Source organism: Neovison vison, chromosome 5, assembly GCF_020171115.1.
Source record: "Neovison vison isolate M4711 chromosome 5, ASM_NN_V1, whole genome shotgun sequence".
NCBI classification, from domain to species: domain Eukaryota; kingdom Metazoa; phylum Chordata; class Mammalia; order Carnivora; family Mustelidae; genus Neogale; species Neogale vison.
This window is the reverse complement of record NC_058095.1, coordinates 40973325-41045413: the sequence shown is the minus strand read 5'-3', so window position 1 is coordinate 41045413 and position 72089 is coordinate 40973325. Positions and strand designations below refer to the sequence as shown.

General features: G+C 44.1%; 2 protein-coding genes across 2 annotated transcripts; both read right to left on the bottom strand.

The window, feature by feature from the left end:
- Positions 1-28734: 28734 nt before the first annotated feature.
- LOC122906556 lies at positions 28735-33578 on the bottom strand. Its single transcript, XM_044248633.1, is given in 2 exon segments — positions 28735-28847; positions 28850-33578. Coding segments are annotated over 2 exon segments (4647 nt in total). The 5' UTR covers positions 33384-33578.
- Positions 33579-60455: 26877 nt separating this feature from the next.
- LOC122907711 (small integral membrane protein 36-like) lies at positions 60456-60737 on the bottom strand. Its single transcript, XM_044250517.1, has one exon. The coding sequence runs from the start codon at positions 60735-60737 to the stop codon at positions 60456-60458; it is 282 nt and encodes a 93-aa protein (XP_044106452.1).
- Between the last annotated feature and the right edge of the window lie 11352 nt (positions 60738-72089).

Here is a 72089-nt window from a genome sequence, read left to right as displayed (position 1 = left end):
AGGAAGGATGGGGCCTCTGTCCCCCTGTCTCTGTGGGAGGATAGAATCCTCGTTGCAGTAATTGCCAGCTTGCAGACAACTCCTGGCTTAATCGCATTTACACTAACCAAAGCTTCATAATTTTTCACTCCCCCCCTTCCCCCCCCCCCCCGACTCTACTGGAGGGCTCATTGCTTCCTCATCCCCACCCCTCCCACATTCTGCCTTTAAACGCCCAGCCACCTCTGCAAAGATCGGAATGCGGCTCAGCTCTTTCCCCTTCTGTCAGTAGTTACTACATAAAATCTGTTTTCACCTCTTCAACTAATGTTGGGCTTTGTCCTTGACACGGGCAGGAGCCGGCTGCAGGTGTCTATCTAACATGGACTTCATCATCCTTATTCTGAAGATGAGGAAATTGACCCTCCTAGAGTTGAAATAATTCACCCAAGATTCACATTTGGTTGCTTATTAGTATCTGAGTCATAGAATTACATCATTATTGAGATGCAGGGTTCATCTTGTTCAGCCATCTCATTTTACAGAGGATTCTGAGGACCAGAGAATTTAAATGTTACCTGTTGAAAGAGCCAGAACTGAGTAGGGTTGTCAGATCGAGGAAATAAGAACACAAGGTGTTCAGTTAAATTTAGATTTCAGTTAATGGGGAGCCTGGGTGGCTCAGTGGGTTAAAGCCTCTGCCTTCGGCTCAGGTCATGATCCCAGGGTACGGGGATCGAGCCCCACGTGGGGGCTCTCTGCTCAGCAGGGAGCCTGCTTCTCTCTCTCTCTGGCTGCCTCTCTGCCTACTTGTGATCTCTGTCAAATAAATAAATAAAATCTTTAAAAAAAAAAGATTTCAGTTAACAACAAATAATTTTGTAGTATCAGTCTGTCCCATGCAATATGGGTTGTTTATTCGTTATTTATCTGAAATTCAAACTCAACCCAGCCTTCTGTATTCCATCTGTCAGTCCCATCTCAGGATTTCCACATACCCCTCCCCCAGGGTCCTTCCTATTCCATAACTTCATAAAGCAAAAGCATCCGCTATCTCATAATTTCTTTGTAGGAAATGTTGGTCATGTCTCTGTGACTTACAACATAGGAAGACCATGATTTAGTGAGTTCTGTGGTTTTGATGAGACACTAAGCCTTTCTGAAGTTGGGAAAACCCCAGAAAGTAATATTTATGAGGGAGACATGGTTCATTTACAAACAAATCCACCAAGAAACAACAACCAACACAAACAACACCCAAACTATATTTAAAACTCCTCTGGGTCTGATAAACTTAACAGTATTAGGGAGTGTCATAGTTGCCTGAACTTTCAAGCTTACATCCGTCCATCTGGCCCATCTCTTTGTTGCCACGCAAGTTTCTCCCCAAACAGATAGTTAAGCACCCCCTGAACAGCAATCACAGTCCTTGTTGAGGGATAGGGAAGGGGGCCATCTAGGCCCAAGCTGGCAGGGCAGATAAGGTTTGGCAAAGCAGAGAAACATGGAAAGACTCAGAGCCAAGACTGTGGAGAGTCAGCCCAGGAGAGCGTCTCTGCTGCTGAGTAAACAGAGCCATGGAAAAATAGATCTGTCTTACTGGTAAAGAGACTGATGCTTCCAGAGCTGACTCATTAGTGATGTAAAAAAGGAGGCAGCTGGACCCCAAATGGAGTCATTTATGCAACCTCCAGCGCAGCAAAACAAGACTTAATATCTAACTGAATTGCATTTTTAACCCTCTAGGAATGTAACCTTTACCCAGTCAACGTGGAGTTACCTGGTCAGCAGTAGTGAGATAACCTGCTGATAGATCCTTTCCATCCCCCGTGAGAAAGGAACACGGTGGCTGAAACAATTCATCCTTTACTAATAATTGCCCTTTGGAGCCCCCTTTCCACGTTTAAAAGCCTTTCCTTTTCTCCAGCTTGGTGGAGTTCTTTTCTGTTTGCTAGATGAGATGCTAGCCGATTTGTGAATAATAAAGCCAAGTTGATCTTTAAGTTTCCTCAGTTGGATTTTGTTTTTTAACCGTGAGGTTAAAAAGAAAAAAAAAATGTATTTTTGTAGCAATACCCATGACTTTGTAAACAGAGACACGAGTGAGGGAAACACCATGGTGATAACAGTACCTTTCTCTTTACTGACGGAGGCAGCACCACTGATAACAGCCAGGGTTTACACACAAGCCCTAAGGAATGCGAGGCTTAAAAAAAATGCCCCCTGTTTGCACAGCCTTTTCACCTACTCTATCTTAGGTAAACCACAACCACACTCTTGGCTTGAAGTAGGAGGCAGGACAAATGTTTTGTTATTGGCAGCCCCTCCCCCCACACCTTTTTTTTTTTTTTAATTAAAGGAAGTTGTTGAGATTTAAAGACATCAAGGACCAGTTCAAGGTCATACCATTAACCAGGTGGCAGGGTTAAAAAATTATTCGCTGTTAACTGAAATTCCAGTTTAACTGGGTGTCCTGTGTTTTTATTGACCAAATCTGACTCTGAGTCAGGAATTCTTTGCTGAGCAAGAGGGTCTGCAGGGTGGCAGCTGAGCTAGGTGGAGGACCAGTCCACGAGTTTGACCTCTGAGTCCGCAGGCTGAACTTTCAAAAGGGTGGTGCAGACTTTGAACACCTGCATGGGGATCTGTTCATGGCACAGAGGCCCCACCTGATTCAGCGCATGCAAAGGTCAATTTAACATCCGTAGTCGGGTTCGTGAAATCCTAAGGCAGGAAACACAGTATTGCCAAGCCCCTGGGAATTTTATATAGCTGCTGGGAAATTAGGTCTTTCTGTGGCTTCGCGATCTTTCATTTATGTAGCTTTCTCTGCTGGTCCCCCTGCCCTTACTGTGTTTTCCTCAGAAGGCTGACTTGCTCAGCTTTCTCCATATCTTGCCTGCGACCTTCAAAGGGATGCCCCAACTTTGGGTCCTCAGGACATTTCATCCTGCCCTGCCCTGGAGACACAAACATTTCAGCACAGAGATCAGGGGCACAGACCGTAGAGACCGATTACTGGAGTTTGACTCCTGATTTACCAGCTAACTTCTCTGGTTCCAGTTCCCTCATCTCGAAAATAGAGGTCTCGACCTTATAGGATATTGTGAGAAATAAGATAATGTCCTTAGACATCCAGCGTAGTGATGACACGTAGTACATGCTCAATAAATACAGCTATGCTGTTGTTATTATTATAGCAACTCTGGTGTTTAAAGCTCCCGGCTGAGTATTTCCGAGTCCCAAATTGAAATTCTCTCTGGAAAGAGCCACTGGCTGAGCTCAGTTTGCCTCCTGAGACCGCAGGTAAATAGGCTTTCTATGAATTGACGGCCTTGATCCAATCAGCTCAGGCTGGAGGATGGACTATGGTAGAACAAACACAGTTGCCTCATAAACAGTTTCATCAGAGGCTGGGAGGTGTGGGGGCAGTTCTTTTGGAAGGGAGATGGGTGTGATCAGCACCCGAAAAAACCCTTAATATTAAGTATATGAAAAATTTGCTCTTAGACATCAAATATCCAATTTTAATAAGTGCTCACAGCCCCTGGGTTATAGCTATCTCCTTTTTCTTGCCCCACTTGGGTGCCTTAGGAATTCTTCCCATGCTCCATTCCACTTATGTGCTTTCCTATTGCAAAGGTGGTAATGGTGGGGTGGGGTCAGAGAGTGGGATAGAAAAATGAATAAGGAGCAATTTCTGTCTTTTCAGACACTTAAAACCAGGTGGACTTCACCAAATAATTCTAAACCAATATGGTAATGGAGCCATAAAGCATTAAGACACCACAGAGAGGGATAGATACATTCTGTCTGCTGAGGTTTGAAAGCAAGGGGTTTTTTTTTAATTAAAATTTTTAATTTTTAATTTTTATTTTTTTTAAAAGATTTTATCCATTCACTTGACAGGCAGAGATCACAAGGAGGCAGAGAGGCAGGCAGGGGAGGTGGGGAGCAGGATCCCCACTGAACAGAGAGCCCAATGTGGGGCTCGATCCCAGGACCCTGGGACCATGACCTGAGCTGAAGGCAGAGGCTTAACCCCCTGAGTCACCCAGGTACCCCGTAATTTTTAAATTTTTTTATAAACATATAATGTATTATTAGCCCCAGGGGTACAGGTCTGTGAATCTGCCAGGTTTACACACTTCACAGCACTTACCATAGCACATACTCTTCCCCAATGTCCATAACCCAACCCCCCTCTCCCTACATCCCCCCCCACCCCGTCATCTTCAATTTGTTTTGTGACGGTAAGAGTCTCTTTTGGTTTGTCTCCCTCCCAATCCCATCTTGTTTCATTTATTCTTTTCCTATCCTCCTAACCCCCACCCTGCATCTCCTCTCCACTTCCTCATATCAGGGAGATCATATGATAGTTGTCTTTCTCTGATTGACTTATTTCGCTCAGCATAATACCCTCTAGTTCCATCCACATCATCACAAATGGCAAGATTTCATTTCTTTTGATGGCTGCATTGTATTCCATCATATATATGTGTGTATATATATATATATACACACACACACCACATCTTCTTTTTTTTTTTTTAAGATTTTATTTATTTATTTGACAGAGAGAGATCACAAGCAGGCAGAGAGGCAGGCAGAGAGAGAGAGGAAGGGAAGCAGGCTCCCTGCTGAGCAGAGAGCCCGATGCGGGACCCGATCACAGGACCCTGAGACCATGACCTGAGCCGAAGGCAGCGGCTTAACCACTGAGCCACCCAGGCGCCCCGGCACATCTTCTTTATCCATTCATCTGTTGATGGGCATTTAGATTCTTTCCATAGTTTGGCTATTGTGAACATTGCTGAAAGCAAGTTTTATGTAGCCTGGATGATGAAGGATGGGGAGATACTGAACAGCAAAGGTGTATAAAAAGTTTATGACATACAGGTTGAATAAATATTTTTTTAAGCTTTTATTCATTTATTTGACACAGAGAGAGAGAGAGAGAGCGCACACAAGCAGCGGGACCTGCAAGCAGAGGGAGAGGGGAAAGCAGGCTCCCCTCTGATTCGGGAGGGACGATGGGGAGGCAGGGACCATGACCTGAGCTGAAGGCAGATGCTTAACCGACTGAGCCACCCAGGCACCCCTGGGGTTGAGTAAATATTATGAGTACATTTCAGAAACTGGAAGATATGGAGCCCATTGAGACCACAGTTAGTGGTCTGGTTTGGTTCGAGTGTAAGTTGTTGACTTAAGGAGAAGAATGTGTTGTATGTGTAGAAATGGCATCAAATCACGAAGGACTTTGAGGCCAAGTCTAGAAGTTGGTTCTTCACTTTATGAACAGGTAGAACCTCTAAAAGAGAAATAATTTAAATACCTGCTGTCCATTTTTGGTTTTGTTTTATGTTCTTTTGTTGGCCACATGTGTTGTTAAAGTGTGTCCATGTAAGCAGATCTTTCTTCTACCTCCTAGAACATGGGAATTCTGTAATAGCTAACATAGCCTGAGTACTCACCTTTGTACTTGGCAGGTAATCTAAGTAACTGACTTGTGTTATGTCTTTATGATAACCCTCTGAGGTAGACATCGTTGTCCTCATTTCATTTATGATGAGGCTGGCACTGAGCAGAAAGCAATTTATCTAAGGTTGCCACCTAGAACACCATAAAACTGATCCCTGACAACCACCCCAACTTCCCCCCCACCCCGCGCCACCCTGGGGGCATACTACTCTGTCCCATTGCCTCCCATTAGCAACAATTCTGGGCTTTAAGGAAAATACTGTATTGCAAACTATGTATGGGGTGACACTTTTGATAATCATGAAGATATGAGTCAGGGGAAACTTAGGTATTTATATGAGAACTTTTTCTGCAGCCGAGAGATCAAAAATGCAACCTTTACCCAGACTTGGGATGGGCTGGGGTGGGGGGGCGTTGCTGAGGGCAGAGATTCCTGCCTTGAAGACCAGAAAGCAATTCCCCCAAAGGACTTCAGGCCCTGAATAAATAATGCAGTGACTCATTCTCCCTCTCCTATGGAACTTTTTACTTTGGAAACCAAAAGAACAAATGGAAGCATGGGTGTTTTCTTAGCATCACTGAGTTTTTGGAGTTGGAAGGACTTTAAATTGTTGCTCCGTTCAACATCCCCTCCCTGAATTCAATTCTAGGCTCCGCCGGCCACTTCACCATCTGTCGCAAGCAGTTTGCAGCCCCCCTTTCTCCCCCCAACTACCCAACACTTGAGGGATTAATGCTCACGTGCGAGGTATATTACCTCTGCTGATGAGGTAAGAATCTTTGTAGGTTGTGTACAATTCCTGGCACGGCAGCTGTGTGCCACACCTTTTTCTCCCATTCCGAGGGAATCAATAATGCAAATAATTAAGACAGGTGTTATTACCGAGACAGACTTGATTGTATTTTAGAGTGTAATTTTCAAGTCATTCGTTGGCCAAGGTTGGCCGTGTAACAGCTAATACCAAAATTACTACTAACACCCAGCTCAGCTATTCTTAATCCATAGGTTTTGTGGACAAAAGTGCTGATTTTGCCAGTGGTTGAAATCATCCACTGACTAGGAGTTCACCATTCCTGATGGGAGCCAGTGACAACTTTGGACAGTTTTATTGTCAGCAAATTCTTCTTTCAATCGGCTGAAAAAATGTCTCTAACTGCAACTGTCCCATTATGGTGCTGAGAGGTCTGTCTGTCCCCCACTCTGCCTTCTCTCCCAATGTTCTTAGAAACGAATCTGAGATATGGTAGTATGGAAGTCCTTCACACCATTCCCCACACTCAGCACGTGACCTTCCCTGGGACATGTTCAGTGCTCAGAAGTTGTTTGCTGGGTAATTATCTCTCCCTCTATAGAACAGTTGACATGAATGCCTCAATTTTTAGACTCTACCTTTATAAAATCTTGTGTTTTCCTTCTTGCCCCAATCTGAGAGAAAGGGACTTGTTCACTCCATAAGTCTTATCCATCCCTCTATACTCCCTCTGTACTCTAAATTGAATCCTTTGTAGCTAATTTGGGGAGTTGTTTGCTTAACACGTAATAGTGTCATTTCTCTTGGGTAGAGATATTTTCTTTCCTCAAGGGATAACTTCACTCCGAACAAATGTGCCATTTTAGAAATCTGAACAGTGAATTTAATGTTCGTCAAAGAAACTGCTGAGCGGTTCATTCACCTGCTAAGCACTGTTCTTAATTTTAACTGCATATCAAAATGACCTGGGGAGCTATTAAAAATCCTGATGCTCCAGCCACAGCCCACATCAATGAAAGCAGAATTTGGTGGTGGGAGTGAGGACAGGAAGCTCTCTAGGTGATTCCAGGGTACATCCAAGGTTGGGAACTACTGGTCTGTATTCAGTTCTTGCCATTCAGAGTGTGGTTCCAAGACCACCACCATCACTGTTATGTGGGAGCTCCTTAAAAAGGTAAGGCTCCATTCATCGTTGAATCAGACTCCGCATTTTAGCAAGATAACCCTGGTGATTCCTATGCACATTCAAATTTGAGGAGTGGTAGTCTAGACCAGATGCTAGAGCAGGAATCAGCCAGTTAAAATCTGCAGGTGAAATCCAGCTCACTGTTCGCTTTTGTAAAGACAGCTTTATTAAACAAGCCACCCCCATTTATTTACAGATTGTCTAGGGCTACTTTTGTGCTGCAATGTCAGAGTCAAGCAGTCGTAACAGAGACCTTAGCGCTGACAAAGCCTGAAATATTGACTATCTGGCCCTTTCCAGAAAAAGTTTGCCAACCCCCCTGTGTTAGAGGAATCAGTGGTAAAGTTCAGCCGAGAAGGCATCTCTGGGCACAAGTGGAGGGAATGAGAAGATATATCAGCCTTTATGCCAGTGATGTCCCTTATGAGGACAGTTCTTCTAGCACACAGGCCTTTTATATCCCCTTTCCAGAGCTCTCCTGCCAGAACGAGCCTGTTGTTTCTAGTAGAATTAATTCCGGATAGATTCTCCAGAGGCACAGATGGGCTGGCACAAGTCCGCCCTCGGAATCACGCTCAGGCACAAGCAGACATTTTATGTCATTTAAATGATGTTGCAGAATCATTTGACTAATGCAATATTACAGAGTCCCTACTGGAAAAACAGGACTCCGTGAATCAGGAGGAGGAGCTCTCAGGTCTGACAATCAGAATGATCTCCTTGACTCAATTTTCCCTCAAAGATAAGAAGGTTTCTTCCTCTTGCCCCTCTCTCTGTATCAGCTCGATTAGATCTTTTGATAAATGTGTGTCCTTCATATTAATTAACTGCTGGGCTCTAGCTGGAAAGTCAGAACTTACTTGGTTTGTCCAATAAAGGGGGACATGGAGCTAGCCTGCTCTATGTGGCATACTTTTGCGAGATCGCTGGTACAGGCTGGGTTCCAGTCTGTCCTCTGTCATTATAGAACAGAGAGAAATGAACCAGCTCAGGGTGACGCTCATCTCTGACCTTGCCGTAACGGGAACTATCTAGCATTGCTGTGGAAAATCAAACATATTAGAGATCACCTGACCATCTAGCTAAATGACAGATTCTGATTCAGAAATTCTGGGCCTGGGCCTGAGAGTCAACATTTTTTTAAGCAGGATTCAAAGTGATGTTGACGATCCTAGAACCAACTTGCCTTGAATAGCAAGAGTCTAGGGCAAGGGTTAGCAAAGCATGGACTCTGGCCCTATGCAGTCTGCAGTCTGTAAGTAGATTTTTGTTGGAATTCAGCCATGGTCATTTATCTCACATATTGTCTGTGGCTGCTTCCATGTTACAATGGCAGAGTTAAGGAGTTACGACACAACCTATATGGCCTGCCAAGCCTAAAATATTTTCTTTCTGCCTCTGGCTTCCTGGGGGAGCCTGTCAGAGTCCTTTATGAAAAGGACATTTTCTTGACATGAGATGCATTTCTTTTAAGGAACTTAATTAGATGCATTAATCTGGGTCCTCCTGAGGATCTTTGCGCTATGCCTCTCTTTACTGCCATCCAAGTCCTGATGGAAGATGGGCTGTTGAAATCAGAGTGGTGCTGACCGGGTCCCCAGGAAGGGAGTGGAGATTTGGGTACAGAAGGTTTATTAGGGACTGCTCTTGGATTAACACCTGTAAGAGAGCGAAGAGTGGAGGGGAAGGGACGGGAGAGAGGAGGAAGTGGAAGTAGGATGGGGGGAGAAGGAGAAGATAGGCTGCCATGTAGTCTCAAGGGAGGCCTTAGCCAACCCAATGGGGGAAGCTCTGAAGCAGACATCCCCAAAACTGGGCCAGAGAGTCAGACCTTTGGAACCCCCACCCCTCCACAGCTTCCTTGAGGTTGGGACGTGTCCTTAGAATAGATGGTTCTCCTCAGCCAAGACAATTCCTTAAGAGGTCTGAGAGCTGAGGGCTATCTCCTGGCAGCATGCCTTGCAACTGGGGAAAGCAAATCTTTCCTTTATTCCAGAAGGGGATCTGGAAAGTGCACCACCACCTGCATTCCACAAGGTATCATTAGGGCTCCCATTGGGTGCCACACACTTTTGCTTATTTCATCCTCAGTACCCTTGTAAGGTTGGAATTATTCACTTATTTTGAACGATGGCAAAGCAGAGACTCAGAGAAGTCAAGCAAATTTCCTAAGGCCCCACAGCAAGGAGATGATAGATAGTGACTCCCATTTAGATTCGTTAATGCAAAAGGTCACGATTTTCCATTAAACCAGCATTTCCCAATTTGTACTGCTCAGAACAGATGTTAATAGGTGTTACATACAAGAGATTTTAAAAAGACTATACGGTCAAATAGCTTTCGGAAATCTTGCGTTGTTAACAGAAATAGGTTTCCTTATAGTAGGCTTTAACTCATCACGGCACAGTGTGAATCTCCAAGAGAGTTACTGATATGCATTTCCCCCCAACCTCAATTAAAAATGGAAGTGTTTTGTAGCAGAGTGTACACGGAATCCCATTTTGGGACACAACGCATTACTCTAACAGGCTGCCCTTTGAAGTCTCTTTCCATGGGAGCTAGGAGAATTTGCCCTGAAACCATGTTCCTGGGACAGCTGCCCACACACTCCTCCACCTCCCCCATCCCCTTCCAAGAAGGGAACTTTTACAGAGCTTTCCTACAGAAGGAATGGAATGTAGAGTTTACACTTTGTTGCCTTTGGTCCTGATTTAGAAATACTGGTGCCGGCTGTTCTGGGCAAAGGGAAAGGGGTCAGCCTCTGAGCAAGGATGGCACTATCAAAGGGGAACAAGGCCTTTCCATGTTCCCACCCACACTTGGCAATGAGCAAAGTCCGTTTCCCAGGGCTGTGAGGCATGGTGATGAAAGCACACCCTCCACCCTGGAGGGCTTCTTGGTTTTAATGCTACATCTTGAAGTTGACAGATACACTGCATATTTTAAAAAGTAAGGACAGATAACTGGAAACCTTGAATTGAAATCCCTTCCGAAGAAAATTTGAAATGCCTCCACTTAAAAGTGTATTTGAGGGGTGCCTGGGAGGCTCAGTCCCTTCAGTGTCTGCCTTCGGCTTAGGTCATGATCCCAAGGTCCTGGGATCGAGCCTTGCATCAGGCTCCGTGCTCAGCGGAGAGCCTGTCTCTCCCTCTTCCTTTGCCTGTTGGTCCCCAACTTGTGCTCTTTCTCTCTCTGTCAAATAAATGCATAAAATCTTTACCAAAAAAAAGTGTTTTTGAAAGTATTTGTGTGAAATAAAGATGAATGATCGATCATAATGCAAAGTTATTTCTGCTAAAAACCTTTTCCTAAGTGAGAAAATGTTCAGGGACCCTGGTGGGGGAGCTGGGTAGGGCTGGTGGCAGCAAGATGGGTGGAGGGTTGGCGGAGGTGGGGATGGGACTTAGCCTCCTGCTTTGGTGTCCTCGTGGCCCAATTCTGGCAAGCTCAGATGCATTGCAGTTTTGATGAAGTTCTCGAACCTAGGTGAGGTTCAGTGGGGTGAGGTTCGGAGCCGACGGCTAAAGAAAGAATTCTTAAGACGTCTCTGGTGCAAAAAGGTGGTTTATTAGAGCACGGGGACAGGACCTGTGGGCAGGCAGAGATGCGGCTGCCCCCGGTTGTGAGGGATGGCAGGTTATATACCCTGCAGTTGGGGGAAGGTGAGGGGAAGGGAGGTTTCAACAGAGTTTTCATATGCTAAAGAGGGCCTACAAGGTGCCAGGATGTCAGAGGCCTACGGGAGGCCTTGCCCTTGCCCTTGCCCTTGCAAGATGTGCCGTCTATTGAGAATCATTGCTTACCCTCAGGCATCACTAACACTATTTTCAGCAATTTGATCAGTAGTAGCTTCTAAACAGCCTCCTGCTCCCTCATCAGTTTGACTTGAGGTTTCTAACGGCAATACGGGGTCTTCAGAGACCTGCGTGAAACTTGTAAAATTCAAACCCAGCGCCCAATTTCAACAATTCAGTTATAAGATTAAAATCCCAAACCTTGTAACCACTTGGCAGAGTTGGGCTTAGCCATTCTTTCTGAACTGAAGTTGGATAGGCTATTTGGCTGATAGAGTTTTGGAGACCCAGTAGATTGTAGCAGAATTCCTGTATGCCCACCTACCAATCTGACTGTGCCCAACATGTAGGTAATTGAAGGTTTATGTAGTACAGTTCCATGGAATACGAAGCTGAGGAGATAAAGAAAGTTGAGACTTGAACTTCACCTGCTAGACCATTTCTAATCCGCGGGACAGACTTGCTTTTTTTTTTTTTTTTAATATTTTATTTATTTATTTGACAGAGAGAGATCACAAACAGGCAGAGAGGCAGGCAGAGAGAGAGAGAGGGAAGCAGGCTCCCAGCTGAGTGGAGAGCCGGATGTGGGACTCGATCCCAAGATCCTGAGACCACGACTGGAGCCGAAGACAGAGGCTTTAACCCACTGAGCAACCCAGGCCCCCCAGGCTTGCATTTTAAAATGCTTCCTGTCCTCCGCCCCCCCACCCCCACCGGGGCTTGTATCTTCAATCTCCTGCCTCAGCTCACAAAGGGTTATCAGATCAACGGACTGGTGGGATGAAAAAGAGGTCAGGAGATGGCCACAGAAAACACTGAAAATAGAACCATAAGACTTGCGAAGGGAAGTAATGTACCCCTCTGTGAGAAATTTACTTTTAAAAAAATTTACCTAATTGAACAAAATAAAACAGATTGGTTGTAACAGTGATTATTCTAAGCTCTGGTGACAGCAAGGCTTATTTGGAAAGGATCTCGTGCTTTTTGTGGCCAGACTCTTCATTTCACAAGAGAAGGGCCCAGGGACCCACAGCCGTTGGAGGCTGCAGTGAGACAAATGGTTACAGCCTTGGCCTGACTGCTTCTGTTTCTTGCTATCAAAACTGAAGGAATTGACCCGTAAATGAAAAATTAGACAAAATTCTGGCAGGATTGAGGTCATTTTGTTCCACAGCTTCCTAAAAGATGGAAGCAATGGTAGCTGCATTAATGAATATTTAAGAGATTTAAAAAAAAAAAAAAAAAGGAAGACATGAGTTTCCTCAGTAATCTGGAATTCCATGTGAGTGTTTTCATTCCACGCTTGCCTCTTGTCTTTTTTTTTTTTTTTTGGCATTTCTTGTAAGTGAAACAATTCACTTCAGCCATGTTGGGAAATGGCCTTGAAAACAGCCCCATGTTCTTTCCTTGTGAGATTTGTATGGTATAAATGAGTATTTTCCTCATCACTAAGTGAGAAGAATATTAGTACCTGTGTCATGGAGTTGTTTTGGAGATTAAATGAGCTGTTACTATACAGTCTTAGAACATTGCCGGATACATAGCACACACTCAATAAATAAAAACTAATTTTTTCCCTAATTTTGATACTTATTTTTTAAAATAAATTTTAATTTGAAAATGTTCAAATATATGGAAAACTTGATATAATCATACAGTAATGACCCAAGAACTGAATATCCAGATCTAACAGGTCTTAATTTTTTGTCATATTTGTTTTGCTTACACATAGGCGCATATGTGCATGTGTGTATATTTTTTTGTAAAACCTTATGAAAATAAGGGTTAGATACCATGACACTCCATCCCTATATACCTGAGCATGCATGCCCTAAAAAGAAGGATCACACATAAAAAAATGGGCAATGATTCTCTAATACCTAACTTCCAGTCCATAATCAGATATTTTAATTGCCATTTTGTAGCTTCTTTTTTTTTTTAACAAGAATCCGTTGAAAGCTCACACCATGTATTTTGGTTTTATATCTCTTTAGTTTCTCATAATCTAGAACAGCAGCCCCCTCCTCGTTTTACTATCTATGGCACTAATATTTTAAAATAAGGCCTATTGTGTTGAAGAATGTCTTACATTCTGTCATCATCTAATCGTTTGTGGTGTTATTTTTACTTATTCCTCTGCCTTGAATATTTCCCATAAGTTGGAAACCAAGTCTAAAGACCTCATTAGGGGGCGCCTGGGTGGCTCAGTGGATTAAGCCGCTGCCTTAGGCTCAGGTCATGATCTCAGTGTCCTGGGATCGAGCCCCGCATCGGGCTCTTTGCTTGGCGGGAGCCTGCTTCTCTCTCTCTCTCTCTCTGCCTGACTCTCCGCCTGCTTGTGATCTCTCTCTCTGTCAAATAAATAAATAAAATCTTTAAAAAAAAAAAAAAAAGACCTCATTAGATTCAGGGTACCTATTTTAGGCAAAAATACAGTGTTTCATGGGTTATGTTGGGTATTCCATTTTTGTATTATTTTGGTTGGTACATCATGTCAGGCTGTTAACATTAGCTATTATTATTACTACAGGAAAGGATACAGTACTTAAAACTTCTCCAGTGGCCCTTTGATAAACATGCCCAGGACATGGTTCCAAAAAGGAGAATTAATCTGTTTGTTATGATGGTGGTAGAGAAGGCATAGCAACAACCACCAAAGAATTTGGATTACTGAATCTTACAGAGGGTCTCCTGGCAGGTTTGGGGTTGAAATTTCAATTCAATTAATTAAAAAAAGAAATTCAAAATCTCGCTCTTGGACATGTATTGTGTCCGCTCCCTTCGATGGGAGACAAACATGAGCTTAAGAGCTATACAGTGTAGTGACTTCTCAAAAGGCTCGGACACTGGCTAAAGGGAATCACCATATTTACTTTCCTTAAGACCATGATTTGTAGGCTTTATGAGCCATATTTGTTTTTCTTTTCATTCTTTAATTATTCCCAAAGTTCAAACAGAGTTACCCCCAGGGGCTAACACAACAGACGAGGTCATCCATAGCAGAGACTTAATGAGGATGTGGTTAGGTAATAGTCAAAGAATGATGTGTTAACATTTTTACATTCACCCAGTCATCATCCAAAAAAATGCAAATGCAGCTGAGGAAGTTAGCTTGGAGTAGACTCGAAAAGCTACTGTTAATTCCGTTGCAGTTTCTGCTTTGTCTGAAGATCAGTCTTGCCATTATCTCCTGATTTTTTTTTTTTTCACCACATGATAATTTGTTACATGTCAGACATAGTTTCAAACCCTGGCTTCCTCTTAAAAGAGCTGTGTGGTTTGGGATAGTTAACCTCACAGTTTCCAAATCTTTTTTTTTTTCCCCTTCAATTATAGTGAAATATATGTGGCTTCGGTTTCACCATTTTAACCATTTGGAGGTGAATAGTTCAGAGGCATTTGGTACACTCACAGCATGTGCAGCCATGCCACAATCTACTTCTAGAACTTTTTCATCATCCCAAACAGAGAGTCTGTACCCATTAAGCAATAACTCCTATTCTCCTCACCCCTCAGCCCCTGGTAACCTTTATCCTACTTTCTATCTCTGTGAATTTGTCTATTCTAGGTATCTCTTGTAAGTGGAATCATATAATATCTGTCGCTTTGTGTCTGATTCAATTCACTTGGCATAATGTCTAAATGTCTTATCCATGTTGTATCACAGATCAGCATTCATTCATTTTTAAGGCTCAGGAATGTTCCAGTGTATGTGTATCCCCACATTTTGCTTATCCACTCACCTGGCAGTGGGCACTTAGGTTGTTTTCCCCCTTTGGGCTGTTTTGTCCATATCTTGTGTGTGTGTGTGGTGTGTGTGTGTGTGTCTGTATCTCTTAAAGGGATTGATAGTATCTATTCCACAGGCTTGTTGTGAGGATAAGATAACCAGGAAGAGGTCCGATACATAGTAGGTACTTAGTTAATGTTACTTCCTTCCTTTCTCCTGGTTATTGAAGTTCATTTATTTCCTTAGAATTTACAGGAGGGAGTGTGATGGGGATCCTCTGTTACTATGTCTCTCATTGACGGCTTGGCTCTTCAAATGACTTATGGGAGGAAATTTTCCTTTGGATATGCTGGGATATGGGAAGGGGAGATGCAGGGGAGCGGTATGAGGGAGGAAGACAGAAACAGTCGTCCAGTCAGTTATATGCCGCTAAGCCTAAGAATATTTGTTAGCTGAAGGATTTAACTTTCCAGAACAGCAAGAGAGCTTACTGCAGAGATAGTGATCTTTGAAACTTGACCCTCCTTATTGCAAAACCCTTAAATGTTCAGATCTGGGCTATCAGGACTGGAAAATGAAGATTTTTATCTCACTTCAGCTCTTTTCTTCTTTCTAGGGCAGATGCTTCCCTCCGCATTGTGGTAGGAGGGGCAAAGGGCTATGCTTTTCTTCTGTAACTTAGAAGAAATATGTGCTTCAAAGGATCCCGAGAAAGAACACATTTAATCTTGAATTTGAAGGGTATTCAGAGTTTGTCATTCCAAAATATGCCACTCTGACATAAGAATTATTTTGAGCTGCCGGTAATTAAGAAAAGCCAGACACAAGGAAAACTTCTGCCCTCCCCCTCTGCTAGAAAGAGCAAGATGATTCTCAACCACTGGAGACAACTCTGCAGGCCCTTTTCAGTTCCCAGTTGCCACCAGAGGTGTCGACTTTATGAGCCATATTTGTTTTTCCAGAGAGTCCAGAGAGGAAGAACAAATTTCATTTCCCCCCACATGGTTACCTTTTAGCAGTTTGCCCCCCTAAAAAGCAAAGTTCTCTTCCTTTGTCTTGTCACTTCAGTACAAATTTAGTGTTCTTTTGTTAAATGCTATATAAGCCCAAATTCTTTTTTTTTTTTTTTTTAAGGATTTTATGTATTTATTTGACAGACAGAGATCACAAGAGAGGCAGGCAGAGCGGGGGGGGGGGGGTGGAGGGGTGGGGAGCAGGCTCTCCGCTGAGCAGAGAGCCCGACTCGGGGCTTGATCCCAGGACCCTGAGATCATGACCTGAGCTGAAGGCACATACTTAACCAGCTGAGCCACCCAGGTGCCCCTGTGTAAGCCCCAATTCTAACCAACCCCTTTAAGCTACTTATCACTGCATACTGCTACCGAGTATGTGTGATCTATGTGCTAATACATGGCTGTATTTTTCTCTTGTTAGTCTGTCTTTGCCACTCCATTTTGCAGGACCCCAGTCAGTGAATCTGAGATGAGTAGAGAAAAATCATTTTTCTACTCCTCTAGAAATAAGAACTTCTAGAAGCCAGCTATGCTAGGCCCCTCTCTTTAGAAAGCAAATGCCCTTGCCTCTCTAGGATCATAAAACAGACTGGTACAGAGTAGGGACTAAAGCCCCAATCATTTCATGCACAGCCGAGTACATTCTTTTGTTGCTTTGCAAATCAGCTGATGTCTAGCTGATTTTCCAATCTTTGAGTTGTAAGGGAAATGCCCAGGATACTCTTACTGAAGGGTTTCCAGAAATTTCTGTGTGGGAGCAGCACTCCCTGTAAAAGTACCTCCCCTATGCAATCTATTATGGGGCTCTATGAAGGAGAAATGAAAGAGACAGAAGTCATGTTGGCATGGGGAGTCCAGAGAGGAAGAATAAATATCTGAAAACAGCATGAGAACCTATTTGGAGTGGAGTGGTAATTGATATCTGTAGCAAGCTTAACGATGGTCCCCCCAAAACACATGTCCCTGTCCAAATTCCCAGAAACTGAATATTACTTTACGTGGTAAAAGATTGAATGTTGCTTTATATGACATGAACCTTTTTCAGATATATGGTTCACAAATGTTTTTTCCCATTCTATAGGTTTTACTCTGTTGACTATTTCCTTTGTCGTGTAGAAGTTTCTTTGATGTAGTTTTGCTTTAGTTGATGAGCTTTTTTTTTTTTTTAAGATTTTATTTATTTATTTGACAGACAAAGATCACAAGCAGGCAGAGAGGCAGGCAGAGAGAGAGGAGGAAGCAGGCTCCCTGCTGAGCAGAGAGCCCGATTCGGGACTCGATCCCAGAACCCCGGGATCATGACCTGAGCTGAAGGCAGAGGCTTTAACCCACTGAGCCACCTAGGTGTCCCTGTTGCTGAGAGGTACAGAATGTAGGTCTCTGAATGTTAAAAGTAGATCCTCTAGTCCTTTGGTTTTACTTTACAGATGAGGTGCCTGAGGTCCAGAGAGGTGAAGTGACTTGTCTATACTCTCACAGCTGCTTAGTGTGAGCCCAGACTTGGTACCTGGGTCTTCTGATACCCAGATATCTTTGCTTTCTGTTTGTAGCCTGGAGAGAGAACTTGCAGTTGAGCTGGGAGACAGAAGTTCAAAACCACCATAAGATAACACGAGACTCACACAGATACTGTGTTTAGGCACCAGTAGAGTCAGACAGTGAAACTGGAGAGTCTCAGAGGTTCTCCTACTATAACACATTTCTCTTTTCTTTTCTTTTTCCTTCTCTTCTCTTCTCTTTTCTCTTCTTTCGAGGAGGTGGTAAGCACCACAGGCTTGTTTTCCTTTGTATGGGCAGGGAGTGGTGTTTCAAGTTGATATGCCCTAAGAGTTAGAATTACAAGCCTGGAGCTCAGAGCGTAAGTTTCCACTTGGAGGTGTTGAGGCCTCTCCACACACAGGGCTGGGCCTACCTGCTGTCTTGGGCTGGGCCTGGGGTCTGAGAATCAAGGCAGCTGGGTGCTAGGTCTCCTGTGATGGGGCACCAGGTCTCAGTATATCAGGGATCAGGGCCATAGGCATCAGACTTGGGATCTAAGGGCTTGGCATTGGAGTTTCAGGTGCTGGAGTAGTAGTGCCTGGGAAACAGGCATTAGAATTCAAGGGTATGGAGTCTGGGGAATCAGAGCCAAGAGTATTTCAACCAGGACACATTTTAAATCCAGCTACTTCTCCCATCTCCCTTGACGGCACCTCACTGCTTAAAGCCCCCTAGTAGCTTCTCATTGTCCTTAGACTAAGATCCAAGTGTGTGATGATTGCCTATAAGGCCCCACATGATCCAATACCTGCTTCTTCCCCAACCTCATTTCCTACCACTGTCTCTATCCCTCACTACCCTCCAGCACCACCAGCCTGGTCAGAAGTTGACCTGGTCCTGAAATAGCCCAAGGTCTTTCCTGCCTTTGGAGACTTTGCACTTACTCTTCTGTTGGCCTAGAATGCTTCCCTCATGTCCCTTCTTGTAGCTGATTCATGTTTATTGTCAAGTTTCAGCTCAAATAGCTCTCTGGAGAAGACTAAATGTGGGCCCTGCCTATTTCTCTGTTTCTTTCTTTCTTTCGTTCTTTCTTAAGATTTTATTTATTTATTTGACAGAGAGAGACACAGAGAGAGAGGGAGCACAAGCAGGGGGAGTGGGAGAGGCGAAGCAGGCCTCCCGCGGAGCAGGGAGCCTGATGTGGGCCTTGATCCCAGGACTGTCAGATCATGAACTGAGCTGAAGGCAGACGCTTAACAACTGAGCCACGCAGGGGCCCTCTCTATGAGTTTCTTACCACATGCAGAAGCTATCTTGTTTATTGGCTTATTAGCCTCTCTTGTCACTAGAGTAAAAATGTTTTGAAAAGAACGTTGAGAAAGATGCTTCCTCTCTGTGCCTGGAACAGTGCCTGCCACATAGTAGGTACTTTGTAAATATTTGTTGAATGAGTGAATTTGCCAGTTTTCCTAAACTAGGCGTCCTGAGAAATTACTATGAAATTCCCTACAAAAAAAAGTTTTAAGAGTTCTGGATTCTCTTGAATGTTCATAATGCCTATCAAAGGCTCTGAGAATTTCTAAAGTAAACACTGCAACAAACTCAGCATTCCCCAGACATATTTGACCACGTATCCTTTTGTGTGAAGGTCCTTGAGTATAGGCGTTCTACAGAATGCAGTCTGGGTACTGTTAGTGTAAAAATCCTGCTGCAGAGGCACCTAGGTGGCTCAGTGGGTTAAAGCTTCTGCCTTCTGCCCAGGTCATGATCTCAGGGTCCTGGGATTGAGCCTCGCATCGGGCTCCCTGCTTGGCGGGGAACCTGTTTCCCCCCCGCCACCACCTCACTCTGTGCACCTCTCTGCCTACTTGTGATCTTTGTCTGTCAAATAAATAAATAAATCTTTAAAAAAAAAATCCTGCTGCATCATGTTAAACTACCAGTTTGTTTGAAAATAGCACATTGATTTCAGACTGTACATGCATGTGTGCAAGCCTGGTTGTGTGCATAGACAGAGCAGAGCAAAGTTGGCGATAGAACTGGGGTAGATGGTGAAGCTGGAAGGAAAACCCCCAGGAGGGAGAAGTAGGAGCTCTGACCTTGGCCCGTAGATCACTAACACTGTCCGGTGGGGAGACAGGCTACAGGACCAAGTAGTTGGCTTTTTTTTTTTTTTAGTAGTTGGCTTTTTAATGGGGCTGAACTGCACCAAGAATTTGCTGGGAAACATCTGACCAGAAGGTTCCAGCTCTGCTGGCTCCAAGTGCTCAGCTCACATAGTGGCCATCCTGTTCTGGAAAGTGGGCTTCGTCATCACTCAGCTATATCCTGCCTCTGGGTGACCTGAGAGTGACCTTAGCAATGTTTGCTTTCTAATAAGAAAAATGAATCCGTCAGTCGTTGCTGTGTTTAGTTCTCTGCCTCACACCAACCCCACCCCACCTCCCACCACTTTATGTGTTTCCTTGAACATAAAGCCCCAGTGAGGACAAAGCCCTTAGGTCACCGTTATTGAAATCAGATATCCTCCTTTTGTAGTTGGTTGAGCTGAAGTTTGGAGAGAAAAAGGAAGTTGCTCAGTGATCCCAGTTTCTTGCGCAGTGACTGGGAATGGGAGGCGTGTTCCCACACGGTCACCTGCTCTCCCCACCCGTACCGCCCCCCCACCAAGTACACCAGCCGGGGCACTTCCTCAAAATTGAGCCCACATAACTTGGTCTTCAAGCATATAGGTCACTCCTGTTTTCCACTCTCCTTCACTCTGAAGAGGCCCTCAAACCGTATAAATTATCATACAGTTCTTCTGAAAGTTTGGTACTTGTCCAACTAAGGGACATGCTTTGAGAATGTCAGTAGGGGTCCCCAGGTTGGTGTTTAAATTTTATTTAAAACTTTCTTTTTTATCGCAGTATATCATATATACCAAAAAGGGCACATATAAACACTAAATGGATTTTTAGAAGCTAAACCTTATAGCAATACTGAGAGCAAGAAATACAACATTACCAGCTCCCTGGGAATCCTCATCATTCCCTCCTCCCCTGGCATGTGGGAATTTAGCACAGTGTCTGTCTAGTGTTTTTATCCAGTCTACTGTTAATAGCAGGTACCCAGGCTTTAACCGTAAACTCTACTGATGTTCAGAATAGTTGGTCAAGACTATTTAAACACGACAATGAGATAGATCTTTATTGGGTGATACCTGTAGAAAAAACCTACATTTCCCCCTATCCGAGGATCAGCAGCAGAGCCCTGATTTCTCTAGGAAATATTTGCCAGCAAAGTACCCTGAGGATCTGCTGTCTGGTATAATCTGTTCAGTTCCCTGTGCCACAAGAAGTCAGGCTGGAAGGACATCAGCACAGGTTAGAGCCAAGCCTACTTCCTCTTCCCTCAGTGTCCTCTGGTCAGCAGTGGAACTTCTGACAAAACCAGAAGTAACTTTCCTAGGAAGTAGGTGTTGGATATGTGTTCCATAGGAGCCTTTGGAATATTCATAGTAAACAAGTGGTTTTATAGCGATGCTCTCTCGAAGCGGGGGAGTACGGAGAAGTAAATGAAGCCCCTAATTAAATAGACGAAGATAGGAAGATCCGAGAAATGGAGTGTTGATGGCATTTTGATATGCATTACAGAAGAGAAAGAACTGCTAGGGTCAGGAATCACTAAAAAATAAACAACCTTCAAGGATTACCCTCTTTAAAAAATAGCACCAATATTGTGTTGTTTTTAATATTATCATAAACTGTTTTTTTTAACCTAGAAAACAAAATAAAAATTTTTAAATGTTAAGTTCACAATTGGGGATAACCACTATTAGCTTTTTGATGGATACATTTCAGTCTATATAAATATATTTACATACTTTCTTACGATCATGACAATAGAACATTTAACTGCTTTGCAACTTTATTTCTCTCAAAATGGGTCAGAAAATTCTATGCAGATAAGGCACACAGGCAAGTTCAAAACTTCTAGCTTCTTGTTTGAGAATCAAATGAGGAACGTAAAATAGTGAAAGCAAATTAAAAATCTTCACAAGTTATCACGAGTATTTTCTCATTAACTGCTCTTCTGTGACATGATATTTAATGATCATTCTCTTTCTAGCTAGAGGAAGGACCATAATGCACTTAAATTGTCCCCTACGTGTGGATATCCGGTGATGTCTAATTACTAACTGATAGGTAATCTTAGAGAGAGATCTCTGGGCGCATTCATTATTGTTTACTTAGAATAAACTCCTGGAAGAAAGACTGCCCTGTCAAAACTGTGCACCTTTCATAGCATTTTGCTGCTGGTGCCCGAACCACCTCCTTCGAGAGACTGTGCTGATTTATAACCCCACTGGTAGTTTCTGTGAGTGTTTCCCAAAGCTGAGAACATATTAGCATTGAAAGGAGTCTTTGGCAATTATCAAAGTAATTACCAATTACTTTGTGGATTTTTTTAAATTACTTTTTTAAAGATTTTTACTTATTTATTTGACAGAGATCACAAGTAGGCAGAGTAGCAGAGAGAGCGAGAGGAAGGGAAGCAGGCTCCCTGCTGAGCAGACAACCCGATGCAGGGCTCTATCCCAGGACCCCGGATCATGACCTGAGCCTAAGGCAGAGGCTCTAACCCACTGAGCCACCCAGGCACCCCTACGTTGTGAATTCTTTAACTTGGGTTGTGCAGGGAGCGTAAGTTCTCATCTGGTCTCTGATGCCACTCACAACAGAGCCACCGTCTACCTATCTTTCCAGTCCCAACTCCTTCTCGTCCTGTAGGAGGCACATGGGCAAAACAGCCGAACTCACACATCCCCAACTTAACCTTCCTGTTTCTTCTCCAGGTGACACTCATAACTCCATCTGCTAACATCTTGGCCATTCCAGCCAGATCTCTCCAAGTGTACCACTGAGCCACCCAGGTGCCCTTTTGTTTCTCTCTTGAGTACAGTAAGAAGGCTTAATAATATCTGTTACTGGGAACCATATTCAAACAGTAAAGTGGTGAGACTAAACAATAATTATGTAAGTTGACTCTTTGGGGCTTAGGGATACATTTTATCACTTTGTATTCACTTTTTTAAACTTTTTTTTTTTTTAAGATTTTATTTATTTATTTGACAGAGATCACAAGCAGGCAGAGAGGCAAGCAGAGAGAGAGAGAGAGAGAGAGAGGAGGAAGCAGGCTCCCTGCTGAGCAGAGAGTCCGATACAGAGCTCGATCCCAGGACCCCAAGATCAGGGCCTGAGCCGAAGGCAGAGGCTTAACCCCCTGAGCCACCAGGCACTCCTGTACTCACTTTTGTTATTAATTCTCCACTCATGTCAACCCATTAAAAGGGCAAACTGAGAGGCTGAAAATGCATTTGAAGTAGGCCATGATCTTTTCGTCTTTTAGGCACCAATAAACATCCAACATTTGGGTGACTCCTAAGTAGCAGTTTGCAATGTCAGACTTCCTCAGCCAGAGGACCTGCTAGTCAGTAACCAGTTGAAGCGTTTCCCCCTCAACACACGGATGCCAACGTTGAAGAGATGAGTTCATGGGGTAGGAGGAGATTGGGAGAGGATCACCCAGGCCCTTTTCAAGTAAGTCTGCATTGTTAGAAAATACACAAATGCTCTCCAAATGAAGAATAGTGTTTACAGAGGATTGCATTTAAAAAAAAAAAAATCCTGTTGACAGTGTTTGAGATCTTTATCTGGCTTTCTCACCAAAGGGAAAAACTACTCTCCACGCTAATGGGAATAGAGTTGGGATTTGCCTGCTCTCTGAACGACCATACTTGGGTATGTACTCTGTTTTTAGGTTATGCATTTTTCTCTCTTGTCTCTCTTTCTTATGTTATATTATATTGAAATTTATGCAGTGGAAGCTGCTTAGTCAGTCTGAGGACATCAATCCTGTTTCCTGAACTTAAATTTTTTTTTTTTTTCCCTCTTGGTGCCACCAGTACCAAAGCTGAGAGTAATGAATGACTCAATTCTGTGTCTGGCCATTCTCTTACTTATGTCTCTAACTGCTCCTGCTTCCACGCAGACAAACAGACCATAGTCACAAAGGTATGGCAAGAGGAGGTTAATTCAGACTTCTGATGATGCTGGTGTGCTGCTGCTGACATCTACTTGCGTGGAATGGGAAGTTGACTTACATTGTTGATTATTCCAGTTTTAAATGTTGCCTCCTGCTCATCTGGGTTTGACTCATCCCTCCAAAGCAGTCCCAACACCCAATTTTCCAAAGCTCAGTCCTAGATTTTTGTTGTTTTTGTTATGGTTCAGATGTTCCCTTTTGGAAAAAAATGGAAAACCCACTTGGTATATATAACATATACATGGTTATTAATGGGTCTTTCATGAGCCTGAGCATATGGGACAAAAACTGGCTCGAGTGTCCCAGAGAAGCTGTCCCTGAGTCTCAAGATAAAGTTAGGACTTCCTGTTAGAAACTCTCGTACCACAGTTATTTATGAATTTAGGATTACTATGATCATATTTATATTTATGTTTATATAGTTATATATTTATATAATTAATTATGCAATTATTCATTTACTGTATTTGTGTCTTTTAAAAAAATTATGTCTCTCTAGGCAGGGTTTAACAAAGTACATAGAACGTATTAGGTGCTCAGAAAGATTTCTTGAATGAATCACTATTATTAATACCTCTAGAGGTAGTGGTAGTAAATATTTGTAGAGTTCTTTACAGGTTACAAAGGACTACACATTAACTCATTATGGATAGAGCTCTATTTTTTTTTTAAAGATTTTATTTATTTGACAGAGATCACAAGCAGGCAGAGCAGCGGACAGAGAGAGAGGAGGAAGCAGGCTCCCCGTGGAGCAGAGAGCCCGATGTGCGGCTGGATCCCAGGACTCTGGGATCATGACCTGAGCTGAAGGCAGAGGCTTAATCCACTGAGCCACCCAGGCATCCCATGGATAGATCTTTAAAAGAGTGCTGAATGAAAGAGAACCGGTACACACTCTATGCCACAATACCATTTATGTATACTTAACACATAAATATGCAAACCAGCACTGTGTATGTTTTAAAGATCTATATACACGTAAGCACATATGGTGAACTCCTTTAACAGAGAGTCTGGGGAGAGAGGAACAGCACTGATATAAAGAATAAATTGTGAGGGGCGCCTGTGTCGCTCGGTGGGTTAAGCCTCTGCCTTCGGCTCGGGTCATAATCTCAGGGTCCTGGGATCGAGCCCTGCATTGGGCTCTCTGCTCAGCGGAGAGCCTGCTTCCCCCTCTCTCTCTGCCTGACTCTCTGTCTACTTGTCATCTCTGTCTGTCAAATGAATAAGTAAAATCTTTAAAAAAAAAGAATAAATTGTGAGATATAATAAAATTAAAACAGGAGTGAGGCCTCACATAGGCTAAGGATAATAGGATATAGGAACTGAGAAAGATTATTATCTCACCTCTGACCTAAGGCCAAAGAAAGAGAGCAAAGGGAGAGAGATTTGTCTAAACTAGATTTGGGGAAAATCTAAAGTAATTATTTGTACCATATTTTGAGTGCATTCCATTTCTCAAATACCTGATTCTTGATCAACATCACCATACTCACCAAAACCATTGTTCTATTTCTATTGCTTCTCTCTCTTTTCTCCTGGTCAGATGCTGTCAAAACATCTTCATCAAAAAGCAATGATTCTCCATGCAACGAAGTCAATGAATCTCAGACCATAATGCTGAGTGAATAAAAGCCAGACTCAGAAGGCTATGCTGTTTGATTCCATTTACATGACATTTTGGAAAAGTTAAAACTGCTGGAACAGAAATCAGATTAGTAGTTGCCAGGGACCAGAGGTGGGGGAAGAGGGTTGACTATTCAAGGGCTTCTTGGAATGATGGAAATAGTCTGTATCGTGATGATGGTGGTGGTTACACAATTGTATTCATTGGCTAGCACTGCCGTAAAATACAACAGATGGGGGGTGGGTACAGAAATGTATTTTCTCTTAGTTTTTGGAGACTGGAAGTTCAAGATCAAGGTGTTGGCGGGGTTAATTTCTTCTGTGGTCCCCTTTCCTAATACACATGATAGCCCCCTTCTTGCTGTGTACCTCTCATGGCCTTTCCTCTGTGTGAGCACACTTTTAATACCATTTCCTCTCATATTAAGAACAGCAATTAGAGTCCTACCTTGAAAGATCCCCCCCGGGGCTCCAAGCACCCCGGAATGGACCCCGTTTTAGGAGGAGACCCCCGGACCCAAAAACCAAGCCGAGTCCGCTGATCAGATGCAAACAGCACGAGGTTTATTGAGTAGACACAGGTACCTGCGGGCGGTCAAGTCTTAGGAGGACTCTCGCGCGCCAGCCCTTTGTTCAGGGCCTTTTTATGGGGTACGGGGAAGCGAAAACATACGTACAGAAACAGATACATAGTTACAAAGTTTTCATTGGCTGGTTTGAATATAAGGCATACTCGGTGTTTGTAGATTGGCTTTGAAGGACCCCAGCGAGCGAAGAGAAAGGTGGGGAGGGGGAGTGAGGAGGGGGAGTTGGATCTTATTACTCAGCAGAGAAACATCCTGCCTACGTGACTAGGTCCACATACTTAGGCGATCCCCCCCCTTGCCTACGTGACTATCTGCGCGTAACAGGCCGTGCGCAGCAAGTGTACCTATTTCCCCCGCAACATGCCGTTGCCCCCCCCCCCCCTAACTCCAGGGCTGTGCTGGGATAAGGGAGGATTGTCCAAGTAGGGGGAAGGGAAGAGGGGTCTCTTCATTCCCCCATTTTCTTTTTGGCCTGAGTAAAACCTTTTACTTTGTTAGGGGCCAGTCTCTCGCTGCCCTACTGCATGATATTGTTGGGTTAATACCATGGTTTGGACAAGCGACAATCTATCTTTTATAAATTGGGTTAACCTGTTAATGATGCATGGCCCAAATGTTAGAATTAACATTAAGAGTATTATAGGTCCTATTAAGGAGGTTATTAGGGAAGTAAACCAGGGTGAACGATTCCAAACTCCTTCATACCAAGACTGTTGGGATTCAAAGTCTCTCTTACGCTTATCTAGCCTTTCCTTCAATTTGTCTAGAGTTTCTGTTACTACTCCAGTCTGGTCAGCAAAAAAACAGCATTCTTCTCTAAGAGCAGCACATAGGCCACCCTCTTTTAGGAACAGTAGATCTAAGCCTCTTCTGTTTTGTAGCACCACTTCTGACAGGGAGGTTAGGGATTCCTTGAGGGCTCGAACTGACTGTTCTAAGGCCCTAAGATCTTCATTCATAGCATGATGTAGAAGTAGGTATTGGTCTGTTCGGACCAGGGCGGCTGCCCCAGTACCAACCCCGGCTGCAATGCCTCCTACCCCCAGTAACGTAGCCAGGGTGATTAGGGTGACAGGTTCACGCCTTACTCGGCGAAGATCACTCCATTCATGATAGCTAAGAACCAATTCATCTGAATGGTAGGTTATTCGAGGCCATAGTTGAACTAACACACAATAGTCAGTAGTCTGGTTTAAGGCAGCAGTAGATACACAAGGGGTTAAGCCTGTGCTACATGCCCAATAGGTTCCATTGGGTGGGATCAAATAATAGGAGCCAGCCCATATTTTATGGGTCGAATTACAAAGTGTTTTTTTAACATAGTGAGGCGGGGTGCCTATACATAGTCCCGCTCCTGAAACTTGTGAGAGGGTTAGGCTATGATCTTGTCCATAGCATATAGCGCTGGGGACAGTGGAGTTAGTATAGTTGGCAGAGAGGGCTATGCCCTCATAGTATGGAGGGCTTGGGTTAAGACATAGCCAGCAATTGTTTGCTCTTTCAGGACTGGAAAGATTAAGTGCCTGATAGGCCCCTTTCACTAGGTTGATAAGCCTGTCTCCTGTTCCGAGTATTTCCGGGGCCTTTTTGGTTTGTATAGCTGTGGGAGTTGCGGAGGTTAAAAGTGGTGTTGGTCTTGGTGTTGACCTTAATCTTTGGGGAGGCCTTTGAGGTGGTGAGGCGAGAACTGGATTGGGTCCTATGGCGGCCCTTGGGGTTTCTATAAGAAGTTTTATGGTGAACGTTAGGCCGTCATCATAACGTTCTTTATAGAGTCTGAGGCCCCAGGTATATCCCTTTACCCAATTAAGTTGTTTCTTTCCTGCTTCGGTGAAGGCTATTTCAAGTGGGTGACACCATTGATTGTGACAGGCTGGGTTTTGTGTCCATTTGGGGCTGCTCCTGGCGTGAGAATAATTTGCCCTTACGGTGATATAGTCCCAACCTGAGGTGGGCTTCCAATAAGTGTCACCAGTGGTTTCGCAGCCCCAATTGTGACAGAAAAAGTGGGATGCCCCCCTGCATGAGGTCCACTCTCTGGGTCTGTGAAACCCAGGGCATACATAGAAGGTGAGTGTCCTTAACATACTTCGCTGACTCCAGTCCCCACAGCCTCCCCAAGGATCCAACCCGAGTCGTCCCCGTGGGGACGGTTGTGAAGGCGGCTTCTGTAGGTCAAAGTAATTTTCTATATCCCAGTTGGCTGGAGCTCCCATGGCTAACTTACAAATGTCAGGGTATAAGTTAGGCCACCAAGTGAATGGGGCATGCTGCTGAGAGGTGTTCCAAATTATTTGTCCTGTTTGCGACAGGACTTGCCAGGTGAGCTGTTTTACATGGTGAGGGGACCCATGGGAACTCGGAATGCCTATAACAAGAATAGTCAGTGTTATGATCGCACGAGTCTTATCTTTAGCGGATTTTGGGTGCGTTGAACTCGCCATCCCTCCTTGAGATCGGGTGTTTCCGAGTCGTCTGGTCCCAGATGGGCTGGTTTCACATGAGAGGCGTGGATCCAGGCCGCGATGCCGTCGACTTTTAGCGCCGTCGGGGTGGTTAGGAGTACAGTGTAGGGTCCCTTCCATCGGGGTTCAAGGCTCTTGATCTGATGCCTGCGGACCCAGACGAGGTCGCCGATCTGGAATTGATGTGGCACAGTAGGATTTTTTAGCTGTTCCCTATAAGCTGCAGCCAGTGGCTTCCAGACTTCTTTCTGAACGATCTGGAGTGCCTGGAGGTGAGCTTGTAGGGTAGCACGATCAGCAAAAGAAGAAACATAAGAATCAATAGGATTGAAAAGGTTTACAATAGGGGGTGGGGCCCCATACAATATTTCAAAAGGAGTTAATCCTAGGGGCCCGGGGGTATTCCTGGCCCTATATAGGGCCAGGGGCAGGAGGAGGACCCAGTCTCTAGAGCCAGTTGCAAGCGTTAATTTAGTCAAAGTCTCCTTGATTGTTCTATTCATTCTTTCTACTTGTCCTGAGCTCTGGGGTCTATATGCACAATGCAATTTCCAATTAATCCCCAATAATTTGGCCACTTTCTGACTTACCTGGGAGACGAAGGCTGGACCATTGTCGGTGCCTAATATCTGGGGCATTCCATACCTGGGAAAGATTTCTTCAAGTAGTTTCTTGGTGACCACATTCGAAGTCTCGTGCTTGGTGGGGAAGGCTTCTACCCATCCTGAAAAAGTGTCTACGAAAACTAATAAATATCTATAGCCATAGAGTCCAGGTTTTATTTCCGTGAAGTCGATTTCCCAGTGAACACCAGGGCGATGTCCTCGAATGCGCACTCCAGGGGCAGCATAGGTTTTTCTGGTATTTACTTGTGCACAGACTAAGCAATTTTTAATTATGGATCGCAACGCCTTGTCTTGGTTTAGTAACAAGTACGGTTGATGCTCATTATTTAGGAGGGTTTTCATTTTGTTTTCGCTCAGATGGGTCAGTGAGTGCAAAGATTGGACTATATGGTGAGAATACAGAGTGGGCATAACAATTTTTTCGTCCATGGTATATACCCCTTCTTTTGGGTCCCATGTAGCCCCCATTTTCTTTAGCAGCTCCTGATCCTCAGAACTGTATTCCATAGGTTTAATATTTTCTTGTGGGGGCCATGTGCTCAGGGTAAGAATGGGCCCGGTCTCTTTTTCCCCTAGGGCAGCTTCCTTAGCAGCTTGATCTGCCAGTCGGTTTCCCCTTGCCACTGGGCTATCATCCTTTTGGTGACTCGGGCAATGCATAATGCTCAACTTTTGGGGCAGGAACAAAGCTTTGAGCAGAGCCAATATTTCAGGTTTATTTTTAATTTCTTTTCCTTCGGAGGTGAGGAGCCCTCTCCTCCGATAGATTTCACCATGTACGTGGGCCGTAGCAAAGGCATAGCGACTGTCGGTATAAACGTTCAGTTTCTTACCTTCTGCCATCTGTAGAGCCTGAGTCAGGGCGATGAGCTCTGCCCGCTGAGCTGATGTCCCAGGGGATAGCATCTTGGACCAGATCACCTCTGTCTCATTAGTTATTGCAGCTCCGGCTCTTCGCTCGCCATTGTGCAGGAAGCTACTGCCATCTGTATACCAGGTGTAGTCCGCTCCCTTGAGGGGCTGGTCCGTCAGATCCTTTCGGGTGCCATGGACCTCAGCTAGGATCTGGAGGCAATCATGTGTTTCCGTAACCTCGGGTAAGGGGAGTAGGGTGGCAGGGTTGAGCGCCACCACGGGTCCGAACTGTACACGATCAGTGTCCAGAAGCATGGCCTGATAATGAGTCAGGCGAGCATTGGAAAGCCACCTGTCTGGGGGTTGCTTGACCAAAGCTTCGACCGCATGGGGGGCCAAGATGGTTAGTGATTGGCCCAAAGTTAGTTTGCCCGCGTCTTTGACTAAGATGGCGATGGCAGCCACCATCCGCAGACAGGGTGGCCAACCAGTGGCCACAGGGTCTAGCTTTTTTGACAGGTAGGCCACTGGGCGCTTCCAAGGCCCTAGCCTTTGGGTTAGTACTCCCTTGGCATAGCCCTGTTTTTCATCTACGAACAGTTCGAAGGCCTTAGTCACATCTGGGAGTCCCAGGGCTGGGGATTCTAATAAGGCCTTTTTGATGTCGGAAAAGGCCCGTTGCTGCTCTTCGCCCCAGTGGAACTGAGCCCCCTGCTTAGTGAGGGAGTATAAAGGGGCTGCCATTTCCGCAAACCCAGGGATCCATAGGCGGCAAAATCCAGCAGTTCCCAGGAATTCCCTTAGGTGGCGTGGGGTGGTAGGTGTGGGAATGCGGAGAATAGTCTGCTTTCGTGCCTCAGTGAGCCATCTCTGTCCTTCTCTCAGCTGATATCCCAAGTAGGTGACTTGTTTTTGGCATATTTGGGCCTTTTTGGCTGAGGCCCGATACCCTAATTGTCCCAGTGCCTGTAAGAGGGCTTTAGTGCCGTTCAGGCAATTTTCCTTGGAGTTAGCAGCCAAGAGGAGGTCATCGACATACTGAAGAAGTACCAGGGAAGGATGCTGCACCCGGAAATCAGCTAAGTCTCTGTGCAGCGCCTCATCAAACAGAGTGGGACTGTTCTTGAAACCCTGGGGAAGCCGGGTCCAAGTTAACTGTCCTGAGAGCCCTAGATCTGGGTCCCTCCACTCAAAGGCGAAGAGTGGCTGGCTCACTGGATGTAGCCTTAAACAGAAAAAGGCATCCTTTAAATCTAGCACCGTATACCATTCATGGGAAGGGGGCAGGGTGCTCAGTAGATTATATGGGTTGGGCACAGAGGGATGTATGTCCTCAACTCTTTTGTTGACTTCTCTTAGATCCTGTACTGGCCGGTAATCTCCTGTGCCAGGTTTTTTTACTGGTAAGAGAGGTGTATTCCAAGGTGACCGGCAGGGAATTAGGATTCCTTGATCAAGAAGCCTCTTAATATGGGGCCTTATGCCTTGGCGGGCTTCCTGTGACATTGGATACTGCTTTATTGACACTGGGGTGGCTGTTGCCTTAAGTTGGATTAAGAGAGGGGGCTGTTGACGAGCCATCCCCATGCCCCCCGTTTCCGCCCAGGCCATAGGGAATTCTCTCAGCCAAGCTTCATTTTGGACCTCTGGGGTCTGTTCAGGTTCATATAGTCTATATTCCTCCTCCAAATGGAGGGTCAAGACCTGTAAGGGTCCTCCATTGGGGCCTGTTATTGCCGCCCCTTCTGGGTTGAAGTGGATTTGGGCCTTTAGTTTGGTTAGAAGGTCTCTCCCCAGTAACGGGTAGGGGCAATCGGGTACGTGTAGAAATGAATGCGTCACCTTACCGGTAGCCAGCTGGACCCTGCGTTCCGTGGTCCATCGATAGTTCTTTCCTCCAGTTGCTCCTTGTACCCAAGCAGTTCGGTTGCTAAGTGGTCCTAGAGTCTGGGTTAGGACTGAATGCTGGGCCCCGGTGTCGACTAGGAAGGTAACTGGCTGCCCCCCGACGCTTAAAGTTATCCTGGGCTCAGGGGGGGGCTCCTGGCCCTGACTTCCCTAGTCTTCCAACGTCAGTAGGGAAGTCAATGGTTTGGGCGTCAAGGGTCCTCTGAGATTCTTGGGGTTCCTGGGACACTCTCGGGCCCAGTGTCCTCTTTCCTTGCAATAGGCACATTGGTCTCTGTCTAATTTGGTCCTTCTTCGTTCTCGCTCTCCCATCCTGACTCCCTCTCTGTCCTGTCCCTGAGTAACTACGGTGGCCAATACCTTAGTCAATTCCCTGCTCCGCTTTTTATCTCTTTCATCCTGTGCCTCTTTCATTCTTAACCATATTCTCTCCTCTTTCTCTTCCGGAGTTTCTCTTTTATTGAACACCTTTTCTGCCTCTTTTAATAAGTCAGAAAGTGTATACCCCTGTAGCCCTTCTAATCTCTGTAATTTGCCCCTAATATCAGGGCTTGACTGCCAGATAAAGGACATTGATACACTAGTTGCTTGCCCTTCATCATCAGGGTCATACGGGGTGTACATCCTATAAGCCTCCTTAAGTCTCTCTAGAAAGGCAGAAGGTGTCTCTTCCCTTCCCTGTATTACTTGCTTAACCTGAGCCAAATTAGTGGGCCGCCTTGCGGCTGCTCGGAGACCCGCTATGAGCAACTGGCGATAGAGACGAAGGTGCTCCCTACCTGCAGAAGTGGCGAAGTCCCAGTTAGGGCGGGTTAAGGGAAAAGCTATGTCGATCTCATTAGGCAACTGGGTTGGTCGCCCATCATCGCCCGGTACGTTCTTTCGGGCTTCCAGAAGAACTCTCTGCTTTTCCTCCGAGGTCAGCAGAGTCTGCAACAGCTGTTGACAATCATCCCAAGTGGGTTGATGGGTAACTAGAATAGATTCAATCAAGTTAGTCAGGGTGGCGGGGTCCTTAGAGAAGGGAGGGTTATGTTGCTTCCAGTTATAGAGATCAGAAGCAGTAAAGGGCCAGTACTGTGGCCGACCGTTAGGACCTTCCCTCAAGGGGAAAGCTTGGGAGACTTGACTTGGTGGCTGTGCACGTCGGTCCCTGAGTCGCCCCGCAATGGGTGACGCCAGGGAACTAGGCTTTCGCTCTTCTGTTGTGGCCTCCGGGTAGGGAGGGGGTTCTTCCGTTAACAGGTCGATAAGAGGGGACTCAGTGTCTGGAGGCAAAACGGGAGCAGACTGAACAGGCTCGGGAGCAGGCTGAACAGGCTTGGGAAGTTTTGGGGATTTATCCTGGAGTGGGGTAAGGGCAGGGTAAAGAGAAGAGGAAGTGGGAGTAGGTGGGGGAGGGGTGGGTTGCGCAGTCTCCCTGGAGGGCGTGGTTTGGGGGTGGGACAGTTGCTCTTTTAGGGGAGGCGGCGCAGTGGGGGTGATAGGGGAGGAGCAGGGTTTGGGAAGGAGAACAAAGGGCTGGACCCAGAGTGGGGGGTCTGAAACCAGAGCCCTCCAGGTGACGATGTAGGGCACCTGATCGGGATGCCCATGGGGTCCGGGGCTGAAAACTTTGGCTTCCACCTGAGAAATAATATCAAGGTTAAAAGTGCCATCGCGTGGCCATCCCACATTGAAAGTGGGCCACTCGGAGGAACAAAGGGTGACCCATTTCTTTTTCCGTATTTCCACCGATTGGTTGTTTGCCCGGTCTCGGACGTCGCTCCAGTGGCTTAGGGTCAGACTTAAAGGAGTAGTCACTGTCTGTCCCATAATTTCAAGAAAAAAAAGAGTTATTATCACAGAGACAAAGACTAGACTCAGACACAGAACAAACAAACGCGCTGCGCGATTTTGGCGCCAAACCGAAAGCAAAAACTCAAGCGGAGATTCAGGGGGTCCGGATTCCCCCTCTCCAACTAAGGCCGTGTATCCCTCCGATATCGGCCGAGCTCCAAATGCCCCGCTGCCCCGGGGCATAGATGTCCCGAAGGACTCAAATGTCCCGCCCGGCGGGACTACAAACGCCTCTGGAACGTCTTCCAGGGCTGTGAGGGAGAAGTCCGAGCCCGTCAGCTCCTTCTGGCCCTCACCAAATACAAATGGATCCGATCGAACCCCAAACCAAAACCAAACGCGTGCGCGAAATTACAAGTAACAGATCCAGACACCACTACAGACACAACGCGAAATCACAAGTAACAGGTCTAACTATAACCACAAACACAACGAATATAGCGCTGGCCAGCTTACCTCCTGACAGTGGGTCGGTGGTCCCTGGGTGGGGGTCTCACATCCCGGACGAGCCCCCAATGAAAGATCCCCCCCGGGGCTCCAAGCACCCCGGAATGGACCCCGTTTTAGGAGGAGACCCCCGGACCCAAAAACCAAGCCGAGTCCGCTGATCAGATGCAAACAGCACGAGGTTTATTGAGTAGACACAGGTACCTGCGGGCGGTCAAGTCTTAGGAGGACTCTCGCGCGCCAGCCCTTTGTTCAGGGCCTTTTTATGGGGTACGGGGAAGCGAAAACATACGTACAGAAACAGATACATAGTTACAAAGTTTTCATTGGCTGGTTTGAATATAAGGCATACTCGGTGTTTGTAGATTGGCTTTGAAGGACCCCAGCGAGCGAAGAGAAAGGTGGGGAGGGGGAGTGAGGAGGGGGAGTTGGATCTTATTACTCAGCAGAGAAACATCCTGCCTACGTGACTAGGTCCACATACTTAGGCGATCCCCCCCCTTGCCTACGTGACTATCTGCGCGTAACAGGCCGTGCGCAGCAAGTGTACCTATTTCCCCCGCAACATGCCGTTGCCCCCCCCCCCCCTAACTCCAGGGCTGTGCTGGGATAAGGGAGGATTGTCCAAGTAGGGGGAAGGGAAGAGGGGTCTCTTCAACCTAAAGGACTTCATTTAACTCTAATTTCCTGCGGAAAGGCCTTAACCCCAACTGCGGTGATATTGAGGGTTAGGACTTCATCGTATAATTTTGGGGGGGTACCCAATTTAGTCCATAATAACAAGTTTATAGTCAAAATTCACAGACTTGTGCACCCTAACAGGCTGCATTTTATTCTATGGAAATTATACTATAGTAAATTGAAAAAATAAACAAATTATTCATTTATGTAAAAATTGTGCTGTGCATTTAAAAACAGAAAACAAATACATTCCTGTGAGTACTCAGAAAAATGTAACTCATTTATTGTTATGATCTTCATTTCTTCAGTGGAAAAAAAGGGCCTTCCTCACTCCACCTACCTGTTCCCACTTAGTACTGAATGCGTTAAATATCCTTGAAATCATATTGGTTTTGATTCTTAATAATGGTTAGTAAATAGAGCAAATCGGGGCAGAGAGCTCTTGTGGAAAACAGCTGCAAATGTAGGCTATGTTAGGAGTCCACTTGGAGACTGGTCTGGAATGGCAGATGGGAAAAACCATGCATATGGGTAGTAGCCAAATTTATATTCTTCTGGGCAACTTCTTTGGGGGCTAGTTGAGGTTAAACTTAAAATAATTTAGGACAGATTTGGGGGCAAGCAGTCTGGTGTCATAAGAAGTATATGGCCTTGCATTAAATCTTGGCTTTAGATGGATAGGCAAGTTCCAATATTACCTTCTCTACTTATTACCTTGGAAAAGTTATTTAACCTCTCTGGATCTTCCTTTTCTCATCTGGAAAATGGGCTAATGAAAGCTAGCATTCCAGATTGTCCCAAGAATTTGAAATAAAGAGCGTAAAACCCCAATATAAGGATCTGGCGCTTGGTAGGCCCTCCATAACCTATAACACTTGAAGTTCATTGTGATTTTGGACAGCAGAATTCATAATAGGTCAGGCCCAGAGAGAGAATGCTCAGGCTCAAGAGGTCACGGGCCCCTGATGTGGTCAAGTTCTTGCTCTCTTAGAGGCCTGCTGCTGTATATAAGAAATGATGATGGAAGACCCCTGCCCTCCACTCATAGGACCCCAGAGCTACTTTCTGGAACTCTCTGTTAGAGTCTTTTCCTTCATTATGACCAGTGTCGTACCCAAGGAGCTACAGATTTTTCTAGATTAGCCCAAGAGAATTTTGGCTTCTGAGTCAAAAGGAAAAAGTTTTCTTCTGTCCTACTTGGGCTTTCCATAGGATTGCCCAGGCTTGATTGTAGTAGTACAATTAGGAGGTGGACACGTATAATAGGAGAGTGTTGATTATCAGGTCCACTGCTTGATGGGGTGGAAAGTACTCTGTGTTAGAAAATAGGAAGCCTTGGTCATTGGTCTGTTTTATTTCCCAGGTAAGTGATTTGAGGTAGATCATTGTTCCTCTTTGGGTTTCGTTTTCTGACTCTGTACAGGGAAAGGTTGAGTTAGAGAACTTTTGAGATACCTTTTCAGCTAGGATATGCTAATATTCTATGGTATGAAATTGGAGAAATGTCTTAATTAATCGATTAATTTATACAAGGCTTGATGCCGCATTCACCCAATACTGAGCTCTGTGCTACCTTCTGGGCAGTCAGTGATGAACAAGCCAGACACAAAACTCTCCCAGCCTGACCTTCCATTTCTTCCTTCCTTCCTTCCTTCCTTCCTTCCTTCCTTCCTTCCTTCCTCTTTCTGTTTCTTTTTTTTAAAGATTTTATTTATTTATTTGACAGAGAGAGATCACAAGCAGGCAGAGAGGCAGGCAGAGAGAGAGAGAGGAGGAAGCAGGCTCCCCGCTGAGCAGAGAGCCCGATGCGGGACTCGATCCCAGGACCCTGAGATCATGACCTGAGCCGAAGGCAGCGGCTTAACCCACTGAGCCACCCAGGCACCCTCTGTTTCTCTTTCTTTTCTTTCTTTCCTTGTCTCTTTGTCACTCTTTCCTTTTTAAAAGATTTATTTATTTTATTTTATTATTTTAAAAAATCATCATCATTATTATTTTTTTAAGATTTTATTTATTTATTTGACAGACAGAGATCACAAGTAGGCAGAGAGGCAGGCAGAGAGAGAGGGAGAAGCAGGCTCCCTGCTGAGCGGAGGGCCCAATGTGGGGCTCGATGTGGGGCTCAATCCTAGGATCCTGAGACCAGGACCTGAGCCGAAAGCAGAGGCTTTAACCCACTGAGCCACCCAGGTGCCCCTAAAGATTTATTTATTTTAGAGAGAGAGAGAGAGAGAGAGAGAGAGAGCAAGAGCAGGAGGTCAGTGGGAGAGGGAGAGAGGGACTCTCAAGCAGACTCTGCACTGAGCACAGACTAGATCTCATGACCCTGAGATCATGACCTGAGCCAAAACCAAGAGCCCGACACTTTAACTGACTGCTTCACCCAGGTGTGCCCTGACCTTGGATTTCTAGGGCGCTGCTACCTGTCCAGGATCAATTCCCATCTGATGCTTTTCTTAGTGACTTAGCAGGCATGTTAATTCCATTTGTGGGCAGTCCAGAGCTGGGAGTGTCGACACTGTAGAATCTGCTCTTACAGTATCAGGTTAAACAACAAAACAAAACACTTTTAAAGTTTGAAAGGATGGGCCAACACTCACAAGATAAATACACAATGATAATTAAGCCCAAATAGAAGAAAAGTCCCTAACTTGGGTTTAAAATAAATTAAATTTACAGTTAGAGGTAGCTTTGAGCATTCGCCCCACTCCTCTGCTCAGGCTCCTGGGGTCATATGGTCACAAAGTAACATTAGTCATGAAGTTGGAAAAACCTTGAGTCTCCCTAAGATCTCTCTGCCTGGCAGTCTTGGGATGCCAGTGCCATGGTTGGAAACCCGTTCTTTCATCTCTTCCCTTCGTAACACTCCCCTACCTTTCTTTCATTTGCTCCTTTGAGGGCAGGGCGGACCTTCTCCAGCATCATACCCACGCCTGTATCCCTTGCCAGTAGTTCTTTGATTTGCACATTACAGGCAACTAATGGCAATTAAGGAAAAAGAAATAATTCCTGCAAGCAGTCCACATGAAAACAGACCAGGAGTTTAAAGTGGTATCAGTTAACCACATGATGGAATTGCCAAGAAACACCAAGATCACCGTGGGCTGTGTTAACAGAAGTGTATAGTAGACAGCAAGAGGACTCTGGACCCTGTGCTGGCCAGGCAAGCTTCTGAACATTATGTCCCATTCTGGATATCACATTTAATGAGAGATATTAAAATTGGGGATGGTCCAAAGAATGAACTAACTGGTGGCAATACAGCAAAAATGGTTAAGGCCTCCCACTTTGGAATCAGGTGGACTTGTTCAGGTCCAAGATCTGACATGTATTGTGTGAATTTGGGGAAGTTATGTAACCTCCCACAGTCTCCGTTTCCTCATCTATACGATGGAACTAATTAATACTACCTATCTCATGGAGTTCTGGCAAGGATCATGATGATGAATTATGATTTGTATTTGAAGGAAGTAGGAGTGGTTAGCCAGAAACTCTGGAGCCTTAAGTGGTGGTAGTGGGGAGGGCAGTCAGGGAAATGAGTGGGAAGTAATACCTATCTAGATCATGGAAAACCTAATATCTAGCTAGATCATTGAAAACTGGATCATTGAATCCAGGTATTAGACTACTTTTGGGTAGATTCAAATGACAGATTTAGGTCAAATAGTAGGATTTACAGAGAAGATAATATAACCTCCACATATGGCAGAAATTTTGGCAATCATTGTTTAAAAATAGAATTCAGGACTACAAAGAGTGTTCAAGCAGATGCTAATTTCCATGTTTTAGGGTGGTAGACAGGGGCATCCTGCACTGGGCGAGTGAGTCTGGGCTCTTAGGAGTTCCCAAATTTAGCTGTGCATCAGAATCATCTGCGAGTAGAGCTCAGCAATCTCTAATAAGCCCTTTAGGGGGTCTTAAGCCAGTCCCTGCATAGATCATTGATGGTCCCCTTTCACCTATACGAAACTGTGATGGGATTCTGGTGGGGAGGTACTAGGAGCAAGAGACAAGAAGATAAGAAAGTGGTAAACATATTTGGGAGTCATCCAGTTAGAATGGAGCTGTCCAGTAGAAGAGGATTTGGGAGTCTGGCTGGAAACGAGTTAGAGCCAACAGTGTTAAGAGCTTTCAACACTTAAAAAAAAAAAAAAAAAAAGGGGCGCCTGGGTGGCTCAGTGGGTTAAGCCGCTGCCTTCGGCTCAGGTCATGATCTCAGGGTCCTGGGATTGAGTCCCGCATCGCGCTCTCTGCTAGGCAGGGAGCCTGCTTCCCTCTCTCTCTCTGCCTGCCTCTCCGTCTACTTGTGATTTCTTTCTGTCAAATAAATAAATAAAATCTTTAAAAAAAAAAAAAAGAGCTTTCAACACTGGGTAGGGGCATTGTGGTTATCACTCAGGGTTCCATGATAAACTTAGTACAAAGGTAGTTTTAAAAATTTCTCATTCAGGAATAGTGAGTAAAATAATGAATAACAGCAATGCCAGACACAATATTTCTTCCCTCTTGGAGTTCACCATCTTGTCACCTGTAACTTAAATCATCACCTTCCTTTGTCTTCAGTCCACAGTTGCTCTTAGACAACGGGCAGCGATCAGTCCATGGCCAGGATGTGTCCTTCCATCCAAAGACGTGGAAAGACAAGGAGGGCTTTCACTTAGGCAATCCTCCCAGTCGGTAGAGGAAGCACCCTTAGGTGTCTCAAAATCAGTCTTGATGACATCAGAGGTGCCTCTGGCTGGGAGACGAAGTTCAGTCTTCCTCTTTAGGAACAAGTTCATCCAGGCCTAAGTCCAAGGGACTGAATTCTTTAATGCAAGTGCTTTTGTTCTTATCTCAAGGCACTTCTTAAGCTAATTAGTTGCAATTATTAGCTCTACTGCAGAATGCACAACAACAGAAGGGGGAAATGAGGTCATTAGGGAGATACAATTGGTGTCCTGAGACAGCAAATAGAGGAACTGGGACTGATCACACTGACCAATTTGGGTCTTTAAAGAAAAATCGAAAACCAAAACCCACCCCTGAATCCTCAAAGAGCCAAGGACACAGAGAAGTACAAAACAGGAGGCAAACACTGTACTTACACAATGTTCTTTCTAATATCTGCCCACATCCCGAGGCAGTGTCCCTAAGGAGGGTTTCCTGTGGGAAGAAATCAGAGCAAGGCAGAAAGAACAGTGGGGCTTGTTGGAAGCTACCCAGGTGTGAAGGCTGGCTTTTCATTCTCAGCTGTGGGACTGGGGACCAGTCAGTTCCCTCACCCACAGAAGGGCAGAGACCCCAGCCTTGCCGAGTGTTGGGGGCCTTAAGAGTAATGCATCCAAGGTTGATCCTACTTCGAGTTTGATTAAGTGCAGAGTGAGTTTGTGTTTTTCTCATTGGCAACATGGCTCTCTGGCTGGGTCAACAGGTAATTTGCTTGGCCCTACTTTTGTGCCTTCATGCAGATACCTGCAGTTTTCTAGGATGGTCTCTTCTAGTCCAGTAGCATTCCCAGCCAGACATAAGTAAATTTTCAGCTTTTCAGGGAGGCACTATAAAAATATGTTCAAGTTGGGGCACCTGGGTAGCTCAGTGGGTTAAAGCCTCTGCCTTCGGCTCAGGTCATGATCTCAGGGTCCTGGGATCGAGCCTCACATCGGGCTCTCTGCTCAGCGGGGAGTCCGCGTCCTTTTCTCTCTCTGCCTACTTGTGATCTCTCTCTGTCAAGTAAATAAAAAAATAAAATCTTAAAAAAAAATGTGTTCAAAAGTCTGAGAGATGTGTTAGTTTCCTGGGGATGCCATAACAAATACTAGAGACTGCGTAACTTCAAATGGTAGAAATGCATTGTCTCATAGTTCTGGAGACAAGAAGTCTGAAGTCAGGGTGCGAGCAGGGCCAGGCTCCCTCTGATGGCTCGAGGGGAGATTCCTTCCTCACCCCTGCTAGTTTCTGCTGTCTCCCATCCATCTGTGGCTTTCCCAGGCTTGTGGTGCTTTGCTCCCCTCACATAGCTGCCTTTCTTCTGTGTGTTTCCATACCATCTTCCCTCTGCGTGTCTATCCCATGCCCAGATTTCCCGTGTTGATAAGGACATCAGTCCTGTTTGATTAGGGCCCACCCCTAATATCCTTATTTTCACTAGATTGCCTATGGGGTGACTCTATTTCCAAAGAAGATCTCATATGGAGATACTGGGGTGGGGGTGCCATTTAACCCATAGCACGAGTCCTACAGATCTGGGTTCAGATGTTGACCCTATCATTTACTGGGCATGCTCATGGCCAAGTTATTAACCTCTCTGGCTGGGCTTCTGTTTCCTCATCTCTCCAATCAGGACTATAGGATTCATTACCTTACAGGTTTGCTGTGAGACTAAAAGGAGATACTAGTTGTGAAGTGTATGGCAAGTGATGGGAGATAAGTATATTTCCAGGGATATATCACGCTTTGTGTATTCTCAGTAAGCATTCCTGTTGCTGCAGATTCCTGTAGACTCTGACAGGTGTAGAATGCGTTCAACCCTGTAGAAATGATTGCCTTGACTTTCCTACGAAGCAGGACCCGGCTGGTTAGGGTGTCCAACAGTAACCTCATCACCACTTCCAGCTGAGCACCAGAAGCAGAGAGAGGTAGAACAGAAGCAAATGTGGATGGGATCTCACGCATGCCTAGATATTGTGTTCTTTTGGCACAGGCATGGGTGAAGGGGACTGAGAAGTACACTGTGAGCTGAACCGGAAAGGCAGGGGCAGGAAGAAGGGCGTGCTCTGGGGGAAAAAAAAAAAAAAAAAGCAATGACCTTCTGGCTACCTAGAGCCCCAGGCCTAAATACGAAATGGTTGGATGCACAAACACAATTTGGGTTTCTCATAAAATTCAAAACTTGGTGTAATAGTGGTATTGTAGTTAAGAAGGAGTTGTATGCTTAAGTATTTAAGGGTGAAATCTCTCCCAGACTTCTGGTCCCCGTCCCAGATCTGCTAAAATAGACTCTTGATAATGGGGCCTGAGCATCCGTATTTTTTTTTAATTAAAGATTTTTATTTATTTATTTGACAGAGAGAGATTACAAGTAGACATAGAGGCAGGCAGAGAGAGAGAGAGAGAGAGGGAAGCAGGCCCCCCGCTGAGCAGAGAGCCCGATGTGGGACTCGATCCCAGGACCCTGAGATCATGACCTGAGCCAAAGGCAGCAGCTTAACCCACTGAGCCACCCAGGCGCCCCGAGCATCCGTATTTTTAAAAAGTCTCTCCGGGAGAGACTTTTTTTGTTTGTATTTAGCATGCTTATGGGTTGTTTCTTGACATATATTGACCTACTCCAAGACTACGTCTTTTGCTCAGATGCCCTCCCAATGTGATGTAGAAGCACAGAGGTACAGGATTTCTTTTGATTTTTAATAATAATTATCATGTGGGTAGTATTTTATAGTAGTTGAAGGAAGTCTGGTTTAGAATCAGGAGACCTCGAGTCTAATCATCATTTTCCTTCAATTTCCCCCATAGGAATTTGGACTATTCGCGTAACTACTGTTTCTCAGAGATAATGGTCGCTCCTCACTCTATCTTAAAGTCATCCTAGCAGAAGCAATCATGATTATCTCTTATATGCAATGTTCCAAAATTCCTTCTTATCTTAGATTTTTCTGTGCTTCCCAGCTTCTCTAAGCAAATTATATCCTGTCATCTTGTATTTATCTTGGACTTAGTTGTCCCATACTCACAGTCAGAAACCATAAGGGAAAATTACATTTATATGTGCACACACATGCAGACATACTTTCTCTCTCCCTCCCTCCATCCCTCCCTCCCTCTCTGTCTCTATTGCCCCCCCTTCCCTCCCCCACTCCCTCACACACATACCTTTAATTAAACAGCCAGACCAGATGGCACTAAGTCTCAAGATACTTTACATGTCGGCAATCCTCTTAGACCCTTACTCAGAGCTTAGCAATAGGCTTTATTTTCCATGTAATTCTAACAGAACTTGGTTATCTAACTTCCAAACCTCAGGTAGAAGAGAAGCAGCAAACAGACAGAACAAAAATGGGATAGGATAGGTAGATAAGCAGAAAGCACCCAAATCTGAGTGTGGAATGCCCAGCAACAAGGCAGGAAAAAAAGAAAGAAAAAATTGTAACCGAGCAATCTGAAGCCCCTAGGTTTAGGGATAAATAATACTTGGTGCCTGCACAGATCCTGGCAGTGCTGTGGTATGGTACAGCCGGATCCCTTCTGTTTTTGAAGATGACTCTGAGTCATCGAGGCGGCTAAATTCAGTTCTGTATTTTCTGTTTAGGAAGCATGGACATGGGATCTCTAGCTAAGAAAGGTTTATATCTAAAATGTTTAAAACTTTTAGACAAGATTTGGCTTCCAAGAATCATAGAATTTTAAAGCCGGAGAGCAGCATTATCATCACAATAACATTTCAACTTATCGAATAGGTAGATATTTGATGATAACCCTTTCCACTGAGCTGACCAACTGGATATAACCTCTTGCTGCCCATTAGTTGTCGTTAGTGAGCTAGACAAAGGAAGTCTTTTTCTCCTTTCCAAAATCGTAGAGAAGAAGTTAGAGGAAGAGGAGAGAATTCGTCAATTGCTACAAATAGCACATGTCCAAACACCCTTCCTACTGCTTCTCTTCAAGTAGCTTGTATTCTCCGCCACATCTACACATCCCCCTCCTTACTCCATCTGCTTCGTCCTGCCCTACCAGCACAGGCCCACATCTATTCCTATTCTTCAGTCTGGCGAAGTGCCACCTCTTCCAAGAAGCTGTCTGGAGCCTTCCTTTGAAACCGGTTTCCTCCTCTGAGGGGCACCTGGGTGGCTCAGTCGGGTAAGCATCTGTCTTCAGCTTAGGTCATAATCTCAGGATCCTGGGATCAAGCCCTGCGTCAGGCTCCCTGCTTGGCAGGGAGTCTGCTTCTGCCTCTCCCCCTGCACTACCTTCTATTCTCCCGCCCCCGGCTTGTGCTCTCTCTCAAATAAATAAAATCTTAAAAAAAGAAAACCTGGTTTTTCCTCTGAACTTTCACAGATGTTAATGATCCCTCTCTTCTATATTGTATATTATAGTTTTTTTTTTAATTGTGTTTTCTTCCTCTTTTTTAAAGATTATTTATTTGAGAGAGAAAAAGAGAGAGAGAGAGACAGCACACGTGGGGGTGAGGGGCAGAGGCAAAGGGAGAAGCAGGAAAAGGCAGACTCCCAGCTGAGCAGGGAGCGGGACCCAGGGCTCAGTCCCAGGACCCAGAAGATCATGACCTGAGCTGAAAGCAGACGCTTAACTGACTGACCCACTCAGGTGTCCGTGGCTTCTTCCTCTTAACCTGCAAATTGCTTGAGGACAGACTCTTGATTTGATTCATTTCTGTGTTTCCAAAAGCACCAGGCATAGTGTCTCATAGGTCATGGGTGTTTGACAAATTATTATTATTATTTTTATTTTTATTTTTTTATTTTTTTTTAAGATTTATTTATTTATTTGACAGACAGAGATCACAAGTAGGCAGAGAGGCAGGCAGAGAGAGAGAGTGGAGGAAGCAGGCTCCCTGCTGAGCAGAGAGCCTGATGTGGGGCTTGATCCCAGGACCCCAGGATCATGACCTGAGCCAAAGGCAGAGGCTTTAGCCCACTGAGCCACCCAGGTGCCCCTTTTTGACAGATTCTTACTGAATGGCCAAGTGAATGAAATAAGCCCGTTATTTATCCTCTGCACTGGTCCATACTACACTGTTGACACAGAGAATTGGGGGCTCTGGGGGAAATAGGAATTTACAAACCAAGATACTCATATGAAAAATTAACACTGATTCTTTTCCCCTTAGCGGAGTAACAATTTCCCCTCTTCTTAAAATGTGGGACCTAAAAGAGATGGCCTCTCACAAATGAAGAGAAAGCCAAGGGGTATCATCATGGGGCTATCATCATGTCCTTAGGGCTGTAGCACATTTGCTGGACATCTGCGGTTTGTTGTTTCTTTCCTTCCTTCCTTCCTCCCTCCTTCTCTCATCTCCTCTCCTCTTTCTTTTCTTTTCTTTTCTTTTCTCTTTCCTCCCTCTCCTCCCTCCCTCCCTTCCTTCCTTCCTTCTTTCTCCTTTTATTGAGAGAGAGAGAGAAAAAACACAAGTGGGAAAGGGACAGAGGGAGAAGAAAGAGAGAATCTCAGGCAGACTTCCCACTGAGCATGGAGCTTAATGCAGGGATCCCTCTCATGACTCCAAGATCATGACCTGAGCTGAAATCAAGAATCGGACGCTTAACTGTCTGAGCCCACCCAGGCACCCCTGCGGTTTGTTGACTCTTAACAGAAAGTAGTATAATAACATCTTATACTGGTACAACATGCAGGTTCCTAAATGCTTGAATATACCCAATTTCTTTGGCTGCCGTAACAAAGTATAGTGGCAGGTAGGACAGATGTTATTCTTGCTTTTCAGATGAAGAATCTGAAACTCAGTGAACGAACAAAAACACACAAGGTTACATGAGAAGAGGTAGAATTGGGATCATTTTTGCCAGCTCTCAGTCTAGCCCCTAAGCCAGTAGAACACACAGAAATGACTAATTCAAATCTTTCTTGTTTGGCTCAGCTCAAGTGTCCTTTCGCATCTTGAGCACCCAAGGTAAAGGTTGATTCCACCGTTTTTTTGCATTGTATTGTTAGGAATAATTTGTATTGTTAGAAATCATGTGATGATTAATTCTTTGCATCAATTTGTGTAGGCCATGGGACCCAGATATTTGATCAGTCGTCAGTCTAGATGTTGCTGTGAAGATATTTTTCAGATGAGATTAACATTTAAATCAGTAGGCTCTGTGTAAAGGCTCTCCCCAAAACTCTCCCAAATGTGGGTGGGCTTCATCCCATCAACTGAAGGCCTTAAGAGAAAAAGATGGAGGTCTCCCAAGGAAGAGGGTATCCTGCCCCTAGAAGCCTTTGGGCTTGGGTTACAACACCAACTCTTCTCTGGCTTACCAGCCAGCTTGCTTGCGCTGCAGATTTTGGACTCATCAGTCCCCAGTTGTGTAAGAATATTCCTTAAAATAAATCTCTCTCTCTCTCTCTGTGCATACACATTCTACTGGTTCTGCTTCACTGGAGAACCCTGACTAATAAACACAGCTCCTAATTTATGAGGGTAATTTGTTTTATAGATGTATTTAAATTATATATATAAGAAGTTGATGAATTCATAAGGATATCAAACTTTTTATTTATGTGTGTATGTAGATACACATACATTATTTATATATAAGATATAAATAAAACCTTATTTTATTAATATCTTATATATAAGATTTTGCATAATATATAAAATTTATATAAATATATAAAACATATACATATTTTATGTATGTATGTATAAAATATGTGTGTATATTATATAAAATCTTATATATAAGATTTTATTTATTTATTTGTCAGAGAGAGTGAGAGAGAATGAGCACAAGCAGGGGGAATGGCAGGCAGAGGGAGAAGCAGGCTCTCTGCTGAACAGGGAGCCCAATATGGGACTCAATCCCTAGACCCTGAGATCATGACCTGAGCCAAAGGCTCAACTGACTGAGCCACCCAGATGTCCCAATACCAAACTTTTTTAAAAAGAAAGAGAAAAAAGAAATCTCCCCATCAGAAAACAAGCAAACAAGTAAAAAAGTTCGAAACACACAAAAAAACCCTGGACACCATCGGAAGTAACTACGGTTTCAACTTCTTGCTCTGCTCTGAAAATTGACCATTAAAAGGAAAGAGACAAGCATTTATCTGTCCTCCTTGTATAAACTGTACTAGAGAGTCCTAATTAATGAGGAACATTCCTCTTCTTCTTCTTCCTCCCCTTCTTCTTCTCTCCCCCTCCTCAAGCTCCTTCTTCTTCTTCCTCTTCTTTTAGAGAGAGAGGGGGGGTGTGTGGGAGGGTCCAAGGGAGAGGGTGAGAGAGAATCTTGAGCAGGCTTCATGCCCAGTGTGGAGCTGGAAGCAGGGGTTGGTTTCAAGACGCTGAGGTCATGACCTGAGCTGAAATCAGGAGTGGGACACCCAAGAGACTGAGCCACCCAGGGACTCCCAGGGACATTCTTCTTTACAAAAGAATTCCAGCCAACAAATATGGAAGGAATGATAGAGCTGGAACTATTTTCTAACCTCGAATACAGTAATGCAGATGATGATCAACAATGGGTGAAACCATGAGATGAAAGGTTGATGAAGAACTTTACAATGGCTTGATCATGCTGCCATCACCTGAATCCACTTGTCAATTTGAGTATCACTAAACGTGGGACAATCAGACATCGTGTAACCCTTACATGAGGCAGTATACAGCAAACAGAGATATTTATGAAGAATTCTTGCCAAAAAAGAAGTTGAACCTGAATCAATCCTTTAACTAACTTCAATGTAGAGGAAACAGAGCAGCTAGAAGAACAAATTAAAGAAAATGATCAGACAAATGAGCAAACCCCAAATAGACAGAGTGACCAAGAACAAAAAGAATGTTATTCATGATTATACTGGGTCAAAAAACCAACCGGGACTGTTCCATGCAAAATGGGAGGAGTGGTCATTGTAACAGTTTGGTACCTATTTTTGGGTTTGCTGATTACAGTGACATGGCCCAAATTTTCTCACCTAATTCCATCTTTGGGCCTTTAATAAACATCCCAAAGTCTGTCTGCTGAGTCAGACCAGGACACTAGTTCCATGTCAGCTGAGCCTGCTCTAGAAACTGAAAAAACTACTCCCTGCGATCCTTGCAGGCATACATCTCCTCTGGCCCCCAGGCAGAGGCATCCCGAGGCCCGTGTGTTGGCATGGAAGCTGCTTTATCAAATGCTCCTCCAAAGGCCCTTTGCCTTTCTTTTAAATACTTACACAAGTTCTACAGAAAAATTGGAAACTGCACCTAAGTAAAAAGAAAACAATTTTTCACAACTGCCAAGGGCTCAGGACCGCTATATTTAAGCACATGTCCTTTTAGAAATACTTAGTTTATTTCTTTTTTGGTACTGTAATGGAATCATGACGTATTTGCCCTTCATGAATTTGCCTTTTTCATTAATATTCTATCATTACTGCATTACCACATTAATGAATTCATCGCTACAATGAATGCATACTCTGCCATTGTAAAGATGCACCATAATTTATTAAACCATTCCTAGTTTTGAACATTTAGCTTGTTGCCAACATTTTGCTCTTTATTCATCTTTGTACGTACCTCTTATATACGTATTCGGTTTTGTGTTTTTTCCCATAGAAGAAATTTCTGAAAATAGAACTGCTGGGTTAAAATGCTTTTACATTTCAAAGCCTTTTGGCATGTATGTCTGATCCATTGGCTCTATAAATAGCTGGTGTGGATGTATATACTCAGCAACAGCCTATGGGCACCCACCTTTCTTCATCATCGTCATCGTCATCATCATCACAGCTAATGTTTCTTGAGCTCTTCCAATGGACCCAGCAAAAGTCTAAGCATTTTATTCATAGCAGCACATTTAATTGTCACAATCCCTCTGTAGTACTGTGATGTTTCAAAATGTATGATGGGGAAACTGATTGTCGTGCACAATTATGTTTTAAAAAACCCAGAAGGGGCGCCTGGGTGTCTCACTGGGTTAAGCCGCTGCCTTCGGCTCAGGTCATGATCTCAGGGTCCTGGGATCGAGTCCCGCATTGGGATCTCTGTTCAGCAGGGAGCCTACTTCCCCCTCTCTCTCTGCCTGCGTTTCTGTCTACTTGTGATCTCTGTCTGTCAAATAAATAAATAAAATCTTTAAAAAAAAAAACCCAGAAGTATGTGAATGAAAAAAGTAAAAATAAATAAATAAATCCCCATCTTAAAATCCCACTCCATTGAGTAGCCACTGTTAAAAGTCTTTGTCTATTTGTCTAGATATTTTCTATGCATAGAAAAACATGTAAGTGTGTAACTGTACTTTGAAAACACAGGAGAGATCTTACTCCATGTTCATCAAACTCCTCTGCTGATCAGCGTTGTTCTTCTAACAACATATTGTGGTCATCTTCCCATGGCAGTTCGTGTAGCTTTTCCTCATTCCCTTTTATGGTTGCATGACGTTTCATTGTAGGAATGGGCCACATTGGCTCATACGTCCCTCTCATCACCCCAAACAGGGTGCAAGTTTTGTAAGTCTATAACACGACTCTGAAGCATTCAGCAAGGTCTGAGCTCATAGGCTTTCTTTCGATGGTATATTTTCTTTTCTTTTTTTTTAAAATATTTTATTTATTTATTTGACAGACAGAGATCACAAGTAGACAGAGAGGCAGGCCGAGAGAGACAGAGAAGCAGGCTCCCTGCTGAGCAGAGATCCCAATGCGGGACTCGATCTCAGGACCCTGGGATCATGACCTGAGCCGAAGGCAGAGGCTTTAACCCACTGAGCCACCCAGGTGCTGTGGGTGGTGTATTTTCTCCAAATATCTAGGTATATTAGAGCAGTTGACCATCTGAGGAATGCCACCCTATGCATGTTATCAATCCTTAGTCTCCATTTGAAGCCTTTAGCAACTGACAGCAGTTGGTTATGTGTTTTGGGGGGAGTCATGACACCTTTGCTGTTTACCAATTACTTCATTGTCCAAAGTATCTCAAGAAGAGTGGAAGACTACCAGAAAGGCACCTGGGTACTGACCATGCCAGCCAGCAGGGTACTTTTCCTTTCTGCATCCCTTCACTGTTGCATTAGAGGCTCCGACTGATGAGCCATGAGGGTTCTACCTAGCTTGGAGGTCCTATGGATTTATAAGCCAGAGTGAAGTCCACCTCTGTGAGACACATGGTAAGAATGGGCAACAGTGGGGCACCTGCGTGGCTCAGTGGGTTGGGCCGCTGCCTTCAGCTCAGGTCATAATCTCAGGGTCCTGGGATCGAGTCCCGCATCGGGCTCTGTGTTCAGCAGGGAGCCTGCTTCCTCCTCTCTCTCTCTCTCTCTGCCTGCCTCTCTGCCTACTTGTGGTCTCTCTCTGTCAAATAAATAAATAAAATCTTAAAAAAAAAAAAAAAGAATGGGCAACAGTTCACGTTCCCTGAAGAATCATTTTTACTCTTGGCATGAGCACTTGCCACTTTTTAAGGTGAAAAAATTCAGAAAGAAGATCATATGATATAGTCTGAAAATGGGAGTGACAGTAGCCAGATTTGCCAAATGGTCTCCCAGAAGCAGGGCAGGAGAAAATGGGTCTATGTGATCTACACAATTCATGATCTCTGGCTTAAAGAATTTTCCAAATAGCTCTGCAACCACCATTTGGAATGTTCTGTTACAAGGGTGAAGAGATACAATAACTAGGGTCATATGTAAATTCACTTGTTTTATTTAGAAAATGGGAAAAGATACCAAGTTACACAATACTGTGATTATTAATATGTAGTATATATATATATATATGTATATGTATGTATATATATGGCAGAAAATGCAACAAAATAGCATAGCGATTTTTCTCTGGGTAATGGGATTATGGATGGTTCCTATTTAATTCTCTACGCTTTGCTCAGAGTTTCCCCAAATTTCTTTTATAATCAGAAAAAATATATCAGAAAAATAATTGCAATTATTAGTAAAAACCAAGCATACAGTTACACTAAATGCTGCTGGAGGTCATTTTGGGTAGTTAGCATCAAAATCATCATCATCATCATCATCTCTTTCCTTTCCTTTTCCATAGTTTTCAGGCTTACCTAACAAACAGATTGATTTTAGGAGGACAAACAACCCCCAAATTCATTCTCTCCTTCCTAGGAACCCTGATTTAGCGGGGGGACAGTGTCAATGTCCCCAGCAAAAATCTGCATCTTCCAGCTTTCCTTGGATATAGGAACAGATAGTTGAAGTTCTAACCAATGAAATCTAAGTAGAAGTTGTTAAGTAGGTCTCTTATCTGACTTGTTTGTGCCCATTCGCCCTTCCCCTCAATTCCTCTCCCTGCCTAGAACTCAGACAAAAGGTCTGAAGCTGCAGTAGCCATCTCGTAATGAGAAGACAACCTCATGAATGGAATCATGAAGTAAAGCTAGTGGAACAGAAATGAAGGTACCTGGAACAATGGGGCCATCTTGGAATCACTGTACCAGGCTGAACAATTCCCCTCCCAACTTCGGGATGCAGGAGAGAGAACAAAGTTCCAATCGAGTTTTGCCATTGTATCTTGTGTCTTTGTTAATCATAACCAAATACAAATTCTAACTAATACACACACTTAAGAAAAAAAGAACAACTTTTTAATTCTTAACCACTGTGACCATCTTCAAACCTTGTTTTAGGGGGAAGACAAGGTTTTAGGGGGAAGGCAATTGAAATTCACTCAGGATGGAAATAAAAGGCAATGTTCTACTAAAAATTAAGGGCTGTCTCTGAGGCTTCCATAAATCTAATCTGTTTCACATTGTCAACGTTCCATGCATGGCGTTGAGTTCATTGCTTTTTTTTTTTTTTCATTACATTTGGGGGCAATAAGTTTGCTAATACATCCCAGAAAACTAGGAAACCAATGCATCACCATATGTCTACGTTGAGGCCATTTGTCATGGTTTATGCTCTTTCCAAAGAGTGCAAAACAGACTTTGACTTGAAGAAGCACCAACATGGGGATAGTTAGTTGAAATGTCAGCTGGAAAACATGTTAGACAATGGGATATGTGCATGCATCCTGTGGAAGGAAAGGACTCAGCCCTCTCTTAAGCTTCCCTTTGCAGCTCCCTGATCAACAACAATGCCCCAGATGGAGGTAGTTTTCAGGACAAATCCTCCTGTCCCTAGTTGCTTCATTCTGAAAGATGAGGATGGGAAGGGAGGAAAGGTCAGGAAAAAGGAAAGATGTAGGGTTGAGATGGCCAGAGCTGGAAGACCCCTGGAAGATTGCATTAACTTCAGTGCCTTTTTTTTTTTTTTTTTCCAGTTGAGTAAATAAGGCTGAATGCCTCCCATGAAGTTAGTGACTAGGTAGCCCCCAGTCTGTCCCATAGAAATAGAAATATGGACGAGAAGCAAGCATGGAGGCGTGGACAGTATCAAGTCCAGGAGGGAGCTGCAGCCACTTTCCTGAAGCCTCCACCTGAAAAGTGGAAGTTAAGGTGATCATGTGGAACTGGGGGGTTCTCATCTCCATTGATCTGGCTTCTCAGCCCTCCTTTTCACAGTGCCTTGGAGATGGCTGTGTGACAGCCCTGGCATCCTTTCCAGCACCCATTCATTAGAAGATATCTTCTGCATCCCCAGCCATCCACGTTCAGGACATCAGAGCAGCCCAGCTGCCTTCCTGCTGTGTCTGGGGCACTTTGCAACCACAGAAGAGTAATTCCTATTTACAGCTGAAGTAAGAATTCTCCTTTCTTTTTTCCAACAAAGCCATCACCAAAGGACAGAGGTTTCCTGATGTGTTCAGTCCTTTACTGGGTGGTACGGAATGCTGAAACACATATAAGATACTCAGTCTTTTGTTGGAGGTATTTAAGATTCTGCCAGCAAAGAGAATTCAGAAGAGATGAATAGGATTTGCAAGCCAGCAGAGCTCACCTTTGCATATTAAAAAAACAAACAAACAAACAAACAAAAAAACCTCATCAAGGAATGCTGCCAAACATATTTAGCAATACGAAGATCTAGTTCAAACTTGAAAATGATTGCTTTTTATTTAAAAAGAAATATTTCCATGGGGCACCTGGGTGGCTCAGGGGATTAAAGCCTCTGCCTTCGGCTCAGGTCATGATCTCAGGGTCCTGGGATCGAGTCCCGCATTGGGAAATCTCTGCTCAGCAGGGAGCCTGCTTCTCTGTCTCTCTCTCTGCCTGCCTCTCTGTCTACTTGTGATCTCTGTCTGTCAAATAAATAAATAAAATATTAAAAAATATATTTTAAAAAGAAATATTTCCTCAATCATGTTCTTAGATGGGGTTCCCATCCCCTCATTCAAAGCAAAACGTAAGGTTAGTTGAACAGGGGGAGTAGAATGGAGGTAGATTATTCATTCCCGTTGCACACAGACAGAATCAGGAAGCAGTGCAGTAAAGTGGTGTGGAGTAGTGTCTCTGAGTGAGATGTACAGGAAGATCTGTATAATGTACATATATGCATATGCACATATGTGTATATATAATGCACAAATCTATACATGTTTAAATAATTTCAGTATATAAATGTATACTTATTTAGATAGACACAGTACACACACACACTCAGAGGTAAGTGCTAAAATCATCTTTACGGAAAGGGATGCAGGCTCAGTCATGTTTGGAGGCCACTGGTTTGGAGAATGGGCTTTAGAGTCTCCGCTGCCAAAATATATAAAATTGGGAAAACAATAGTTCCTCTTAGCATTGTAGTGAAGGTTCTGATGATATGTACAAGGTGCTTAGAGGTTTTTCCTTCTACTTGGCAAGCTTCATGAGCACAGGTCATGGGCACAATGTATCCTCCTGGGCCTGGTGGGAGACCCGGGCAAAGCAGATGCTTTACAAATATTTGTCAAATAGGGAAGTGGTCAATAAATATATGCAGTTGCTTCCCCATTAACTGAAACTCTGCTGTATCTGTGCCGTACCAGCAACAACATCGGAGCGCACAGAAGTGCAATCACTCCCTATATAAAAATCAGCGAATCATTCACAAACTTAGTTTATTTTTAGTGAAAGTGATTTTTGGCACACCTCGTAACAGGTGGTGGTTTCATCGGTATGCGATGGCCCCACCCACGAACTAGCTGTTTACTTATGATACCTTGTGATCTAATCGGATTGGATTCATGAGACATGTTCCTACAGATCACTGAATAAACAGTTTTTCCTTATAAAACCCAAACGAGGTAAATGAGAGAAAATGAATGTAAAGTCTAAGAACAGAAGAGATGTAGGTTAAATATCGGGAGACTTTTCTGATGGCGAGGGTTATCAGCTTCAGCCTTGTTGACATGGACAAAACCAGCTGTCCTTGTCTGGATCTGCTTTTCGCCCTGAGCAGGTGTATCATGACTATCACATGCTAGTTTTTCTCCAACATTTTATTATAATACTAGTTTTCCTCCTGCCCCTAACGGCAAGCAGCTTTTCACTGATTAACTGCCATGATAATAAAGGTCTTCATCAATTCTGACAATTCAGTTCAGATTCCATATTCCATGGCCACATTTCCGCTGAGCCACTCTCGGGCAATTTTAAGCCCTCCTTCGAAGCAATACGCTTTTCTTTCCCTTGGGTCCCCTTTGTCCTTCCAAACCACGTCCTCACCTTTCTAGTATTTTCTGAACCTTGCACTTCTGTCAACTTTAGACTACCGCCGAGGCCACCAGGCTGTAGAAGTGTCAGAGAACCGGCAGATCCCAGCAGGTGCCTAGTGTTTAGTTAAATAACAGCTGAGTCTACAGAAGTCTTGAAGGCAAAAATAAATACATGCGGACAACTTCACATTATCTTGGGAGGATGTGAAATCGCTAGGACCTTTCTCAGTCCTGGTGTCACAAAGCCCTTATCTGAAACACTGACAGTCCAAGAAGGTTAAAGTCCAAAGGAACTCTTACAACAGAGATAGATAACACATGCTTTCTGAGTTTCTATAGTTCAACCGTGAGTGTTCCCAGGGAGGATGAAGTCACAAGAAGAAGGCCATCCTTGATGATCTTGAGCTGTACTGGATTTTAGCTACCCTCTAGTTCTTGGGGACTTGCCCTAATCAAGAGGATTGTTGGGGCGCTTGGGTGGCTCATTCAGTTAAGCGTCTGCCTTTGGCTCAGATCATGATCCCAGGGTCCTGGGATCAAGTCCTGCGTCAGACTCCCTGCTCAGCGGGGAGCTTGCTTCTCCCTCTGCCCATCCCTCCAACCCCGCACCCAGCTCGTGGGCATACGCTTTCTCTCTCAGATAAATAAATAACATCTTTAAGAAAAAAAGGACTGTGTTATTTGGTGCTTCCATACACGTAAAAGAGTGGGAGACATTCACAAAAGTGTGGACTTCCTGCATCCATCTTGGTGAATCACTCCATTACTCTGCATACATTTTGGGCACCCTTGGAATTATAGGGCAAACTCGGGACTGAGTCAGAATCTGTGGATTCTGTTAATCCTACTCTGCTGATTGAAAAGGTTTATGCAAGACAATCTGAAACTCTCTCTTCTCCAAAATAAGAATAATTGTTCCTCCCCCTATGAGCTGTCCTTTAATCTTTTTTTTTTTTAAGATTTTATTTATTTACTTATTTGACAGACAGAGATCACAAGTAGGCAGAGAGGCAGGCAGAGAGAGAGGAGGAAGCAGGCTCCCCGCCGAGCAGAGAGCCCGATGCGGGGCTCGATCTCAGGACACAGGGATCATGACCTGAGCCGAAGGCAGAGGCTTTAGCCACTGAGCCACCCAGGTGCCCCAAGCTGTCCTTTAATCTTAAATAATAAGCCACACACTCACTAAGTGGTTTTTAAAGTATCTGTGGGACACTACAGACATGTAACCTATAGGTCCTATAGTCTGGAAGGACTTGGATTCTTTAGGGCGAGTTCTGACTTTTTTCTCCCCTTTAACCTGATAGATTTGCACATGGACTCCATAACATCTTTTCTTTGTGACGTGTTCCTTGGTCCTTTTTAATAGAACAGAGAGTTCCTCACTCTTAACAAAATTATCCTTCATATTTTATCTAGCAAAACCACAAGCAAATTTTCTTCCTGGAGACATTTTTTCCCCTGTATTCTACCCTCCTTAAAAGTACAACAAAATGTTACTCTGCTTCTGCAGGGTCGATTTCCTAGGTAACTCTGGCAAGCTCGGTCTTCTAGCTTCTGTCCATGGTCCAGCTCAGCATGCTGTCACATCCAAAGGAATAACATCACTGACCCTAAAGGGCCTTGATTAACTGCCATGATTAACCGATAAGGGCAGTAAGTATCCCCTCACGAGTACTAAACATTCCCTTTAGCCGCTGTATTAGTCTGTGAGGGCTGTCCTAACAAGGCATCACAAACTGAGGGCTTCAACAACAGAAATGTATTGTCTCACAGTTCTGGTGCCTACAGGTCTCAGATCAAGGTGTCCACGAGAGCTGTCCCTCCAAAGGCACTGGGGAATGATCTGCTCTCTTTACCCGCTGGTAGTTCCTTAGCAAGTGGTCACACGACTCCCGTCTTCTTCACACGGTGCTCTTGCGAGCAGGTCAGGGCCCAGATACCCCTTTATTATAATGACACCCTTTATACTGGATTAGGGGTCCACCCTACTCTAGTAGGACCTGTATTAACTAATTACACCAGTAATGATCTATTTCAAAACAAGATCGCTTCAAAATAAGTTCTGAAGTACTGGGGTAAAGACTTCAATGTATGGCTTTGGGTGGGGGGTGGGAACAAAATTCAGCCCATCACAGGCACTTGACCGTATTTCCAAATTTCTATAGCATGTGGCAACTCTCAACCATGCACTCCCGCTTCTCCGTGCACCCATCAATGAGCCTGGACCTGCCGGTGCTAACCAGGGCTTCCAGGCGATAAGGTCCTCCTACTTATTTTCCCCGCATCAACCGGCATGATAACGATGGCCTTCCTTTTGTTGAAATCCTACCTACAACAGATACTTTATATATATCATTCTAAGCCTCACTGGCGTTAGGACTGCCCTCATTTTTAAGGTGAGGAAAAAGGCTTAGGAAGGTAACTGATGTCCCAAAGGCTCAACAGCATGTAGTGACAGAGCAGGACTTGAGTTTAGCATTTCCGGTACAAAGCCCATCTTAGACCACTCCATCCTGGTGACTTCTGGAACACCAGAAGGTAATGTTCTGGCTAAATTACAATAATTTATTTTTTGCTCTGATGGAAACTATGGTCATCTTATTCAGAGGAGAAAATCTGAAAGGCTGTTAGATTATTTCACGGACTAGAGTTTATAGCAGCTTGTAGGTACACTGTTCTAGGATGGGGGAGAGGCAGTGTGGGGCAAGCATGAGCTGACTACTGTTCTGAACACACTGGGAAAAAACAGGTGGCAGAAAACCACACATTTAGAAGGGAGCTCAAATCCTGCCTCCTACGTGTACCAGCTGGTGGCCTTGGACAGGCTCTTGGGCTTCCCTCAGTCTCCATTTCCTTATCTTGAATAGGCTTGCATTGTGTCCATCTCGTAGGGGAGGAGGAGGAGGGTTAAAGGAGATATGAATAAAAAGTATTTGGTATGTAGCGGATTCATGATACATCTACATGCTCTTCCTCCCTCTCTCCCCTTGAAAGCATTTTGTTTGTGTCCTTCCCACAGCTATCATCTGAACTGGGCTACAATATTGCATTTGCTTTAATAAAAATGGTGTGTGATGGGAGAATAATGTATTCAAAGGAGGTGGACTAAGGACATCTTAATCCCATAAGGAAACAAAAAAATAAGGCCGTCTTTGAATATTAAAGGGACTTATGGTTCTAGCCAGCAATCCATTCCACCAGCTTTGAAAACATTAGTTACAACTTCCCAGCTGTGCCATGAATCATTCCACTGGGAAATAAAGCTTTATTTAAAAGATAAGAAATAGGGGCTCCTGGGCAGCTCAGTGGATTAAGTACCTGATTCATGATTTCTGCTCAGGTCAGGATCTTATGAGTCAGGCTCTGTGCTCAGTGGGGAGCCCGCTTGTCTGTCTCCCTCTGCCCCCCCTTTCACTCCCTCTTTTTTTCTCTCTTTCTCAAATAATAAATGAATAAATCTTTTTTTCAAAAAGAAAAGATAAGGAATAAATAAAGAAGTTTTAAAATACAAGCAGGTAAGAGATGGTGCGGTAGAAAGAGCACTGTGAGGGGTAGGGGTTCGAGGGAAAGGGGTATAACAGGATGTTAGTCCGAGCTCTGAAGTCAAGTTCTCTTGGGGACATCACTCTGTTTTCCAGGCTGATCTCCTCATTGGCAAAATTCTGAAGGGTGTTTCTCATTCTCATAAGATTCTAAGCATACATTCTAGACAGAAAAGATTGTTTTAAATGCTGGGAGCCCGTTCCTCATGGTAGAACACACAAATGGAATGAACCACAAATCGAATGAAACAGAGGCTTGGAAAAGCTTGATACCTCCAATTCCCACATTCACTTTAGAGTCTTTACAATTTCCTTCTTTTGGGTCTCTCCCCTGCCTTTATTTCTGTTCCCTTTATCTGTTGTTGTTATTACTATTTTTTAGTGGTTTTTGTTTTTGTTTATGTTTTTTTGTTGTTGTTCATCTTCTCTCTTGAGATTTATTTTTCTATGCTGCATCTCTGTTAGTCTGTCCTCTTCAACTGTCCCCATTATGGAATTGAAACACAAGTGAAAACATGTCCATTTAAAAACATGTTAAATGGATGTTTGCTTTATAGTCTTAGCTTTAAAATTGGAAAAATCAAACATTTTATATTTCTCTCCCTCAAAAGGCTAAATTAAATTATTATCACTTTTTTTATGGTCAACTTTTTTTTTTTTCTCCACTGATACATTTTTGTGTGCCCCGATATGTATGTTCCCCTGACAGAGAAAAGAAATAAGAAGGTTAGCCCAGGTAAAGCTCATGTTAGGGAAAGGGCAGGTTCTCAGAAGCTACTTGCTTGTGAATTTACTGACTTTCCTGTTCCTTTTATATTTTCATTAGTAAAGCGAAGATGATTTCTTAACCATAAAAGTAAAAAAAAAAAAAACCCACTGCGGGCTTTACAATATAATTTTAAAATCACATATTTAAGAGAAAACATGACTTTCTGATAAAATATGAACAAAATTTGAAAACAGAATAATGGGGATTACCTTTATTTGTGTTATGACTACTTAACAATCCAAAGGCAAAACCATGCCTGTCACTGAAATTGGCAGAGCAGGCATGGGCAGGTCCCTCCTCTTCAGTTTTCAATAGGATAAATTGAGATGGCATTTCTCACTTTTTCTCAACAGTTTTGGAAACGGTCAGACTTTCATAGTCAATGAACTCCACAATTTCTGCTTCTGAGCTCTCTTTACGCCTTTCTGTCTATCTAAAATGCCATTTCCTATCTTACTCTTCAAGCCTGCAACATCCCTTAGTCCTTCTAGAAAACAGCTCCTCATTTTTTGGAATGCATAATCTTATCTTTGATGCCTGAGTCCAAGATGAAATGGGCCATTCAACATTATTTAAATGCTGCCTGAGCCCCTTCTGTGCCGTAGGCGCTCGTGTCTTCATGGTCTTCTGCACTTTGTGTGGACTTCTCACAATGCCATGCTTTCTTGTCCTCCTTCGGAGAAGCCATGCCTGACTCTGTCTCTATCAGGCTGCAAAGATAGGACGGCCGCAGTCACGACACCATGTCTTTGTTATTTCCACATGGGGCCTGATTGGAAGAAGGGGTTTCATAAATCACCAAGTCAATATACAAGTCACTGTGAGCTCAGGGAAAGGAGGATTCATAACAACATACAGTGGAAGTAATAATTCAAAATCAGAAACAGATGAGCGATCAGGGAAACAAATGTGTTAGTCAAGAGCAACAAAGAAAAGGAGAGAGACACGAGTAAGCCATGTTCAGAGGGCGGGAGAACTGAAACACCAAAGCTATGGGACCTCGGCATTTTGTGGATTGGAACAGGATTGGAGTTTGAGCTTCTTGATGAGAAGTATGAGAGGAAATAACATTAATAATATTAATAATCATTAGTAATTAGCTAACCAAAGGTACAAAGCACCGTCTTGAGGGCTTTCAGTGAAATTACTCATTTAAATACCCCATACAGCCGATAGATCCTGATACTAGCCTTGGGGCACACAGAGATGGCTTTGGTCACCCATCTAGTAAGTGGAGGAGATAGGGTGTGAACCCAGGCTCCAAGCTTTGCTGGTTAGCCACTGTGCTCTATGATTACTGTGTTCCCCATACTGACTCACAGGGGAATAGAAGGTGAGCAGTGGTGTGTATAAAAAGAATAATAATAATTTCAAGTCTGGAAAAGTTCAATGGCTGCTTTGGAGAGAGAGAATCTGCTAAGTACAGGGTAGATGCAAGTTAGTCTCATTTCTCATTACACAGACATAGAGATACACAGACAGAGACACACACAAAGACAGACACACACATACACACACACTATTGGATTTTGTTTTTTAAACCCTTTGAAGGGGAGTCGAAGATGCTACCCCAAAATATGACGTTTTGGCCTGTTGATTATTTTGAATTAAAGTTCCTTAAAAAAGAACCAGTGTAAGAAAGAATAGTCTGGCCCTCCTTTGTCCCCCTGAAAGCAGGAAATAAATCTCCCATATGAAAGCTACCCTCCCTGTATCTGGAGGGCAGAAGGCATTCCAGTCACCAGAAATAGGGAATTTAGGGCCAAGAAAGCTATATAAACAGAACTTGTTATTTCCTTACTAATTTACTGCCCCAAACCCAAATTTCTATGCCTTGTCAATTCTTCATAAATTTATCTTTTTTTTTTTTTTTGGTCTAAAGGACATAAAAGCTGTCTGCTCTGGTTACTTCTTTGAGCTTCGTATTTTTTTATGGGGCTCCCATAGGTTAAAATTTAAATTTATTTTTTCTCCTGTTCATATGTTTTATGTAAATGTAATTACTGGACCAGCCAAAGAACCTAGAAAGGAAGAAAAATAAAAGAGTTTTCTACCCCTGCACCTTCTTCAAATGTCAATCTCTCCTAGAAATGGCAAGGACAGCATCACCAGCAAAGGCCCAGCAACTTCACTATACAATAGTATTAATGAGATTTTGCATCTAGAGAACTTGACCGAAGGCCACCTTGGGCTTCTTACCTTAAGTGGTTGCTTCGTCCCCAAAGAGGGTGATGAGAAAGTAGAAGGCAAGGCAGAGCTCCCATTCTCATAGCCAAGCAGGACTGGCGGTACCCGAGAGAACCACAGCCACGTGGAGAACAGTTCATGCCGAATGTCTAGTGCTCTCTCCCCAGGCCCCCTTAGCCAGCCTCACACCATTGTGCTTTTCTTCCCTAGTAGAGCAGGATCCCCCAAATGAAGGCTGGGCCTCCTTGCCCAGGGGTCCTCTGAAGTACTCTGCTGCATCACCAGCAAGCGGATGGAAGGCTGGGCATCAAGGGTGGTCTCGGGAGCGTACTCCTTACTGGGGTCCTTGCCTCGGCAGTCATACAGCACGCAGGAGATGAGGAACACCAGGAGCAAGATAACGTAGCTGGCTACTAGGATGATCAGGTTCAAGGTGACAGGGTCAATCTCCAAGTAAAACTCCATCACGTCTCTCACGGTTAGGAAGTGGGTCTAGAGAAAGGCGGCGGGGCCAGTAGGGGGATTGCGGGGAGCAAACCCTAGCTCATTGAAATAGCTACATGGGCTCTGGAGTAAAAATACAATAATCTCCAGTGCTCCAGGAGACCTCACAGATTAAAGCTGCTCGATTTAATAACTTAAGCTCTTGCTGTTAATACCGCAGCCACCAAAACACAGGAGCTATCTCTTGTCAATTTACCTCTGCAGAGAGAGACAGAATGAGATGGTTCAGATGTTATTAAAGTCTGGTATATAAGCAGAGTGTCCATATAATTCATCATCTAAACATGTGGTTTGATGGGGTGCCTGGGTGGCTCAGTGGGTTAATGCCTCTGCCTTCGGCTCGGGTCATGGTCTCAGGGTCCTGGGATCAAGCCCCACATTAGGCTCTCTACTCAGCCGGGAGCCTGCTCCCCGCCCACCCCGCGCGTGCCTCTCTGCCTACTTGTGATTGCTTTCTGCCAAATAAATAAATAAAATCTTTAAAAAAAAATAAACATGTGGTTTAATGAACAGAAGTAAGTGTTATTAATAAGCACACTATTAAAAAATGGGATAGTCCTGGGGCACCTGGGTGGCTCAGTGGGTTAAGCCTCTGCCTTTGGCTCAGGTCATAATTTCAGGGTCCTGGGATCGAGCCCCACATTGGGCTCTCTGTGCAGCAGGCGGCTTGCTTCCACCCACCCCTCTGCCTGCCTGTCTGTCTGCTTGTGATCTCTCTGTCAAATAAATAAATAAATAAAATCTTAAAAAAAAAAAAAAGGGATGGTCCTGGAAACATTGGGAAGTATGGTCACCCATTATGTGAGGAGGTTTAAATGCCAAGTATCCATATAGGGAGTGATGAGCGTGATCAGGTCAGTGGGGCTTGGAATGCACATGTTTCTTTAATAAAAGGGGCACACTCAGCATCTGACATTTTTGCCCATTTTTTCATTTGTTGTTTTGCACTCATCATTCAAAAATACTTTCTGGCTAGGTTAGGACGGGAAGGAGAGATTCTTCTAGCCACAGAGAACAGCACTGTGAGAGATCTGAGCAGGAAGAAGCAGGGAAAATGGGAGGAATTGAAACAAGGACAGCACGACTGGAGTTCAAAGAGAGTGGGGGAACATAAGGAAAGAGAGGTAGGCAGGGGTTAAGCAGCAGGGGACTTGTGGGCCAGGCTTGAGACTTGATCCTAGAGCAACGGGATGTGGGGAAGCAACAGGACCAGATGAGCATTTTAAAGAGATTGCCTTGGCTGCTATGTGGAGACAGAAAAACAAGCAGATTGGAAGGAATAATGGATAAGAGTGCAGATCTCTTGGGGTACCTGTGTGGCTCAGTGGGTTAAGGCCTCTGCCTTCGGCTCAGGTCATGATCCCAGGGTCCTGGGATTGAGCCCCGCATCAGGCTCTCTGCTCAGCGGGGAGCCTGCTTCCTCCCCTACCCCCCCACCCCCGCTGCCTGCCTCTCTGCCTACTTGTGATTTCTGCTGTCAAATAAACAGATGAAATCTTAAAAAAAAAAAGAAAAAAGAAAAAAAAGAATGCAGATCTCTCTTGATGTATAAATTATCATTCTGCCCCAATAGTCCTGTATCTAGCCAACCTCTTGGGTGTGGATCCTGGGTCGTCATATGGGTTTCCAGGCTCAGAAGGGTCCTGTACCTGTTTCTTGCTCTGCTGTTACCATCTTAAAGTTCTTTATAATTATTTATTTTGTATTGGGCTCATAAATTATGTATCTGGCCTTGGTCTCATATATACAGTTTTGGCCAGACAGGACCACTTCTCCAAAAGCTAATGGGACTCTTTGATGCTCCTAGCTAAAGGCCAAAGCTCCCAGAGGTCTGTGGTTTCTCACTGTTGTTAAGTTAATGGCCTGGCAGCTTCCTGTCTGGCCTCTTTATGCCCAGCTTCTATGGGAGGCTGAGGGTTCAGGGATGCTATAAAAAAGAGTTCTTATTGCTCTAGAGACCTTTTTAAAATAAAATATTCCATGATTCTGTGATCCTGGACTAACTGTGAAATTATACTTAAGCAGATAGATAGTCTTCTAACACCATAGGTTAGAATCAGTTGGGTTCCTGAGGAATACAGATTCCCGGGTCAGCCCCAGAGCTTCTGATTTATCATCTCTGGGGCTGGAGTGGGAATCTGCATTAGTTAAACAGCTTCATAATTTCAATAGTTTTGATATGCAACCAGGGTGGAGACTCTTGGCCCTAGACATGTGAAAGCAAGGTCCCCCAGACCTCCAGAGCCTTGGTTGCCTGCCAAGAGATGTCACGGGAGCTTTTCAACAGAGACTTTAACACCATGTGAGGCTGTGAGTCCCACAGGCTGGGAGAGTTCCTTTTGTCAAGAGGAAGTCCCTTTCCTCATGGCAGTTTACATTTACCAGGCTCATAGGAGACTGCTGTTTAGAACAGAATACCAATTTATTAAGGTACAGTGAAAAATACAACTGTCACAAGATCGGAAGGGTTTGTGCTGGAGCAACCATAGCCTTTTCTCTCCAGAGGCATATCTACAAAGTCCATTTATAATCAGAAAGTTTCCTGGTGAGCTCAGAATCTCAGCAAGGGGAGCTGTGCAGTGCACCTGTAAGTCACATGCAGGGCTCCTGGACCACAGCCAGGCTTTAAAAGGCAGCATTATTATGTACCTGTGAATTCATTTTTCTGTCCACTCTGAACTCTAGATCCTTGATGTCTTTAGTAAATCCATGTCTGTACAGCATAGGTTCTCTCCTATAACAATATTTAGGGAGTTCTTTGATGACTTTATTTTTAAAAAGATTTTACTTATTTATTTGACAGAGAGAGAGACACAGTGAGAGAGGGAACACAAGCAAGAGGAGTGGGAGAGGGAGAAGTAGGCCTCCCACTGAGCAGGGAGCCCGGGGGTGGTTGTGGGGGGCAGGGAGACTGATGCAGGGCTCTATCCCAGGACCCTGGGATCATGACCTGAGCCAGAGACAGACGCTTAACGGCTGAGCCACCCAGGCACCCCATCTTTGATGACTTTAAATAGAGGACACAAAGATTTCCTAATATTCACTTGGATACGTTTTGGTCCACATTAAATTACACTGAAACATGTGGCAACATTTGTATCGAATGGAGTTTTTCAGATCAGCTCCAGATCTCTCTGTGCGTCAGTGATAACCCTTAAATCAGGAGGGTTGATTCAATCTGGCCTCTTCTCTTCTTGCCTTGTCCCAGTTCTGCTGATTCCCTCCGTGGTGTCCCAGAATATTTGGTTCAAGGCTATTGTTTTTGGTTCGGTATTTTATTACTATCTGCAGAGACTTGGGTTTGTTTGTTTGTTTGGTTTTTTTTTTTTTGGTCTTCGTATTTATCAGTGCTCAAAGTTCACTTGAAGTCCAGAGTTGTGAGGTTTTGCTTCCTTCCGATGTGTTGGATGAAATGCTGGCTCCCTGTTTCGCTTAATTAACCCCAGGGATGGCTGCTTTATTCACTTGCAGCAGCTGTTCAGAGCTTTAAGGAACTTTCCTCTTGTGCCATCTAGTGGCCAAGGCGGAGGCTGCTAATGAAAGAAGAAAGTTGGCAGGAAGCAAAAACTGGGACAGTTCTTTCTAATCATCAGGAGAGGGTGACATAGGTAATGATATCAAGTTACATTTCAGAACAACTCCTTGAGGTCATCAGGACATACTTATTCCTTCTCTCATGTACAAATATCTATTGTGCACATACCATGTGCTGGCTGGGTACTAGTGCTTTGGAGCTTGGTAATGTGATCAGTATTGAAAGGACACTGCATGCCCAATGTTGGAGAACCCTAATGAAAAAAAGAGGAGTTATCAACTCCATTTTAAGAGTGAGGAAAGAGGCAAAAGAATTCTAACGAGATCATTCTCTTTCTCCCTCTCATCCTTCCATCTCTCTTTCTTACTGTTTGAAATATAAAGCAAGTTTTTACATAGACTACCCCAGGCTATGTGCCATAGGGCATTTGAAAGGCAATCAGAGAGGGATTCCATGAGTTCTCAGTTGTATACATATTAATTTGCAGTATAGTCCATTTTGTCTGCTGACCTGAAATATCACTTAATAATGCCAGATAGGGGCACTTGGATGGCTCAGTTGGCCAAGCATCTGCTTTTGGTTCAGGTCATGATCACAGGGTCATGGGATAGAGCCCTGCATCAGGCTCTCTGCTCGGCAGCAGGTTTGCTCCTCCCTCTCCCTCTGTGATCTCTCTCTCTCTCTCTTTCTCAAGATAAATAAGTAAATAGATCTTAAAAAATAATTGTAGAGCGCCTGGGTGGCTCAGTGGGTTAAGCCTCTGCCTTCAGCTCAGGTCATGATCTCAGGGACCTGGGATCCAGCCCCGCATCAGACTCTACTCAGCAGGGAGGCTGCTTCCCCCCATCCCCTCTTCTGCCTGCCTCTATGCCTACTTCTGATCTCTCTCTGTCAAATAAATAAATAAAATTTAACAAATAATTGCAGATAAATATGTGTAAATATTTCCAGGCAACGATAGCTTATTCCATAAAACACGAAAATATTTTGGTATTTTAACTGTTCTGGATAGGAATTTATTTCTGATATCACGCAGTGCCTTGCTTCTTCAATAAAATGCAGCATCCCCAAAGTCTTAGTACAGTTTCAAGTTTTAATAGCTTTGGAGGTAAAAACGTCCCATACTTACAAAAGAAATCATTGGCAGTTTAATTTTGTCGCTGTTGAGGACGTCGAGGCTCAGGGAAGTGACGTGCTTAAGGCCAGATGGTAAATGATGGAGACAAAACTTGAAACCAAGTTCTCTGAATTCTAATCTAGTGCTGTTTTTCACTGAAGCTCTTGACTGGATGGAGTGGGAATGACTGAGAGCGGAGATGCCACAGACGCTAGGAAAGTGGGAATGGCAACAATAATGAACCGAACTGCAGCCCTCTAAATTGTGAAAAACCTACATCACCTCAACATTTGCACACAGGGCACCCCGGTGGCTCAGTGGGTTAAGCGTCTGCCTGCAGCTCAGGTCTTTTTTTTTTTTTTTTTGCAGCTCAGGTCTTGATCCCAGGATCCTGGGATCGAGTTCTCCCTGCTCAGCCAGGAGCCTGCTCCTCCCTCTGCCTCTGCCTGCAGTTCACCCTGCTTACTCCCTCTTTCTCTCTCTCTTTCTGTGTGAAATAAATAAATAAAGTCTTTTTTAAAAAAAGTTATTATTTATTTATTTGTCAGAGAGAGAGAGACAGAGCATAAGCAGGGAGAGCAGCAGAGGGAGAAGCAGACTTTCCGCTGAGCAGAGAGCCCGACGTGGGACTCGATCCCAGGCCCCTGGGGTTGTAACCTGAGCCAAAGGTAGACACGTAACCCACTAAGCCACCCAGGTATCCCTAAATAAATAAGTAAAATCTTAAACAAACAAACAAAAACCATTTGCACTAACAATACATAACTGTACTCATAAGCTGCTGCCCTTTCCAACTGCCCAGTTGGAACACAGTGCATGGCTCCCTCTGGGAGCCTCTGGAGAAAGGCTGCCACATTTTATCACAGAGAAACATCAAGATCTATTTTTCCCCCTGTACGGGGTGGAATACAGTCTCCCTCCAGAGTCATATCCACTTGGAAACTCAGGGGGTGACCTTATTTGGAAATAGGCTCTTTGCAGATGTAATGAGTTGACTTAAGATGAGGTCATACTGGGTCAAGCCAATGACTACTGTTCTTATAAGAAGGCCACGTGAAGACACGGAGACACACACAGAGAAGCATGCCATGAGGAAATGGTGACAGAGACTAGAGTGAGGTGACTACAAGCCAAGGGATACTAATGGGTTGTTGGCAACCATAGAAGCTAAGAGAGAGGCAGGGGGCAGATTCTCCCTCTGAGCCTCTAGAAGGAACCAAACACACTAACACCTTGATTTCAGACTTCTAATCTCCCCAGCTGTGAGAGAACAAATTTCGGTTGCTTTAAGTGACCCAGTTTGTGATATTTTGTTACAGCAGTCCTGGGAAAATAATACATGATCTATCTAGTGCTTAAATAAACCAAGGTTTGGAGCGAACTATGACATATACAAAGATCTTTTGGCACTTGCCCCTTCTAGCCCTGAGTTAGGTTTCTGGCTCCTTCTTCTGGGGTATGGCTCCATGAAGAAAATGCCCAAGATGAAAGAAAATTTTTGTATGTGAAATTTGCTTCCGTAAAAAATAAACACAAGACCTTCAGTTTAAAATAGCAACTGGCTGGCAGTCCCTGATGGAGCCTTTTATATCTTCCCAGTAAAATTCCTTGGAAGACACAGAAAAATATAAAAAACCTACAAAAGAAACGAGAAACAGTGTAGCAGGGGATAATATTTTTAAGATGCCAAGGCATTGCTTCTCCCTTTTCCCCTTCCCCCTTCCCAAGAATGATTTGAGCCCATTTCTCTTCTTTGTCATCATCCAGAATTTCTAAAGGTAGTGACTCCCAGGAGAGATACAGTGCAGAAAAGCCAAATTCATCATCTGGAGCTTCTCTGTAGACTTTATAAATCTATACCAGAGCCCATAGACCTAGAGCCAGGCATTGTGGAGAGAGCAAAGGCTATTTTTAAAATGATAAAATATTGGTTTTGTGCATCAAGAGACTGAGAGCGCAGAATTTATACCACAGGCCAAAAGGTAGCAAAGACAAAGTGAAGAATGTGAAGAACTTTCCTACTCTGAAGGCAATAAAATTGAAAGAGGGATCCCAAGGGCTGGCAACAAGAATCTAGATGTTTGTGTGCCGTTATGAAGGCTCTTCCCCCCCCCCCATACACTTCTATTGGTGGAGATACTGTAGAAACACCCAGATGGACACTCCAAAGCAAAAAGGGTTGGGCTTTGATTCCAGAGTATATCCGGGCAATTGTCAGGTTTTTGGAGAAGCTCCGTGCACTACATAAGACTGAGCAGCAATGGGCTGGAATGGTAGAGAACAATTTCCAAGAAAGGTGGCTAACTGGATGAGCCAGGGTCACCTTACAACCAAAGTCATGCCAAGAGGGTACAGGGAAAATAGCCAAGAGTTTCTGAGAGTCCAAAATGGGATTGAGATGGAGGAGTTGAGAGATGTCTGATTGTCATTATTTCTATCAAGGACATAGAGCTAGCAGATCTGACAGTTGTGGGACAAGGAGATTTGGACATAAGCAATGATATAGCCGGTACAGAGTCTGATGCTCTGGGCCAGATGAGATAGACCACTTTTCAGTGTGGAACACCGAAGACAAATGATAACGTGTAGACTACGCGTTCCTCCTCCAAAGCTGGGACCCAAGACCCCACAAACTTAGATGATTCCCAGAAAGAAGAAAGCAGAAAGAAGGGGAAAAAGAAGAAACCAGCCCCTGAAAAAGTATTTCCTTCCCAAAAGGTGAAGCTTCAAACAAGAAAATAGTTGATTTGTTTTTAAAGACAAGATTGTATTTTCACCATTGGAAGGCACGGGAACTTCTAAACTGATGTATTTTAGTTATAGAGAGGCAAAGAGAAATGGGTTTTTATATTTGACTCATGCCTGTAAGTTATACAGGCATTAAAATAAGACTGAAAGACAGCCCGATACCAGAATTTGGGTAGACTATTGGTAGATGGAGCTGGATTGGGAACTATTTAAATGGTTTTCATGGCTGGGCATAATCAGGGCTTGTGTTAGGAAACAGAATATTTAAGGATAGTTGGACATTTCTCCAACTAATTCCACCATCTGCTTCTGTATCATAGACCCAGGATCCATAGAACTTCATTGCTTATCTCTTACGACAAGTCACTATCTCCACTCCGTCCTCAGCATCTTCAATCCAAGGGAAGTGGATAGAGGGGGAAGGGCAGGGGTGGTGGTGCCCTTACATCATGGGCAGTTATCCCCTGTAAGTAAAAGATAAAGGTGTACAGTGTGATGACTTGACATATGTTGTATGTCAGTTATATCTCAATAAAGCTGGTGGGGGGATAAGAGATTCTTTTCTTTTTTAAAGGGAGCCAAAAGACAAGAGAAACCCCAAAAGAAAGCACAATGGGCAGGAGAAAATTCCATCTCAATAACAAAACTGTGCCAGATGAATGTATGCAGGGTCAGATCATACAGGGCTTGAGAAGCTATGCTAAAGAGTTTGAATTTTGTTCTAATTGCCACAGGAAGCCTTTAGAGAGATTTAACTTGAGCTTCAGCAATCACACTTAATCTTGGAGAAACTCTATGGCTGATGTGCAGAGAATGGGTTATAGAAAGACAAGAGTGGGAGCAGAGAGATCAGTCAAGGGGTCCACTGCAATGTTCTAGGTCCGATGTGGTGGTGGCATGGACAAGGCTGTCAATGAAGATGCTAGAAAGTGTCTTGGATTTGAGAAATCCATGTCATACTTGTTGAGAATTGGATGCAAGGGATGAGAGAAAAGGAGGATTTGGGCCTGAGCAAGTGGGTATATTTAGCGACATGGATGAGGGGTTTAAGGGATGGATCTTGGGTTCTCCTTAGGATTAGCTAAATCGGACATGCTGAGGACATGGCTAGATATTTGAGTGTGGATCTTAGTGGGAAGAATGGTGTTGCAGACACAGATTTTGGAGTTGGTAGATGGGTAGTATTTACAGTCATGGAATTGGACAAGTTGACCTAGGGAGAAAGTGTAGCTAGGGAAGAGAAGAGGACCAAGGGGGTATTCCAACACTGAGAGCTTGAGCAGAAAGAAAAAGGAGTCAAGAAATGAGACCGAGAAGGAGTGGCAGTGAGGAAAACCAGGGGGGCGTGGTCTCAGGGAATTCTAGGGAAAAGTGGGTTTAAAAAAGAAAGTGGCCAACTGCCTTAGAAGTTGCTTAGGGTTAGGTAACATGAGAATGGAGAACTGACCGTTTGTTTTGAGACCTTGATAAAAACTGAAGGAGTTTTCACGGAGCGGGTAGGGTAAAGAATGAGATCCCCAAAAAGTAGGCTGAGAAAAGAATAGAAGGTAAGAAAGTAGAGAATGTAAGCAAAGATGATATTGAGGAGTCTGGCTGTGAAAGATTGCACGAAAATGGCAAGTTGCTGGAGGGCAGTAAGAGAGTCAAAGGCAAGGTGTTTTTGTTTTTCATATGAGTGACATTCTCGCCTGTAGGGGGGCGGGGCAGTGGGAACAATCCAGTTGTGAAAGGGGAATTGATAACACAGAGAAAAGGGAAAATTTTAGGAGCAATTTTTTTTTAAGATTTTTATTTATTTATTTGATAGAGATCACAAGTAGGCAGAGAGGCAGGCAGAGAGAGAGGGGGAAGCAGGCTCCCCGCTGAGCAGAGAGCCCGATGAGGGGCTCGATCCCAGGACCCTGAGATCATGACCTGAGCTGAAGGCAGAGGCCTAAACCACTGAGCCACCCAGGCGCCCCTAGGAGCAATTTTCTTGAGCAGGGATGAGATCCAGAGTAAACACTGAAGGATGGGCCCCAGCTAGGAGCAGGGACAATTCTTCCATTATATCAGGAAAGGGGAAACATTAGTGAGCTTAAAGTGGTCTTACTGGTGGGAAAAGGAGGTTTGTTTTATCCGGCTCTTTAGTTTTTAGTTTTAGTTTTTTTTGTTTCCCTGCATGAATGAATCAGCAGAGATTGAGTGAGGGAACTGTGTGGCATATGAAACATGAAGAGAAGTTTTTTTTTTTTTTTTAAATTTTTTTTTTTTTAAGACTTTATTTTATTTATTTGAGAGAGAGAGACAGTGAGAGAGAGCATGAGCGAGGAGAAGGTCAGAGGGAGAAGCAGACTCCCCATGGAGCTGGGAGCCTGATGTGGGACTCGATCCCGGGACTCCAGGATCACGCCCTGAGCCGGAGGCAGTCGTTTAACCAACTGCGCCACCCAGGCGTCCCTGAAGAGAAGTTTTGAAATACTGATTTGGGAGAAAGAGAATACAAATATCCTAGAGAAGTAAGGTAGGATTGCCGGGCACTATTGAGTTCCCCTTTGAGATTTGTTGTCATGAATTTATTTTTATTTATTTTTTTAAATAAATTTTTTAAAGATTTTATTTATCAGAGAGAGAGAGAGAGCGAGAGAGAGTGCACGCACACAGGCAGGCAGTGGCAGGCAGAGACAGAGAGAGAGAGAGAGAAACAGGCTCCCTGCTGAGCAAGGAGCCTGATGTGGGATTCAGTCCCAGGACCCTGAGATCATGACCTGAGCCGAAGGCAGCGGCTTAACTGACTGAGCCACCCAAGCATCCTTGCTGTCATGAGTTTAAAGTGAATTTAAACTTGGCTCCAAGTTGGTAGATAGACAGATTGGAGGTTTAATTGAGTGAACAAAACAGGGTTGGGACAGTGAGGGTATTAAGGAAGCAAATGGTTCTAGTATTAGGTCAAAGCTTTTAAGCTGGATGGAAATGAGGACATGTGGTGTGTGTGTGTGTGAGAGAGAGAGAGAAATGGTAGGGTCAATGCAGTGATGGTCCCTTCGTAGTCAAAAGAGAGTTGGAGTACAAAGTTAAGTTCATGCATTGGGAGGAATGGAGGTGGGCATGATTGAAACTGGGATTTGGAAGGGGACATAGTTTTTGGTGATGACAAGATTCAGGAAGGACCACGAGAGTGTGTAGAACTGAAAAGAAAGGACAGGCTTATCTTTTCAGTCGGGGTGGGCAAAAATCCCAGAGATAGATTTTGTTGAAATGTGCTGAAATTGCCAAGAAGGATGAAAGGCTAAGAGTGAAAAGGAAGATGTGAGCAGAGCCTTTGATGAGACAGGAGTGGTTAGGCAGTTGGTAGATGAGGTAAAAGCAGGAGGTGTCTGGTGGTCAAGTCTGATGACCTACCCTTCACAAGTGTAAGCCTACCAGCTGAGGATTTTGATGGGGCAAGGGGAAAAATGTGTTAAGAAGTAACAATTTAGGGCAAAAAAAAAATCACCTATCTAGTTTCCTGGGACTGTTGTAACAAATTAACACAAACTTGGTAGCTTGCAATAACTGAAATTTATTGTCTTACAGCTCTAGAGGCCAGAAGTCCAAGGTTAGTATTACTGAGCCAAAATGAAAGGGTTGGAAAGGCTGCACTCTGCCTGCAGAGTCTAGGGGAGAATCTGTCGTCTCTTTCGCCTTTATGGAAGCTACTGGCATTCCCTAGCTTGTGGTTACATCACTCCAGTCTCCAAAGCTACATCTTCAAATCTGTGTCTACTCTATCTTCATGTTGCCTTCTCTCTTTGCAGGAAATCTTTTTGCCTTACATGCGATTCCATTTTGAGCCCATCCAAGTAACCCAGGATAATCTCCTCATCTCCAGGATGCTGAATTTAATGATGTCTGCAAAAACTGACGTATCAGTTAACATTCACAGGTTCCAAAG

Coding starts and splice junctions, on each gene's coding strand:
- LOC122907711 (XM_044250517.1), bottom strand. CDS start 60,737: ATGGAGTTTTACTTGGAGATTGACCCTGTCACCTTGAACCTGATCATC.